Source organism: Ranitomeya variabilis, chromosome 2 (genome assembly GCF_051348905.1).
Source record: "Ranitomeya variabilis isolate aRanVar5 chromosome 2, aRanVar5.hap1, whole genome shotgun sequence".
Lineage (NCBI taxonomy): Eukaryota > Metazoa > Chordata > Amphibia > Anura > Dendrobatidae > Ranitomeya > Ranitomeya variabilis.
Genome location: NC_135233.1, coordinates 65,155,986 through 65,228,074, shown reverse-complemented (window position 1 = coordinate 65,228,074; position 72,089 = coordinate 65,155,986). Strand labels below are relative to the sequence as shown.

The window sequence follows — 72,089 nt, the reverse complement described above, 5'->3', positions numbered from 1 at the left end:
CCGTACACATTAGATAAAAGTCGGCACAATAGCCGATTTCAATCAGACCTGCCAACAACCTGATGTTTTTGGAGACTGATGAAATCGGGAGAGACAAGGATAGAGCAGTTGAAACTTCAATGCCCAATACTTTTGTTTTCCTTGATGGAAACACATGAACACTCAACTTTAGATGTATAATATAATTAGCACCATTGACTCTTATTGAGGCTTGAAGAGCACACAGTGGGGGGGAGCACATCAGGAGCAGAGAGGAAGGAATAGTGGCAGCTGGGGAGACAACAGCTCTAGAATACAGCATTTTGCAAATGCTTTTTCAATCAAATATGCCTCCAGTATGTAACAAATTGGTCAAAATCTTAACTTGTCTGCTCTCATAACTTGAATATTATCTAGAGCATGTTAATAGAATAGGAAGGAAAATAAAAGTTGTTTGTGGCTGACATTGTTCTGTATATAGCAACTTTAAGTACTTTTTGTCACGGTTTCATCATGTTTTGGCCTAGGTACACTGTGAGTGACAGCTCAGCTGCCCTATGGGATCTGGAGAGTGATGGACAGTCAGTGTTGTGGGTAACAGTCCAGTCATCCAATCTGATGCTGGGGTATGCTGGGCTGTCAGCATTTTGATTGACAGCCCTGCAGCTCAATCTGGTTCATCCTTCAGGCGTTTCCCCAGGTGCGTCCTGTCCTTAGTGATTTTGCTGGCTATTTAGCTGGCTAGCTGTGAGCAGTCCAGTGTCAGCTTAGTTTGGTGTGTGAACTTAGCATTGTCATCTGTTTCTCTGATTTTGTTGTCGGACCTAGGATTTGTCGTGACTATTCATGTGGATTATCCCTTTTGCTTTTGACGCTCTACGACTTCAAGAACCTGACCCCGGACTTGGCCTCTGTTCCTTTTTTTAACTCCCTTGTCTTGACGTACTGTCCTGGAATTTGACCCCAGACTGTTACCTGACCAATGCTTTGTCTTGCCCCTCTGTAATATGTGCCCTCCCGGTATCTGACCTTGGATATTCTGACTACCCTGTCTCACGACCTGTCTGTGAGTAGTGACTCAGCATCACACTTGTTTTTTCTGGAAAGTCTGGTGGTGCAGAAGTTTTCCCTATTATAACCTTGTGCAGTAACTGCTCAAATTTGATCATTTTCACTGCCAACCATGCACCAGATGTAGCTCCCCCTTCAGGCAGAAAAGAGGAACAGCCACCCGTATATTTCCTGAGCTGTGTAATAAAGTTCTGTTCTGTTTTATTGTGGATTCACTGTTTCATTCTGAATATTAAAACTTAGAAAAGGACACAGTTTTTCTAAATAATTAATATAATGACTTTTTAGGTCTAAGATGCCGCCGATTAATCATTATCAGTATTGTGCAATGTTCTTTCACTTATAACCAGTGGCCTGTTCTTATGTTCTGATGTGTATTATGTTGTTACTAGGGAGGTTCACTTTCTGTGATCATCATGTGTGATGAAAACATATGTAGTTACCATATAGGACAATGCATTGGGAAAGGGCGTAGACGGTGCATTTAGTATAAGTGAAAACTGTCAATCATGAAATGTAGATTAAAAATCAGGTAAGATACACCCAGGATCCAGAATATATATAGAATTTATCATCTCTGCAGTTTCATACGTCTTAGAACATTGTGCAACAAATAAATGTTACAAAATATAGCTCTCTTATTAATTTATGGTACCTTCAGCAAAGAGTGCAGTGATTGTTGGTGCTGGCTGAGTGATTCACATGTCATGAAGTATTGAATACTATTGGCGTGGGATTAGGCATGTCAACCCAAATGCCCATTGTGGATTCCAGACATGCATTCCAATGGAAAATCTCCATATAGACAGTCTTGACCAACAGCTTTTGCTCCCGATCTCTCTACACATATATGATTGATCATCCCAAACGTTAATGTAGAGATATGAACTGCAGCCCAAATCTCCCTAAAGAAAAAAAACTGTGGAAGCAAAGTATCAAAATGTCGACATTGAAATGCTGGAAAGGGGTCTTCCAGAGGCACTGTCCTCTTAATAGGGCTAGGACACTAAATAGTAACCAAACTTTTTTATCATTTCATTATTGATCAGTCTTTTCCAAATTCTGAATCTTTGTATGCTCCATTATCTTTTCTCAAACTCCATGCTGAAAGGGCTATGCAACCTGCATAGGTCATGTACTTAGAGAGAACTTGTCTCATCCAGAAGTTCTGTTTACCTGCAGATAATTTACAGGTCAAAAGTGTTTAAAGGGAACCTGTCAGAAACTACTACCCCAACCCCCACCCCCATCACCACTACTTTCACACAATTAATATGATTGTATAGTCCTGAAAAAGATAAGCCGATCGCTCCTCTTGTGACCACAAAGCTCCAGTAGCAGAAATCATATTTTGAATTTGAGTCTGAAAATGCATTTGGGAAGTGTTGATATCCTTCTTGCTTCTCAGCTTCAGGCCATGTTCACATGTTCAGTATTTGGTCAGTATTTTACATCAGTATTTGTAAGTCAAAACCAGGAGTGGGTGATAAATGCAGAAGTAGTGACGTGTTTCTATTATAATTTTCCTCCTGATTTTGGCTTACAAATACTGATGTAAAATACTGACCAAATACTGATGTGTGAGCGTGGAGTCAAGCTGTGTTCCCTACCTAGCAATCTTCCCTGGCTGATTGACAGGTCATTTGCTCTGGTTCATGGCTACTGAGGAGGGTGCTGCTAGGTAGGACATACTGTGTGAGGCTGAGAAGCTAGATGTGCATCTATGCCTCAGTGCCATTCCAGACACAACTGCAAAACATGATTTCTTGCTGCTGGAGCATCACTTTGGGGTCATAAAAGTACCAACTTTTACAGGGCTACACAGTCATATTAATGTTGTTTGCGGGAGGTTTAAGTTTCTGATATGTTACCTTTAACTTCTGTTTAGCCAACTTACCAGAGCAGTGGCTGAAGGGAGAATATAAAATTACTTTTTCCCTGTAGCCTCTTGCTTCCGGTCATCAGGACGGTGCAGGGAGTTGTTACAGTTACCACTCACTAAGCAGTCAGCTATAATCATTCTCTGGCAAATTGATTGACAGTCAGTTCTGCAGTTTATATGTGCAAGAGCTAGCTGTCAATCAAAGTTCTGGGAAGTGAGTATATTGCACTCACTAGTAAGCAGTGACTGTAATCGCTCTTTGCAGCTGGAAGCGAATGGCAGCAGGAGAATAAACCTTCATTTTCTCCCTCTAGCTGCTGCTCCTGTAAGCCGGCTACACAGGATATAAATGCTATTTATTTAGAGATTACACAATATCTGCAGGTATATGGCATTTCTGAAAATAAAGGCAGCCGAAACAGCCTTTTCAGCATGAAGATGGAGAGAAAAAAAGCCAGATCAGGCAGTTCAGTATAATACAAGTGTAATAAGTTTGCAAAGATTGATCAAAATAAAAATAAATGTTTAGTTACTGTTTAAATATAGGATGAACCTGAAAATCTGTCATAGAAAAGCTAGTTTAGATAACGGAGTGCTCTTCTGATAGAGGTGATTATTTGGAGCGGATTCACTGTATATCATTTCCTAAATGACAAAGGTTAGGGCCTTGATGACAACCCCTGTTGTGGCACATGGATGGTGGACTTGAACGGTAAGTTTGTAATATTACATTTTTCATGTCGTAGCCAAAAGTACTGTGATTGTAGCAATTAAGAATTGGACAGTGAAGTTTTGATGATGGCAAAAATAGGTATAACTGCTGAGCCTGAGCATCAAGTCTTAATGTCTATTGGCAACTTTGGATTCTACGAGGGAAACAACACTGTCCCATCACAAGCGGATTCAACTCGTATATTTTAATAGGCATTTGTGTTCTATGGATAAGACATCGCACGGCTGAGATTCACACCCTAGGATAAGTCTCGTAGTATACTGAGGATTGTAGGAAGGCTTTATGACACCATCTACAGGTCATAGATAACACTGCCGGAAATTATACCCTCTTACCAACGGCAACAAAAAACCTGTAAATTATGGCATATAGTGCACGTGAAGCAAGGCAGCAGGAGTTACTTGGTTGGACCTGATCAGTTGGACTCGAGGGAGAACATTTGTCTGTAGAGTCAAAAAAAGATGAGTAACACATTTTCTTTATTATACTAGCCTTATAGAAATGATCCTCACCGTCCCCATTGAGGCTCACAATCTAAATTCCCTATCAGTATGTGGGATGAAACTGGAGAACCCGGAGGAAACCCACACAAACATGGGGAGAACATACAAACTCCTTGCAGATGTTGTCCTTGGTGGGATTTGAACTCAAGACCCCAGCACTGCAAGGCAACAGTGCTAACCACTGAGCCACTATACAGTGCAAACCATTGATCCACAGTACAGTGATAACCACTGATCCACCATACAGTGCTAACCACTGAGCCACCGAGCTGCAGAACCAAATTACACATGGTTTAGTTAAGTTTGCGTGACCATATGTTGGGTCAATGTGCTGTCCATGTGCCAAACAGAATGCAAACAAATTGCAGCCTACGTGGTAGTGTACACTGATTTGGGTTCGTTTAGAGAAAAATCACAGCATTCACTAGTCTGTCCTGTTTTGCCAACCATTAGTTTCAGTCAGCTTTTGTACCAGTCTGATATGCAGAGGAGCACATAGAGCACACACAGCCATTTTTTTTGTAATCTAAGGTTAAGCTCCCACAATGAGTTTTTGGTAAGTTTTTTGAAGATGCGTACTTCAACTGCACCTGGATCGCCCCCAGGGGCCGTGGGGTACTCGGTACCGGGTCCGGTCGGCTCAAAGGGGGATGTCATGGTGGCTGACCCGCTCCGTGGCCCTGGGACGTCCATATAAAAGGGGAAAGATCTTTAAAGGGATAAACTTTATGTTCGTGACGCCACCTGTGGTATTCGGTCAGTGTGGACCGCTGGGGTGATGTTATGGCAGCTAGATGGTATACCTTCTCACAGGTGAAGTATATCCCCAGGGCTTCCCAGTATGTAGATGGTGAATGGTGAATGGCGCAGTGAAGAACAAGGACACAGGATTGCAGTCTCTTTACCTCTACTGAAGACTTCAGCATCCACAGTCCAGGGCACCAGACCACAGGGCAGGCAGAGTCCGGCCGGTTTAGAGGCAAGTCCAGAGTCCCCTTGTCCAGGTGGAAATCAGTAGCCTTCCCTTGCGCGGTAGTGGTGTAGTCCCTTACTGCGTAAGCTTCAAATAAGGTCCTCACAGATGTTATCTCTCTCTCTCTGTCCCCCGTATAGGATAGGACAAAATCCGTATGACTGGTGACTTGAGCCTGTTTATAGGGTCTCTTAGATAACCCTGCTCTGTGGGATGTCACCGTGCCTCCTGGGTGTAGGTGCGGACAGGTAACGTGCAATTAGCTGTCCTGCCGGTCTCTGAAGTAAGGCATAGAGGTCCTTACTACCTTGGTGTCCCGGCTACCGGTGTTCTGCGCCTCAGAAGTAGGCAGCCTGTTCGGGGCTGGTCCCCTTCTGGTATCCTCTCCTTTGCTTTGCCTTCCTTCATGCTCGCTGCAATACAATTCTGCTTTCAAAGGGTCTCTTTCTGGGAGCTGCAGTTCTGAGGGCATGCACAGCTCTGTGGACCCTCTGTCCTCCTCAGACTGATGTCTGGAACTAACTGAGCAGAACTCAGCCAGCAACTAACTAACTCTCCCTACAGACTACCAGTTATATATTTATATGGGGAGTGACCTAACAAATAGGAGCAGAAGCTTCCCCTGGTGGCCTGGAGTGTGAATGTGTTGCATGTTTGTGATACCTGGATGCAGTTATCCTTCCTTGCCTCCGAACGTAGCATCACTCTCCCCTAGAGGAAAGCAATAGCACTGTGACAACCAGGACCCTGGACACAACAAAAACGCAACGTCTTACAATTCTAGCAAAGTGGATGAGATTCATAGAAATTTCATGCAACGTGTGCTTTTTTTAATGCAGCATATACTAACCTGCTGTATCTGTACAAAATCCGCAACATGTTAATTTCTTTTGTGGGTACGTGGAGTTTTATGTGCGGATTTTCCCCATAAAATTGCATTAGATGCCAAAAATCCGCTGGTAAAAAAACATGTAATCCACTTATGACTATACCAATAAGGTTTTATCTGAGCCAAATATCAGGAAGTATCAAAAACAAAGCAACTTTATTTACAACATGACATAACAACAAGAGACAAAAACACAATATAATTGCATGCAAAAAGACTCACATAAACTAATAGGTGCAGAAAATCTGCAGCATCAAAAACTGACCAAAAATCATTGTGAGAACCTAGCCTAAAGAGCAGAGGCGGCTTGCCATGGCGTCCTCGAATGTACCTATGACAGTAAAAATATTTGGTCCCCTTTTCAGTTTGCAGACAGGCTACATTTTATCCAATTTTCTTTCAAACACTGCAGGAAGGAAAGAAAATGTTATCTTCTTAAAAAATAAAACGCAAAACATTAATGCACTTTGCCTGTATACATACCGTTTATTGAAAAACTTGCTTGGTTGGTGCACAATATCAATTTGCCATTAAATTAACCAATTTCCCACTGTCTCACAAAGAGACATTATCCAATATCCATGTAATTTCTTCACATCCCGCCAACAGACTGCTGTTGCTTAGAAACATTAATTTATGATTATTTGTTAACTATACACAGATCGCGCAGACCTCGTTTACTGCGAAGTATCCAGTCTATGCAATCCTCTGTAAGGGCTGTCCCACACGTCCAGATAATTCCGGTACCGGAAAAAATTGGTACCGGAGTTATCCGTGTCCGTGTGCCCGTGAGCTCACGTAGGCCATACGTGCATCACACGTATGCCGCCCGTGTGCCGAGTGGGTACCGGAGCCACTGACGTGTGAAACCGGCCTAACCGAGGTATCCTGGACTCCAAACCAGGCCATAAAAGTGATGTGCTCCATCGCCACGGCCAAACTAGGACATGTTTATGGTTCGGAAGAACGTCAGTCAGGAAGGAAGATGAGACAATTCTCCGCAGTTTCTAATCTTGAAAATGTCTTCATATATGAACCTTTTCCTCTTCGTCTCCCCCTCCATCTTTACAGCTGTTAGCCAGACATCTGGCGCACATTGATTTCAGCTCCACTTGTGCTCTCTTGTCCTTATTTGTTAGTTTTTATTTGTGAGTTGAATCATGTGTGAAAAATCACGCACATGCAAAATTATTTTTTTTAGAGATTACCCTTTGTTTAATTTGTAACTTAGACTCATGTCTGCATCATGGCAGATTTACTTGTTTTATAGCCAAGGTCTTGGTCTTCTGTGTGCCTCTTCCCTTTCTCACCAACCCCGCTATGCTCCTCTAGGAGCCTTATGTGTCAAGACCATGTATAAATCGTCAAATAAATAAGGCAGCACACTGGAGCGCCAAAACCTGCAAACATGAAACATGAAAATTGAATTGCATTACTGCACTAGAAATATGAAAATTTGAGAAAGTTTAGTGTAAAACTTGGCCAATTTTTGTGTACCTTGTAGCCACGATAAGGCATTTCTCGTATACAAGGGCCTAACAATACCTGTCCTCTCTGAGAATAAAGTTTCATCTGAATGGGAACCTAATGTGAGTCCTCTCTTTGACTAAAAATCTCTCTCTCTGTGAAGGGGTAGTGGTCCTGCTGCGATTAAAAATTTACAATTCAATTTTCATGTTTCATGTTTGCAAGTTTTGGCGCTACAGTGTACTGCCCTATTTATTTGACTGCATATGAGTTGGTGACTCTAGGTTCAGCACCTGTTCACACTTAGTCTGTGTTTGGATGAGACGGTCAGTTTTTTGAAGTTTGTATTCATTAGCCTTCTCACTGAGCACTCCTCCTTTTAGCCACAGGTGTTTTTAATCACAGCAGGACCATTACTCCTCCACAGAGAGAGATTTTTTAGTCAAATTGAGGACTTACAGTACATTAGGTTCCCATTCAGATGAAGACTTTATTCTCCGAGAGGACAGGCATTGTTAGGCCCTTGTATACGAGAAATGCCTTATCGTGGCTACAAGGTACACATAAACCGGCCAATTTATGCACTAAATGTTCTAAATTTTTCATATTTCTAGTGCAGTAATGCAATTCAATTTTCATGTTTCATGTTTGCAGGTTTTGGCGCTACAGTGTGCTGCCTTATTTATTTAACTGCGTATGAGTTGGTGACTCTAAGTTCAGCACCTATTCACACTTAGTCTATGTTTGGATGTGACGGTCAGTTTTTTTAAGCTTGTATAAATCGTGGCACACAACTGTGCACAAGCCTTGTGTGCGACACAGCATTATCTTAATTAACCAGACATCTATTTTCAGCAAGTCAGGAGCAATAGACTGTTATCTATTTGTTAACTTTTGAATTTAAGTGTTTCTTTCTTGATGGTCAAGATTCTGAAAAGTTTACTCTTCTTGTAGGTTAACTTGATAATTCTAAATGGATGAATGGCTAATGTTTGTGTCTGAGATCAGCTCCTATGACTTATTGTCTGCTATCTTTGCAAGACTGTGATACAGGGTCATTGAACAATGACGGTTTCTAAAATATGTTGATTACACATTGTCCAGGCCAGCTAGTTTGTTAACTTGCAAAATAGAAGAGGAGAAACTATGCAAATAGGTTAAATAATTGAACAATGCAAGTTGATCTTATCACCATTCTTCCCCTTTAACTGTGAATGCTGGCTTGAAGGACAACACCTATGTGAGCTATATAAGTGAAATATACAATCATACAGAGGTATTCAGCCAAGACATTCAGACATCCAAAAAACCAGATACTCTCTATAGGACAGCAGCCAAGACACCGGTCACCTGAACCCCATAGATACATTTGGGAAATTCAGGATTTGGACCCACCAGTCACCTGGCTCCATGGATGTTCGAATAAGCCAGGTTGTGACCCTCCAATCAACTGGCCTTGTGTTGTGAATTCTGCTCTTGGGCTCCCTCCGGTGGTTGTAAGTAGCACTTTTGTGAATTCTGCTCTTGGGCTCCCTCCTGTGGTTTTGAGTGGTATAGCTGCTTGACAGGGAAGCCGGGTGTGATATGTGTAGAGGGGGATAAGGAGCAATGTGAGGAGTTCTGGAGGGACATCCGCTACCCTAACTGGAAACATATCTCGTGTAAGCACACAGAGAGTGTCCGTGTCACTGATTCTATGGATGCGCTAAGACTTTTCCATTCGTTTGAAGAGCTGATCTTTAAGGCACATGGAGATTATGGACTGAGGAATGATTACCATATGGACCTAGGGATGTTCTTTGAATACCTAAGACAGCATCAGAGCGAGCATATCTTTCAGATTTTATTTGGCATAGAGAGGAAATCTTGATCACTTCAGATCCATTTTCTGATGTTAACAACAAAGAGTGCCCTTCAGCACTAAGAAGCCTGTTATGGATCTATTCAGCTAAGCTGGAAGCTCTGAGCAGCAGATTTTGCCCTCCACACCTTTAGTCACGTGTGGAGATTTTTGCATTTCTCTGTGGTGGACTTTTTCTAGTTTTTATTACTGACCGCACAGTGTTATTTCCTGTACTATCTATCTAGCTAGAAGTGGCCTCCTTTGCTAAATCTTGTTTCATACTACGTATGTCATTTCCTTCTCCTCTCACAGGCATTATTTGTGGGGGGCTGTCTTTCCTTTAGGGATTCTCTCTGAGGCAAGATAGCTTTCCTGTTTCTACCTTTAGGGGTAGCTAGTTCTCCGGCTGTGACGAGGTGTCCAGGGAGTGACAGGAACATCCCACGGCTACTGCTAGTGTTGTGTTAAGATCAGGAACTGCGGTCTGTATAGTTACCACCTGCTCAGAGCTAGTCGCATGTCGCTCCTAAATCAACAGTCCATAACAGTACAACTGGCCAAAAATGAGTTGAATGCATCTCAAAAGAAGGAAAAAAAAAATGGCTCAGAACTCTTTTTCTTTTCCTTGCTGAGTGGGGTCACCAGAGGAACGGGGTTTTAGAGCAAAAAACAATTTGCAGTTATTTTTAAAGTTCAAAAACTTAGATCTAGCCCCGTAAAACAAATCTGGAGTAGGAATTCTAGGCTCTAAGGCTGGAGTCTGAACAACATACTCTTGGATACTCTGTACTCTTGCAGCAAGCTGATCAACACGAGAAAGCAAACCCTGAACATCCATGTCCGCGTCCAAATCCTGAACCACCCAGAGATTAAGAGGAAGGAAAAAGACAAAACAGACTATATTATCCTTTGTCAAATTTCTCCTTCCTATATTTGTGTTTGTTTTGCCCTGTGCACATTATAGTGTTTTCCTGTGTGTCTGCGGCGTGGTGCGTTTTTTAGTTTTCCCTGTCTGTGCTTTCTGTGGAGGTTGGTGTGTGGTCTAATCACTGGGTGGTGGGTGGAGGTTTCAGCATAGGACTGAAACAGGAGTCAGGGTCAGGCCTGGCGGCCCAGACAAGCACACCATTAGTGTAAATTCTGGGAGAGGGACAGACAGGGTTTTCCCTAGTCTGAGGGATATCGCAGAGGCCCGGGTTATCAGCTGTAGTCTACCCAGTACCCCCGTGACAGCTTGTCAATATCTCTTCTTTTTGCGTGCCACAGTTGGGGGTAGTTGGCCCTGGAAGCTCTGAAGTCACAGCTGTTCTTATCCCAGGGAGTCAGTGGAAGGGTGAGACTCTGTAATTTTGCACCATATTGGGTATTTTGCTGGGACTGTTTCATGTGTTATTTGCCTGTTGTGGTTCAATAAAGTATTGCCATATTGTTTTACAGGGAAAGGAGAGCGGGCGTTTGGTGGGTTGATCCCTGGTCCATGCTGTTTTGGACTAGGGCACCTGCTGAACCCCCGTATCTCCATATCTTGAAAAGCCTAATGTGAAAGGGAGGCATAAAAGTATAAAACAAGGTGACAACTGCGACCACTGCTTTCATTTTAGTTGCATCGCTACCCCATAGTAAACCTTTGAATATCTTTAATAGATTTTACTAGATCAATGTGTAAGTTAATATAAATGAACATAATATAAATATAATATTATAAATATTGGGTAATATAAAGGATGGGATGGTGATGACCTCCAAAAAAGAAAATACCCTTTTAAAAGAAACTAAATAAACAGCCAAATAGAGGATTTAGCCCTCATCAAATCATACCTTTAATTTAATAATAGTTTCCTCTGTTGTGCAGTTATTTATCAAATATGCCAGTTAGGGTGCATAGTGCACCCTTGGTGCAGCTAAGTGCATGGTTCCACCCTACAATTTTTCATGCCTCACTAGCTCCAACCTATATTGATGAACAATGCTTGCTTACCCAGAGTGGATTCTGTCTGAAAAGAAATCCTTGAACATGTGCTCACTGTTTAAGTGTCGGATATGAATGATTACACATCCCTCTCTCATCTCTGCTGCAGCCGCTCACTGCTCTTCTGGGTACATTAAGCCGATCGGTTACACCAAGGGTGCACCAAGCTAAAGAGCTTTTTCTGCCCAATTGAGGAAACATTAAACTAAAAGTATGATTTTCCTAGAGACTAAGTCCCCTATAAGGATATATATTTGTATTTAGGTCACAAAGAATTGTATAGGCTAGAAACAACTGTAGCAAATCATCAGCTGTGAGTATTAGTTCTTCTGCGCAGTTGACCTTTCATTATACAGTGATTGATTTTGTTTAAATAAAGCATTAAAAAACTTTTAAAGTAGTAGACTGATTTTTACTAAAGTTTCTGTTTAGGCTGATTCTCAAAGAAATGACATCTATTTTTAGGATCATTTCCTGTTCCATATTTAAACCTCCCTTGTCTTGAGGAAAAAACATTACACCAAAAGCATAACATCAAAATGTAAATCAAGAAGGAAGATAGGATTATTTAGTCATTTTTAGCAACTTTATTAGCATGGATTCTAGTGCCGGCTAGCTGTAACATCTCTCAGAGGCCATAGACTGAAAAAGGCTATCTTGGACAAACTTGGAGCTAGCCATTGTGTCTTGGAAATTCCAGATTCCAGAGGCCTTCGGCCTTTAACCCCCGTACAGCTGTGAGGGGCGCCAGGGCCGTAGTCGTGGCTGACATGTATTGCTCAATCGCGCCCTGGTTCCCCGTCACATAAATACAATGTGCCTTTTTTGGCATACCTTCTGCTTCACCCTCTGTAGGATCTAGGTCCCATCGTGGCTGCTGAAGTTCTGCTGGTGGCGGTATTACACGCAAAGAAACAGAGTCCAATTCAAACTTTAAACGTAGAATTTACTTGTTTTCAATCGCAGCACGTCCACATCAGTTACAGCATCATCACAGAGATCAGCACTGTTCACATCCTTTACTTTCCCTGTGCTCTTTTCTATGTCCTTCAGTTTGTACCCAGTTCATCCCATCTCGTCCGATACTGCAGCGTCCTCCCTGTTCAGCTTCACTACGTTCAGGAGTTCCTGCCTGCCTGTTTCACACAAGACATGAGGGCATCTGCCCATGTAGAAAGCTGCCACATCTTGGAGTGACCTGCGTCCTTCCCTGCTGTAACCTTCTGCTGTAACCTTCTGACCAACTGGCCCTGACAGCTTGGCCCTTTTCTTAAATGTTGCGGAGCTGACCGCCCTGACTGGGCTCTATGGCCCCTACTCACTAGAAACAGGAAAACCCTCTATCTTATCCATGGTTAGCTCCTCCAATGTGATCTATGTACACCAGGGGTCCCCAACCTTTCTTACTTTGAGAGCCACATTCCGCTATGAAAGTTGGTTGAGAGCCACAATGCAGATAAAGTCATAGAAAAACCTAGAGAAGGCACAAATAATAACATGCAGATTTTCACTTTCACTCTATCCTTATGCATTTTACATTATTGTTATGCAAATTGCTTTGTCAAAGAGAACTTGAACTCTAGTGCCACCTATTGGAAGTAGCAATCTTAAAAGTCAATACCCTTTAACAGTCCAATAAGATGCTTCATATATTATTGGCCCCATATACTGCTCCATATGTAATTGGCCCCATGTACTGCTCCATATTGAATTGGCCCCATAAGATGCTCTATATAGAATTGGCCCCATAAGAGGCTCCATATAGAATTGGCCCCATAAGAAGCTCCATATAGAATTGGCCCCATAAGATGCTCCATATTAAATTGGCCCCATTAACAAGCTCCATATAGAATTGGCCCCATTAAGAATCTCCATATAGAATTGGCCCCATAAGATGCTCCATTTTAAATTGGCCCCATAAGATGCTCCATATAGAATTGGCCCCATTAAGAAGCTCAATATAGAATTGGCCCCATAAGATGCTCCCTATATTATTGGCCCCATAAGATGCTCCCTATAGAATTGGCCCCATAAGATGCTCCATAGAGAATTGGCCCCATTAAGAAGCTCGAGATAGAATTGGCCCCATAAGATGCTCCCTATATTATTGGCCCTATAAGATGCTCCATATAGAATTAGCCCCATATAATGCTCCATATATTGGCCCCTTCTGATGGTCCCCATATATTGCTCCAAATATTAAAAAAAAAATAAGATACTCACCTCTCAGTGCTTTTCGCCACTCTGCTCTGGACTCCTCAGCGTCTTCCTGCTCTCTGTGCAATGACTGCTCAGGCAGAGGGCGCTGGCACTGGTGACATCATCGCGCCCTCTGACCTGAACGTCACAGTCAGATAGAAGACGCTGCAGAGCTGGAACCGGGAAAGGTAAGTATCGCAAGTGCCGGGGCCCGGAGGGGGGGTCCACTTGTGGGGGCCGGCACCATAGCACGCCAGTGTCCCCGATGGCGAGTGGGCCCCCTGCCTGCTCAGGGCCCCGGCACTTGCCCAGGTGCTGACGCCGGCCTGGGCGGGTATTACAGGCAGCGGGGCAGCTCCCTGGGGACTTCTTTTCTGTGACCATCGGTGAGCCACATGTCAGGAGCAGGCGAGCCACATGTGGCTCGCGAGCTATGGGTTAGGGACCCCAGATGTATACTATTATACCCCATCTAGTGTCCAACTTGAGGTACTGTACTCTCCCTATCTACTCAATATATAAATATATCTACATAGTAGCCTTAGAAACATATATAAATAATTATATACAAAAGTACATTTAGCAGCATTAAGAAACATATAGTAAAATACATTCAACATTTACCAACGTTTGAGCGGAACGTGCTCAGGGTATAAAACAGTCTCTGTGACCCCCTTACACAGGGTTCTTGTCTTACAATGTAGTCCACTGGATTGCTTTCATGGGAGAGCTGTTGACGGTGGAGCGAACCAGAGGAGAGAGAAGTCAAACCACAAGACTAAAGAATGGTCAGGAGAATGGTTGTGGTCAGACAGCAGAAATTCAAACAAGCAAGCAGGAGCATACAGCAGGTCTGCCACCAGGAATTTCAGGGCCCCATACAGGCAACATTTTAGAGCCCTCTTAAGACTCCACTCCAGCTCCGCCTCCACCCCACGAACTTTCCACAGTCCCACAGCCCACTCTTGGGAAAACTCCAGTTCTGCACCACGACTTCCCCAATCACACATTATATTGTCAGTTATCGATATCCACTTCAAGGAGACATCATTTATATGGAAACTTAACCATACCTCCCAACCGTCCCGCATCCCGCGGGACTGACCTGATTTTGACAGTCAGCCCCTGGATCCCGGGCGGGACAATAGTTGTCCCGCACTACGTGCCTAGGGCGGGGACAATGCAGGGGGCGGCACCTGAGTAACTTAGGTTTGTGGCTGTTTTTTTTTTTTTTTTTATAAAAGCTGGGTCACCTCCCCACCGACCCCGCCCCCTGTGCGGCGCTGCGCTGCCACGCTGAGGGAGAGAGCCAGCAGCGATCAAGATGAAAGGTCAGCGACTCACTACCTCCTGTGTGTGCACGGAGCTCCGGCTTCTCCTGCTCTTATCTGGTATCCCGGCAGAGAAGGAGAGACGGGGGAGGAGCCGGGACAGTGCAGAGCTGTGAGCAGCTGGAGAAACTGAAGAGCTGCACATGGACATCAGCCGCCCCTGCACCACAGAGGAGATTGTGTGTGTGTATGTGTGTGTGTGTGTGTGTGTGATGTGTGTGATGCTGCATGTGTGTGTGTGTGAGATGCTGCATGTGTGTGTGTGTGTGTGATGCTGCATGTGTGTGTGTGTGTGATGCTGCATGTGTGTGTGTGTGATGCTGCATGTGTGTGTATGATGCTGCATGTGTGTGTGTGAGATGCTGCATGTGTGTGTGTGTCATGTGTGTATGAGGTATCTGGTGTGTATGTGATGGCTGCATGTGTGTGATGGCTGCGTGTGTGTGATGGCTGCATGTGTGATGGCTGCGTGTGTGTGATGGTTGCGTGTGTGTGATGGCTGCGTGTGTGTGTGATGGCTGCGTGTGTGTGTGATGGCTGCGTGTGTGTGTGATGGCTGCATGTGTGTGTGTGTGATGGCTAGGTGTGTGTGTGTGATGGCTGGGTGTGTGTGTGATGGCTGGGTGAGTGTGTGTGATGGCTGCGTGTGTGTGTGATGGCTGCATGTGTGTGTGTGATGGCTGGGTGTGTGTGTGTGATGGCTGCGTGTGTGTGTGTGATGGCTGCGTGTGTGTGTGTGTGATGGCTGCGTGTGTGTGTGTGATGGCTGCGTGTGTGTGTGTGATGGCTGCGTGTGTGATGCATTTGTGTCAAAGCTGCATGTGTTGTGAATTCCGCTCTTGGGCTCCCTCCGGTGGTTGTAAGTAGCACTTTTGTGAATTCTGCTCTTGGGCTCCCTCCTGTGGTTTTGAGTGGTATAGCTGCTTCTTGGATTTAGCATCAGCAGCTGCGTCCTCTGCTCGGCTATATTAGTCTGGCTTTATCCCTCAATCAATGCCAGTTGCCAATTGTTCCTGCTTGGAGGCACGGCTCTTGGATTTCCCTGACACTCTGACCCGTTCAGCAAAGATAAGTCCTTGCTTGTCCTTTTGCAGTCCACTTGTTGTGGACTTATTGTTCAGCACATTCTATGTTTTGCTCATTTGTCCAGCTTATCAGTATGATCTATTTAGCTAAGCTGGAAGCTCTGGGCTGCAGATTTTGCCCTCCACACCTTTAGTCAGGTGTGGAGATTTTTGCATATCTCTGCGGTGGACTTTTTCTAGTTTTTATTACTGACCGCACAGTGTTTCTTTCCTTACTGTCTATCTAGCTAGAATTGGCCTCCTTTGCTAAAATCTTGTTTCATACTACGTATGTCATTTCCTTCTCCTCTCACAGCCAATATTTGTGGGGGGCTGTCCTATCCTTTGGGGATTTTCTCTGAGGCAAGATAGCTTTCCGTTTTCTACCTTTAGGGGGTAGCTAGTTCTCCGGCTGTGACGAGATGTCCAGGGAGTGACAGGAACATTCCACGGCTACTGCTAATGTTGTGTTAAGATCAGGAACTGCGGTCTGTATAGTTACCACCTGCCCAGAGCTAGTCGCATGTCGCTCCTAAATTACCAGTCCATAACAGTGCAACTGGCCAAAAATGAGTTGAATGCATCTCAAAAGAAGGAAAAGAAAAAGAGTTCTGAGCCATTTTATTTTTCTTTAGTCTGTTTTGTCTTTTTCCTTCCTCTTAATCTCTGGGTGGATTTGGGCGCGGACATGGATGTTCAGGGTTTGTTTTCTCATGTGGATCAGCTTGCTGCAAGAGTTCAGAGTATCCAAGATTATGTTGTTCAGACTCCAGCCTTAGAGCCTAGAATTCCTACTCCAGATTTGTTTTACGGGGATAGATCTAAGTTTTTGAACTTTAAAAATAACTGCAAATTGTTTTTTGCTCTGAAACCCCGTTCCTCTGGTGACCCCACTCAGCAAGTTAAAATAGTTATTTCTCTGCTGCGTGGTGACCCTCAGGACTGGGCATTCTCCCTTGAGTCAGGGGATCCGGCATTGCTTAATGTAGATGCATTTTTTCAATCGCTTGGATTATTGTATGACGAACCTAACTCTGTAGAGCATGCTGAGAAAACACTTTTAGCCCTGTGTCAGGGTCAGGAAGCAGCAGAATTGTACTGCCAGAAATTTAGAAAATGGTCTGTGCTCACTAAATGGAATGAGGATGCTCTGGCAGCAATTTTCAGAAAGGGTCGTTCAGAAGCCCTTAAAGATGTTATGGTGGGGTTCCCCACGCCTGTTGGTTTGAGCAAATCTATGTCCCTAGCCATTCAGATTGATCGGCGCCTGCGCGAGCGCAAAGTGGTGCACCATATGGCAGGGTCCTCTGAACAGAGTCCTGAGCCTATGCGATGTGATAGGATTCTGACTAGAGCGGAACAGAGGGGATACAGACGTCAGAATGGGCTGTGTTTTTACTGTGGTGATTCTGCTCATGCTATTTCTGATTGCCCTAAGCGTATTAAGAGGGTCGCTAGATCTGTTACCGTTAGTACTGTACAGCCTAAGTTTCTCCTGTCTGTGACCCTGATTTGCTCATTGTCATCTTTCTCTGTCATGGCATTTGTGGATTCAGGCGCTGCCCTGAACTTGATGGACTTAGATTTCACCAGGCGCTGTGGTTTTTCTTTGCAGCCTTTGCAGAGCCCTATTCCTTTGAGGGGTATTGATGCTACACCGTTGGCCAAGAATAAACCTCAGTATTGGACTCAGCTGACTATGTGCATGGCTCCAGCACATCAGGAAGATTGTCGTTTTCTGGTGTTGCATAATTTACATGATGTTGTTGTACTGGGTTTTCCATGGTTACAAGTACACAATCCAGTGTTGGATTGGAAATCGATGTCTGTGACTAGTTGGGGTTGTCAAGGGGTACATAGTGATGTTCCTTTAATGTCAATTTCCTCTTCCCCCTCTTCTGATGTTCCTGAATTTTCGTCAGATTTCCAGGATGTATTCGATGAGCCCAAGTCCAGTTCCCTTTCTCCTCATAGGGACTGTGATTGTGCTATCGACTTGGTTCCTGGCTGTAAGTTCCCTAAGGGCCGACTCTTCAATCTGTCTGTGCCAGAGCATGCCGCTATGCGGAGCTATGTTAAAGAGTCTTTAGAGAAGGGGCATATTCGGCCGTCTTCGTCACCATTGGGAGCAGGATTCTTTTTTGTTGCCAAGAAGGATGGCTCCTTGAGACCTTGTATTGATTATCGCCTTCTTAATAAGAACTATGTCAAATTCCAATACCCTTTACCTTTGCTCTCTGATTTGTTTGCTCGGATTAAGGGGGCTAGTTGGTTTACCAAGATTGACCTTCGAGGGGCGTATAATCTTGTTCGTATTAAACAGGGTGACGAATGGAAAACTGCATTTAATACGCCTGAAGGCCACTTTGAATACCTGGTGATGCCTTTCGGGCTTTCCAATGCTCCTTCTGTATTTCAGTCCTTCATGCATTATATTTTTCGCAATTATCTTGATAAATTCTTGATTGTGTATTTGGATGATATTTTGATTTTTTCCAATGATTGGGAGTCTCACGTGAAGCAGGTCAGGATGGTATTCCAGATCCTTCGTGATAATGCTCTATTTGTGAAGGGGTCTAAGTGCCTATTTGGGGTCCTGTCATGTTCTCAATGGCAAGAGAACATAGCATCAGCATATATAGGAAATAGCTCTTGGAAGATGGAAACTGAGCTGACCATGAACTAAACCTAACGCACAACTAGCAGTGGCCGGGTAGCATGCCTACGTTGATTCTAGATGCCCAGCACCAGCCGGAGGACTAAATAATGCTAGCAGAGGAAAATATTAGTCCTAGCTCACCTCTAGAGAAATACCCCGAAAGGAGACAGAGGCCCCCCACATGTATTGGCGGTGAATTAAGATGAAATTACAAACGTAGTATGAAAATAGGTTTAGCAAATTTGAGGTCCACTTACTACATAGCAGAAGACAGAAAGGACACTTTCATGGTCAGCTGAAAACCCTATCAAAACACCATCCAGGAACTACTTTAAAACTCTGGCATTAACTCATAACACCAGAGTGGCAATTCCTGTTCACAAGAGCTTTCCAGACACAGTAACGAAACTTCAGCTGTGAACTGGAACAAAAATGCAAAAACAAACATGGACAAGAGTCCAACTTATCTAGTAGTTGTCTAGGAGCAGGAACAAGCACAGAGAGGCTTCTGATAACATTGTTGACCGGCAAGCAACTAACAGAGCAGCAAGGTTATATAGCGACTCCCACATCTTGATGGGAACAGGTGAACAGAGAAGATGACAACACCAGTTCAATTCCACCAGTAGCCACCGGGGGAGCCCAGAATCCAAATTCACAACAGTACCCCCCCCCTCAAGGAGGGGGCACCGAACCCTCACCAGAACCACCAGGGCGATCAGGATGGGCCCTATGAAAGGCACGAACCAGATCAGAGGCATGAACATCAGATGCATTCACCCAAGAATTATCCTCCTGGCCGTATCCCTTCCACTTGACCAGATACTGGAGTCTCCGTCTGGAAACACGAGAGTCTAAGATTTTCTCCACAACGTACTCCAACTCACCCTCAACCAACACCGGAGCAGGAGGCTCAACGGAAGGCACAACCGGTACCTCATACCTGCGCAATAATGACCGATGAAAAACGTTATGAATAGAAAAGGATGCAGGGAGGTCCAAACGGAAGGAAACAGGGTTAAGAATCTCCAATATCTTATACGGGCCGATGAACCGAGGCTTAAACTTAGGAGAAGAGACCCTCATAGGGACAAAACGAGAAGACAACCACACCAAATCCCCAACACAAAGCCGAGGACCAACACGACGGTGGCGGTTGGCAAAAAGCTGAGTCTTCTCCTGGGACAACCTCAAATTGTCCACCACCTGTCCCCAGATCTGATGCAATCTCTCCACCACAGCATCCACTCCAGGACAATCCGAAGTTTCCACCTGACCAGAGGAAAATCGAGGATGAAACCCCGAATTACAGAAAAACGGGGACACCAAAGTGGCAGAGCTGGCCCGATTATTGAGAGCGAACTCCGCCAATGGCAAAAAAGCAACCCAATCATCCTGGTCAGCAGACACAAAACACCTCAGATATGTCTCCAGGGTCTGATTAGTCCGCTCGGTCTGGCCATTCGTCTGAGGATGGAAAGCGGACGAAAAAGACAAATCTATGCCCATCCTAGCACAGAATGCCCGCCAAAATCTAGACACGAATTGGGTCCCTCTGTCAGAAATGATATTCTCAGGAATACCATGCAAACGAACAACATTTTGAAAAAACAGAGGAACCAACTCGGAAGAAGAAGGCAACTTGGGCAGAGGAACCAAATGGACCATCTTAGAGAAACGGTCACACACCACCCAGATGACAGACATCTTCTGAGAAACAGGCAGATCTGAAATAAAATCCATCGAGATGTGCGTCCAAGGCCTCCTAGGAATAGGCAAGGGCAACAATAATCCACTAGCCCGAGAGCAACAAGGCTTGGCCCGAGCACAAACGTCACAAGACTGCACAAAGCCTCGCACATCTCGTGACAGGGAAGGCCACCAGAAGGACCTTGCCACCAAATCCCTGGTTCCAAAAATGCCAGGATGACCTGCCAACGCAGAAGAATGAACCTCAGAGATGACTCTACTGGTCCAATCATCAGGAACAAACAGTTTATCAGGTGGGCAACGATCCGGTCTATCCGCCTGAAACTCCTGCAAGGCCCGCCGCAGGTCTGGAGAAACGGCTGACAATACCACTCCATCCTTAAGGATACCTGTGGGCTCAGAGTTACCAGGCGAGTCAGGCTCAAAACTCCTAGAAAGGGCATCCGCCTTAACATTCTTAGAACCCGGTAGGTATGACACCACAAAATTAAACCGAGAGAAAAATAATGACCAGCGCGCCTGTCTAGGATTCAGGCGCCTGGCGGTCTCAAGATAAATCAAGTTTTTGTGGTCAGTCAATACCACCACCTGATGTCTGGCCCCCTCAAGCCAATGGCGCCACTCCTCAAAAGCCCACTTCATGGCCAAAAGCTCCCGATTCCCAACATCATAATTCCGCTCAGCGGGCGAAAATTTACGGGAAAAGAAGGCACAAGGCCTCATCACGGAGCAGTCAGAACTTTTCTGCGACAACACTGCCCCAGCTCCGATCTCAGAAGCGTCGACCTCAACCTGAAAAGGTAGAGCAACATCAGGCTGACGCAACACAGGGGCAGAGGAAAAACGGCGCTTAAGCTCCCGAAAGGCCTCCACAGCGTCAGGGGACCAATCAGCAACATCAGCACCCTTCTTAGTCAAATCGGTCAATGGTTTAGCAATATCCGAAAAACCAGCAATAAATCGACGATAAAAGTTAGCAAAGCCCAAAAATTTCTGAAGACTCTTAAGAGAAGAGGGCTGCGTCCAATCACAAATAGCTTGAACCTTGACAGGATCCATTTCAATGGAAGAGGGAGAAAAAATATATCCCAAAAAGGAAATCCTCTGTACCCCAAAAACACACTTAGAACCCTTCACACACAAAGAATTAGACCGCAAAACCTGGAAAACCCTCCTGACTTGCTGGACATGAGAGTCCCAGTCATCCGAAAAAATCAGAATATCATCCAGATACACAATCATAAATTTATCCAAATAATCGCGAAAAATATCATGCATAAAGGACTGGAAAACTGACGGAGCATTTGAAAGACCAAAAGGCATCACTAAATACTCAAAGTGGCCCTCGGGCGTATTAAATGCGGTTTTCCACTCATCCCCCTGCCTGATACGCACCAAATTATACGCCCCACGAAGGTCAATCTTAGAGAACCACTTGGCCCCCTTTATGCGAGCAAACAAATCAGTCAGCAACGGCAATGGGTATTGATATTTTACAGTGATTTTATTCAAAAGCCGATAATCGATACATGGCCTCAAAGAGCCGTCTTTTTTTGACACAAAGAAAAAACCGGCTCCTAAGGGAGATGACGATGGACGAATATGTCCCTTTTCCAAGGACTCCTTTATATATTCTCGCATAGCAGCATGTTCAGGCACAGACAGATTAAATAAACGACCCTTTGGGTATTTACTACCCGGGATTAAATCTATGGCACAATCGCACTCTCGGTGCGGAGGTAATGAACCAAGCTTGGATTCTTCAAAGACGTCACGATAGTCAGACAGGAACTCAGGAATTTCAGAGGGAATAGATGATGAAATGGAAACCACAGGTACATCCCCATGAGCCCCCTTACATCCCCAGCTCAACACAGACATAGCTTTCCAGTCGAGGACTGGGTTGTGAGATTGCAGCCAAGGCAATCCTAGCACCAAATCATCATGTAGATTATGCAGCACCAGAAAGCGAATAATCTCCTGGTGATCCGGATTAATACGCATAGTTACTTGGGTCCAGTATTGTGGTTTATTATTAGCCAATGGGGTGGAGTCAATCCCCTTCAGAGGAATAAGAGTCTCCAAAGGCTCTAAATCATACCCACAGCGTTTAGCAAAGGACCAATCCATAAGACTTAAAGCGGCGCCAGAGTCGACATAGGCGTCCGTAGTAATAGATGACAAAGAGCAAATCAGGGTCACAGATAGAATAAACTTAGACGGTAAGGTGCAAATGGAAACAGATTTATCAAGCTTTTTAGTGCGCTTAGAGCATGCTGATATAACATGAGTAGAATCACCACAATAGAAACACAACCCATTTTTCCGTCTAAAATTCTGCCGCTCGCTTCGGGACAGAATTCTATCACACTGCATACTCTCTGGCGACTTCTCAGTGGACACCGCCAGATGGTGCACTGGTTTGCGCTCCCGCAAACGCCTATCGATCTGAATAGCCATTGTCATGGACTCATTCAGACCCGCAGGCACAGGGAACCCCACCATAACATCCCTAATGGCATCAGAGAGACCCTCTCTGAAAGTCGCCGCCAGGGCGCACTCATTCCACTGAGTAAGCACAGACCATTTGCGGAATCTTTGACAGTAAATTTCCGCTTCATCTTGCCCCTGAGATAGGGACATCAAAGTTTTTTCTGCCTGAAGCTCCAAATGAGGTTCGTCATAAAGCAACCCCAAGGCCAGAAAAAACGCATCCACATTGAGCAACGCAGGATCCCCTGGTGTCAATGAAAAAGCCCAGTCTTGAGGGTCGCCCCGGAGCAAGGAAATCACAATCCTGACCTGCTGTGCAGGGTCTCCGGCAGAGCGAAATTTCAGGGACAAAAATAATTTGCAATTATTTCGAAAATTCTGAAACCCAGATCTATTCCCCGAGAAAAATTCCGGCAAAGGAATTCTCGGCTCAGATACAGGTGCATGACAAACAAAGTCTTGCAAATTTTGTACCTTCGTGGCGAGATTATTCAAACCTGCAGTCACACTCTGAAGATCCATTACAAACAGGTGGACACAGAGCCATTCAAAGATTAGAAGGAGAAAAAAAAAAAAAAAAAAAAAAAAATTCTCAGCAGACTTCTTATTTCTCTCCTTTCTCAGCCAAGGATTTTAACCCTTTAGTGGGCCGGTCAAACTGTCATGTTCTCAATGGCAAGAGAACATAGCATCAGCATATATAGGAACTAGCTCTTGGAAGATGGAAACTGAGCTGACCATGAACTAAACCTAACGCACAACTAGCAGTGGCCGGGTAGCATGCCTACGTTGATTCTAGATGCCCAGCACCAGCCGGAGGACTAAATAATGCTAGCAGAGGAAAATATTAGTCCTAGCTCACCTCTAGAGAAATACCCCGAAAGGAGACAGAGGCCCCCCACATGTATTGGCGGTGAATTAAGATGAAATTACAAACGTAGTATGAAAATAGGTTTAGCAAATTTGAGGTCCACTTACTACATAGCAGAAGACAGAAAGGACACTTTCATGGTCAGCTGAAAACCCTATCAAAACACCATCCAGGAATTACTTTAAAACTCTGGCATTAACTCATAACACCAGAGTGGCAATTCCTGTTCACAAGAGCTTTCCAGACACAGTAACGAAACTTCAGCTGTGAACTGGAACAAAAATGCAAAAACAAACATGGACAAGAGTCCAACTTATCTAGTAGTTGTCTAGGAGCAGGAACAAGCACAGAGAGGCTTCTGATAACATTGTTGACCGGCAAGCAACTAACAGAGCAGCAAGGTTATATAGCGACTCCCACATCTTGATGGGAACAGGTGAACAGAGAAGATGACAACACCAGTTCAATTCCACCAGTAGCCACCGGGGGAGCCCAGAATCCAAATTCACAACAGGGTCCAGAAGGTCTCTTTTTTGGGGTTTATTTTTTCTCCTTCGTCTATAGAAATGGATCCTGTTAAGGTCCAAGCCATTCATGACTGGGTTCAACCCACATCTGTGAAGAGCCTTCAGAAATTTTTGGGCTTTGCTAATTTTTATCGCCGTTTCATTGCCAACTTCTCTAGTGTGGTTAAGCCCCTGACCGATTTGACGAAGAAGGGCGCTGATGTGGCAAATTGGTCCTCTGAGGCTCTGGAGGCCTTTCAGGAGCTTAAGAGCCGATTTACTTCTGCCCCGGTCTTGCGTCAGCCTGATGTGTCTCTTCCTTTTCAGGTTGAGGTTGACGCTTCTGAGATTGGGGCAGGGGCCGTTTTGTCACAGAGGAACTCTGATGGTTCCTTGATGAAACCATGTGCCTTCTTTTCCCGAACGTTTTCGCCTACGGAACGCAATTATGATGTCGGCAATCGGGAGTTGTTGGCGATGAAGTGGGCATTTGAGGAGTGGCGACATTGGCTTGAGGGAGCCAAGCATCGCGTTGTGGTCTTAACCGATCATAAGAATCTGATTTACCTCGAGTCGGCCAAGCGGCTGAACCCTAGACAGGCTCGATGGTCCCTGTTTTTCTCCCGTTTCAATTTTGTGGTCTCATATCTTCCGGGATCTAAGAATGTTAAGGCAGATGCCCTCTCTAGGAGTTTTTTGCCTGATTCTCCTGGAGTTCTTGAGCCGGTTGGCATTCTTAGGGAAGGGGTGATTCTTTCTGCTATCTCCCCTGATTTACAGCGGGTGCTTCAGGAATTTCAGGCTGATAAACCTGACCGCTGTCCTGTGGGGAAGCTGTTTGTTCCTGATAGATGGACAAGTAAGGTAATTTCTGAGGTCCATTGTTCGGTGTTGGCCGGTCATCCTGGGATTTTTGGTACCAGGGATTTGGTTGCTAGGTCCTTTTGGTGGCCTTCCTTGTCGCGGGATGTGCATTCTTTTGTGCAGTCCTGTGGGACCTGTGCCCGGGCTAAGCCTTGCTGTTCCCGCGCTAGTGGGTTGCTTTTGCCTTTGCCTGTCCCTGAGAGGCCCTGGACGCATATTTCCATGGATTTTATTTCGGATCTTCCTGTGTCTCAGAGGATGTCTGTTATCTGGGTGGTTTGTGACCGGTACTCTAAGATGGTCCATTTGGTACCTTTGCCTAAATTGCCTTCCTCCTCTGATTTGGTTCCATTGTTTTTTCAGCATGTGGTTCGTTTGCATGGCATTCCGGAGAATATTGTGTCTGACAGAGGTTCCCAGTTTGTTTCCAGGTTTTGGCGGTCCTTTTGTGCCAGGATGGGCATTAATTTGTCTTTTTCTTCGGCGTTCCATCCTCAGACAAATGGCCAAACTGAGCGAACTAATCAAACCTTGGAAACCTATTTGAGATGCTTTGTGTCTGCTGATCAGGATGATTGGGTGGCTTTCTTGCCGTTGGCCGAGTTTGCCCTTAATAATCGGGCCAGTTCGGCTACTTTGGTTTCACCTTTTTTTTGTAATTTTGGTTTCCATCCTCGTTTTTCTTCAGGGCAGGTTGAGCCTTCTGATTGTCCTGGTGTTGATTCCGTGATGGACAGGTTACAGCAGATTTGGACTCATGTGGTAGACAATTTGACATATGTCTAAGGAAAAGGCTCAGCGTTTTGCTAACCGCCGTCGGTGTGTTGGTCCTCGGCTTCGTGTGGGGGATTTAGTCTGGTTATCTTCTCGTCATGTTCCTATGAAGGTTTCTTCCCCTAAGTTCAAGCCTCGGTTTATTGGTCCTTATAAGATTTCTGAGATTATCAATCCAGTGTCTTTTCGTTTGGCCCTTCCAGCCTCTTTTGCCATCCATAATGTTTTCCATAGATCGTTGTGGTGGAGATATGTGGTACCTGTGGTTCCCTCTGTTGATCCTCCTGCCCCGGTGTTGGTTGAGGGGGAGTTGGAATTTGTGGTTGAAAAAATTTGGGATTCTCGATTTTCTAGGCGGTGGCTTCAGTATCTTGTCAAGTGGAAGGGTTATGGCCAGGAGGATAATTCTTGGGTGGTTGCCTCCGATGTCCATGCCGCCGATTTGGTTCGTGCTTTTCACTTGGCTCGTCCTGATCGGCCTGGGGGCTCTGGTGACGGTTCGGTGACCCCTCCTCAAGGGGCGGTACTGTTGTGAATTCCGCTCTTGGGCTCCCTCCGGTGGTTGTAAGTAGCACTTTTGTGAATTCTGCTCTTGGACTCCCTCCTGTGGTTTTGAGTGGTATAGCTGCTTCTTGGATTTAGCATCAGCAGCTGCGTCCACTGATCTTCTTTCTGCTCGGCTATATTAGTCTGGCTTTATCCCTCAATCAATGCCAGTTGCCAATTGTTCCTGCTTGGAGGCACGGCTCTTGGATTTCCCTGACACTCTGACCCGTTCAGCAAAGATAAGTCCTTGCTTGTCCTTTTGCAGTCCACTTGTTGTGGACTTATTGTTCAGCACATTCTATGTTTTGCTCATTTGTCCAGCTTATCAGTATGATCTATTTAGCTAAGCTGGAAGCTCTGGGCTGCAGATTTTGCCCTCCACACCTTTAGTCAGGTGTGGAGATTTTTGCATATCTCTGCGGTGGACTTTTTCTAGTTTTTATTACTGACCGCACAGTGTTTCTTTCCTTACTGTCTATCTAGCTAGAATTGGCCTCCTTTGCTAAAATCTTGTTTCATACTACGTATGTCATTTCCTTCTCCTCTCACAGCCAATATTTGTGGGGGGCTGTCCTATCCTTTGGGGATTTTCTCTGAGGCAAGATAGCTTTCCGTTTTCTACCTTTAGGGGGTAGCTAGTTCTCCGGCTGTGACGAGATGTCCAGGGAGTGACAGGAACATTCCATGGCTACTGCTAGTGCTGTGTTAAGATCAGGAACTGCGATCTATATAGTTACCACCTGGCCAGAGCTAGTCGCATGTCGCTCCTAAATTACCAGTCCATAACATGCATGTGTTTGTGAGCTGCGTTTGTGATGCTGCGTGTGTATGTTTGATACTGCGTGTGTGTGTGTGATGCTGCGTGTGTGTGTGATGCTGCATGTGTGTGAGCTGCGTGCGTGTGAGCCGTGTGTGTGAGCTGTGTGCGTGTGTGTGAGCGTGTGTGTGAGCTGCGTGCCTGTATGTCATTATACAGTATGGAGAACTGTGGCCATTATACAGTATGGAGCATCATGTGCAGTCATTATACAGTATGGAGCATCATGTGCAGCCAGTATACAGTATGGAGCATCATGTGCAGCCAGTATACAGTATGGAGCATCATGTGCGGTCATTATACAGTATGCAGCATCATGTGCAGTCATTATACAGTATGGAGCATCATGTGCGGTCATTATACAGTATAGAGCATCATGTGCAGTCATTATACAGTATGGAGCATCATGTGCGGTCATTAGACAGTATGGAGCATCATGTGTGGTCATTAGACAGTATGGAGAATCATGTGGGGCCATTATACAGTATGGAGCATCATGTGTGGTCATTAGACAGTATGGAGAATCATGTGTGATCATAATACAGTATGGAGAATCATGTGGGGCCATTATACAGTAGGGAGCATCATGTGCGGTCATTATACAGTATGGAGCATCATGTGCGGCCATTATACAGTATGCATGCGGTCATTATACAGTATGGAGCGTCATGTGTGTTCATTATACAGTATGGAGCGTCATGTGTGGCCATTATACAGTATGGGGCATCATGTGTGGTCATTATACAGTATGGAGCACTGTGTGGCCATATTTTTTTGTTTATAATTATTGTATATGAAATAGTGTGATCGGCAGTGCTAAATGGGTGTGGTTGGGACGTGGATATGGGTGTGACTAATTATGAATGGGTGTGGTCAGAGGCGTGGCCTAAAATTTGCCGCGACGCGCTTCGCGCGCCGCAAACTTTGTCCCTCTTTCCTGTCTTCAAAAGTTGGGAGGTATGACTTAACTCCCACCACAATCGTACCACATGGATTATACTGCTTCTTGGAAAATAATAGCGAGCTCAACCTCTATAGAGGATTATTTCTTCAAAAAAGACGTCTCAGCAGTATACTCTCAGAACGTGGAACGTCCGCACCTTGGAATTGTCGTTGGGTTGTAGGGTCACTCCACCATTGACAGCAGCAATTACAGACAGGGAAAGCACATGACTATCATGGGCTTGCGTTAATGTTTTGAACTACGGTAATGCACTACCACAAGCAGGCTAGGTGGTGGCTGGTGACACCTCCACAAAAGGTGGTGATTATGCACCTCCTTCCCCTCCTCCACCTTTTCTCAATGCACATCTCCCCATCCCTGAAACAACATGAATACATGAACTCCAATATTACTGTAGATGTTAAAAACACAAGTTAGTTAGCGTTATTTAATCAAAGAATGCAAAAAGGCATCCAACCACGTCCAATTATGGATGGTCCCTGTCACTAATGTCCTACCTCTCCATGTTCCAAACCAGGCCTCACCTGAATGAGAAACCAATCAAAGCTCATGATTAAAACCTTGTGTGGGAAATATGGGTGGATAAAGTCAGGGTACTCGAATAGTGGAGTTCATGTATTCGCTAATCGCAGTGTACTGACGCATTGTGTATGATATGTTTGTATTTTGGCTGCAAGCGTATTTCTGCATTTTTACATTCATTTAATACTAAAGATATGTGGGTACAATTTTTTGCCTTTTTCTTTTATTTATTAATTTATTTTTTTATTTTTTATTTTTACTTTACTGTACTAAAGGTAACACTGGATGACCACAATTGGGCAACTTAGTAAAAAGCCTTGATTATTGTTTTCTCTACCATCATTCTTATTTTTGGCGAAACTTAGGATTATTTGGGCATTGGCTGGTGTAAATTTTCCCTGCAGGCCACAAAGGGCTAAAAATATAATTAAAAAAAAATAGCTTCCATGTCTACCATTTCTTTGTAAAAATAAGGTGTTTTTTTTTTTGACTGGTTTGGAATTCCCCCAACAAGCCCCTGCATACTGGATAAGACTGGGCACAAAAAGGCTAATATGTATTTCTATTTTCTTTATTCCATAGCTTCCATAGTTGATTTTTTCTTTTCGTCATCCTCATTTTAAAAAAATAAGTATCTTATGGGCATTCCGTGGGGCCTATTTCTCCAGCAGGCTCCTGACCTGGACTGGTAGCATAAAAGACTGTTGTAGTGTGATTTTCCTTCTGTACCTCACTATGTTGGTTTCTTCATTAACTGTGGTCCAGTCACCAATGTAGCCACATAAATTAATATACAAAGTTGATAGTCTTGGAGCTTTGAATTTGTGATAAATAGATTTTTTTGGTAAAAATTCGACAAAGCCGACAAATTAGAATTTCAAAAGATCCACTCATCTCTAACAGTGAGTGATCTGTGTTGGAGGAATGTGTATGGCCGCATTATGGGGTCAGTAGGTTTATATGGGCACTGGATGTGTGCTTTGTGTGTGTGTGTGTATTTTTTATCAGCTTTATGTATTACGGTACCATTCTCTGTCCACAAGGAGGAGCTGGTGTACACACTGACATTTCCACGTGCTGCCATATACGAAGAAAGTGAGTCTGCCCGGCCCGTCACTGTAGGACAATTAGTGCATTTATTATATCAGTCACTTTTTCTTTACAAGACCGTATGAAAAAGTTTAATCTCTTCCGTTTGAGCCAATTTTCATTTTTGTCTTGTTGCCGTATAAAGGTATTTAGTTGGTTTTGAAAGACACCATTCGATTTACCATATGTGCTAAAAAAAAACGGAAAAAAAGTGGGGTGAAATGTTGAAAAAAAGGCAATTCCTCCATTGTTTTTTAGGTCTCATTTTTCACTGTGCAGTGAAAAGTAGCTCCGATTACTGCTAACGAGTGTCATGTAAGTGGCCTAGCCTGTGCTGCTTATTAGTTATAGGGGGGCCTCCATTTTAATAACCAGTAAAGGGACAGCAGTGAGCTGATATTAATAGCCTGGCAACCTCCAAGGGTATTACCCCCTTCCCTGGCTATACACATCTGCCCCAGCTGTCCGCTGTCCCTCTGCTAGTTAATAAAATTTCAGGGGATCCCACACCATTTTTTTTCAGAAATGTATTTATTTATTTAATTACATGTACAGTAAGCTACACAAGCACTGGACTAATTATATATGTCACTGATAGAATAGATATAAATATATGTGTATCTATCTATTCTATTCTGACTTGTCTCGCTGTGATATTACTATATGCGGCTGATGAAACGTCGGGTTTTGAGGAGATGGATGCAGAAAAATCGGACGGCACACTCGTGGTCCGAGTGCCGTCCATTTTTTTTCTCACACCCATTGACTTGTATTGACGAGTCTTGACCGATATACACAGTCAATCACAGCATGATGTAATTTTTTCCTCAGTCCGATTTCGGCTGAGGAAAAAATCACAGATGAGCTCTGATTTCATTGAATAACATTGGTGCAAGTGCAATGCGATTTTTTTCTCACATTGTACTCGCCGTTTTTATGCACAAGTTGGAGCGAGGCCTTGGATGCATTTACTGAAAGAGCCGGCACATGCCTTTTATGAAGCGGGTTTCAGCTCTTGGGCCAGGTTTCAATAGCCACACCTGATGGAAGACTTACCTTGATAATAGACTGCTCAAAAAAATAAAGGGAACACTAAAATCCCACATCCTAGATATCACTGAATGAAATATTCCAGTTGTAAATCTTTATGCATTATATAGTGGAATGTGTTGAGAACAATAAAACCTAAAAATGATCAACGTAAACCATAACTAATATCCCACGGAGGTCTGGAGTTGGAATGATGCTCAAAAGCAAAGTGAAAAATGAAGTTACGGGGGGGGCGTGGCTATGTAATACAGGAGAGAGGACGCACCTCGTGGGAGCTCCGGCCGTCCTGACGCTTATCCTGCCATTAAAACCCCTGACTTACCGATTGTACCGGCTGGTACTGTGCCCTCGGGACCCCAGGAGCCCGGTGATCTCCCTGGACGGCAGTTTTGGAGCCCTGGGAAGTCGGACACTGAAGCGGCCTGGACGGGTGGTAAAATCCCTGAGCTGCGGTGGCCATCTTTGAGCGCGCGCTCCGACGGACAGGTTACAGTGCCGGCGTTTGCCGAAGCCGGGTATCTTCCCCTGAGACGCGGCAGATGCCTACACTATAGCGGGGGAGCGCTGTGGAACACCGGAATACAGGTGCTGGGGTCTGGAGCGGTCGGCGGTGCCTGGGGAGGCAGCGGCCATCACTACAGCGCGCACTCCAGCAGCAAGGGGAGCGGCGCTTTACATTATAATTGCGGTGCAGCTCAGGACGTGAGCTAGTAACCTGAGATAGTAGAGGGGTAGTGCGGTGTGTGCCCTGGAAGATTGGGCCCTGCACCCCCTTATCAGACAAATTCTGCTCCTGCCGGCGCCATAACTCTGGAGGGATTAACCCCCTCCCTGCTGCTCTACCTGTGGGGGCTGTGAGGCTGCTCTAAGGCACAGTGCCTGGGTGAATCCTCAGTTGCTGCTTTTATAAACCCCTGACATTCTTCTTGCCTGTCCAGTAGCCTTTCTGGGATCTACTCCAGTATTTGACTCTGCCGGGACTGTTGTTGGGGAATAGACCAGTCATAACTACAAGTGTGGTCCTTTTGTGGAGTCCTACTGTTGATCACCATGCATCATTCCAAGGGAGCGGGGGCTGCTGACAAATTAAAGAAATATGCCAGAGAAGATGCCCCTGATAATGTACGCACTCTCAGAAACAATCCCACACAGAACCAACGTAAAAATCGTCTTTCTGATAGTAATGAGGAGGGAGAACAAGATGAACTGACTCTTAAACAAGAATCTGAGCAATTGATGCAGGCTATATCAATCACTAGATCTTCTCTTATGGGAAAAATAGAGGACGTACATACTGAAGTGGGTCGTTTGCGACATGATATGCAAGCTATGAGAGGGCGTATCTCGGAGGTTGAAACAAGAGTGTCTCATATAGAAGACACCATTACCCCTATGGAAGCTAAGTTGTCAAAGGCCGCCGGCTCTGTGAATGCCTGGAAACAAAAAGCAAATGACCTGGAAAACCGATTATTCGAATTATCGGCCAGCCGGAGCGCTCGGAGGGTCAGCAACCTGAGCAATTTCTGGAAGACTGGCTTAAGACCTCCCTGGGAGATGGATTCTCCTCAACATTCTCCGTGGAGAGGGCCCATAGGGTCCCAACGAGACCTATTCCCCCTGGAACTCCACCCCGGCCTTTTTTGGCGCGTCTCCTCAATTGTAGAGACAGGGATGCAATTCTTCGCTTGGTGCGGCAGAAGGGCCCTATTAAGTTCAACAACGCTACTATATCAATTTTCCCAGATTTCTCCATGGAGCTCCAAAAACAGCGGGTTCAATTTATAGAAGTTAAGAAGCAGCTCAGAGATAAAAACATTATTTATTCACATTGTCCATGAAGGCTCTTCCTTGTTCTTTACAGATTCGACGGAGGTAGCCGAATGGTTACGGTCATACAAGGTGTCTAATGTGCCAGACTCTTAATTTGTTATCCTTGTCTAATGGCAACACAAATGGAGCTCTCCGTATAGGTGCTGAGCTTATCAACAATACCGGACGCTGGTTTCAGTGAGGGTATCCCCTTTTCTATTTGACTGTAGGAGTGTAGGATTATACTCCTCCACTGTTTAAGCTCTGTCCTGTTTGGGTTTTTACACCAGTTTTGATTGTTTGATCAGTTTTGATTGTTTGATATGTTCGTTCGTCGCCATTGGTAATTCTGTGCTCTGCGTGATGTCCCTGATCCCTGCTCAAGTTATGGTGTATATCATTCCTTTTCCTAAGTGTGGATGTGGGGTCTGAGATTATATGCATGACTTGGAATATACAAGGTATTAAGACTCCCCGAAAGAAAACCAAGGTATTTTTGCAGATTAAACGTTATCATCCCCATGTTGTAGCTCTTGTTGAGACACATCTGACTAGAGACACAGCTAAATGTACGCAAAAGCTGTGGTGCAGTGGTCCCTTCACGCATTCCATACCAGCTATTCAAGAGGGGTCTCTCTGTTGATACATAAGGATGTTACATGGGAGGCTAGGGAAGCACGATGGGATCCCGAGGGTCGCTTTGTCTTTGTGCACGCCTTTATTAACACACGGGAATACGTGATATTATGTGTCTATAACCCCCCTCCCCCGGCTAATATATCGGTTCTCCGCATGGCAATGGGTTTCTCCCTAAATTATCCTGATGCTAGTGTTATTTGTATGGGAGATTTTAATCTAGTCATGGATAATTCCATGGATAGACTGAGACTAGACGACGTGATATCTGGGGGGCCTCCTCCTCAATCTCCCTCCCAATTGGCACTGTTTATGGGTGGTAGCGGATGGTTGGACCTGTGGAGAATACGTCACCCTGAGATTAGGGAATACACTTGCCACTCATCAACTAGGCGGTCTCTATCTCGTACAGACTACATATTTGGATCTAGTGGCCTGGCATTGTGGGTGGATAGTGTTGAGCATGTGGCCTGGCATTGCGGGTGGATAGTGTTGAGCATGGCAATAGGGGGATATCGGATCACAGTCCAGTAATTCTTAAACTTAAATACGGTCAATCAAACAATAATATACCCTGGAAATTGAATCCCTTCTGGTTGAAATTAATAAACTCTAGTGATAGAACGGTTGATCAGCTGAACTGCTTTATCTCAACCCATCCAGACCCTCCAAATCTTGGTTTGTTTTGGGATACTCTAAAAGCATACCTAAGGGGATGTCTGTCCTCCACAATTTCTTATATCAAAAGGATAATGGCAAGGGAGGATGATGAGGTGGAGCGGCGGCTGAGGGACTCGGAGGCCGCTTATGTAACTAATCAAATCCCAGAGGTTATATACTCAACATATAGACACTAAATCAAAATGCGAATTATTCTTTACCCGTCAATCCTATTTTGAATTGGGGAATCAGGCCAGTACACTTCTAGCATTTTTAGTGCGCCAACATAACACCTCTAATACAATACTACAGATCCGGGCACTTGATGGTTCATTAGTATTTTCTACTGAGGGAATTCTCCGGTGTTTTCATGATTACTATAAATCATTATACAAGTCTAGTAGTGGTCTTGGTATCACTGAATGTTTAGACTATTTATCGGACGTAGCGTTCCCCTCACTGAGTCCAGCCCAACAAGCCTTTATGGAAGCTGAGTTTACTTTGGAGGAAGTAGAACATGCTATAACAGATATGGCCACTGGGAAGGCCCCTGGAACCGACGGGTTTCCCGTTGAGTTATATAGAAAATATCGAGGTCACCTGGCACCACTTTTACTGAAGGTGCTCCTGAGTATATGGGAGGGAGAATCCATGCCTGAAACATTTTACGATGCAAATATTATTGTGCTTAAGAAGGAGGGGAAGGACCCCTTGGAATGTGGATCGTATCGCCCCATATCACTGGTGAACGTAGACTATACTCCACCTCCCTATGGGAGGTGGAGCCGCATATTCATCACTGTAATAAGCGGCACCACGTGACCGCTCATTCAGGAAGAAGCTGCGGCGCTGAGAGGAAATACACGAAAAACAGGCAGAGATGCTTGCCTGTCTGAATGGGCCTCAATACAAATGCACAAGCAGGGTGCAGCAGACCCAAACAAAATAGCAAATGCACAGGTGCAATACCTAATGAAACAGCCAGCCTTCAATCAGGGTTTGGCCGTGTGGTACACCAATGCACTGAGATACATACTCTGTATGTGGCATGTTCACACAAGGAATGCAAAGCATCTGGCTCCAGCCTATTAATGACTCCCATTGGTGTACCACACGGCCAAACCCTGATTGAAGGCTGGCTGTTTCATTAGGTATTGCACCTGTGCATTTGCTATTTTGTTTGGGTCCGCTGCACCCTGCTTGTGCATTTGTATTGAGGCCCATTCAGACAGGCAAGCATCTCTGCCTGTTTTTGGTGTATTTTCTTGAATTTTTCCTTTTTTGGTGTTTTTCGGCGCTGAGAGGAAGCAGCGAGGGAGCCTGGTGAGTATTTTATTTCCAGCGGGCGGGCGCACAGGTGGTGGGAGGGGGGTGGTGACAGGGATCTTTATTTTAAACACACGCACAAAAAAAAAAGATTTTTCATATCTTCTCTCCAGCGAACGCTGCTGGAGAAAAGAAATGAATGGCGGCTTCAGCACCACACTGGGGGGACAGCGCTTACTGTAGCGCTGTCTCCTGCACGGCACACGGACTGCACACGGACAGCATCTGTGTGCGGTACGTGTTTTACAGGTACCCATTGACTTTAATGGGTCCGTGTGATCCGTGCACTCCCACGAACACTGACATGTCTCCGTGTTTTGCACACGGACACACGGTCCGCAAAAAATCAATGACATGTGCAGAGACACATTGATTTTAATGTGTCTACAAGTGTCAGTGTCTCCGGGACGTGAGAAAACTGACACCTCACGTACCGGAGCCACTGACGTGTGAAACCGGCCTTACACAGGGGAACCCGTCAAGGATGTCCTCGGCTCTCTTTGCCCTTGCGATAGAGGCTTTGGCAATACGCATGAGGTCCTCTATGGATATTAAGGGAATAAATATTGCGGATCGTGTGGATACCATCGGTCTTTATGCCGATGACATGATAATATTTATGGATAAAATAGAAGAAACGTTACCACAAGTAATAGCGACCATAGATAAATTTAGTAAATTCTCCGGTCTTTATATAAATTGGGATAAATCTGCCTTGATGCCTCTGTCTCATGCTCCGATGCCCTGTCTCGAGACTCTCTCGTCACTGCCTATCGTCTCTAATTTCAAATATCTAGGTATCCATATGTCTCAATATAGTCGGCTGGACCTACAACTTAACATTTATCCGCTACTGGATTTGGTCAAATCTAAATTTATAACCTGGAGTAAACTCCCTCTCTCTGTTGAAGGCCGCATTCATCTAATTAAAATGATATTGCTTCCCAAACTTAATTACTGTTTCCAACATAGTGCTGTACCAATACCCAAGTCTTTCTTTGTGAATTTAAACTCCTTAATCACATCCTTTATATGGGGGAAGACCAGGCCCAAACTTAAGTTATCTGCTCTACAGAAACCGAAAAGGGGGGGTGGGGCGGCTTTGCCGGACTTTTATTTGTACTACCTTGCCGGGCAAGCTAAGGCGATAAACAAATGGATGCCCAATAACTCCCTACCTAATTCTGAGAGTCATTTACTTCATTCTGCCCGGATTGATTGTCCACTGGGGTTCTTGGAGATGGAGAAAGTTAGTGCTCCTCGTCTGCTGCCTTTACTTCGACTGGCGAGATTAATATGGAGGCAAATTAAAAGAGTTATTAAATTTGTAGATATAGTAGCTGAAATGCCATTGTGGAACAATAGTTGCTTCCTGGAGCTATTGAATCACCCATCTACTGATTTTTGGATCTCGTGTGGTGTTCTCTCGGTAGGCGACGTACATGACCAGGGGGTTTTTGTATCCTTCGAACAACTGCAGAATACTTATAATATCCCGAGATCTCAATTCTTCCGTTATTTGCAGCTAAGGTCAGCTTTCCAATCGCACATACGAAATGTGGGTACAGGTCGAGCGATCTTGTCTTTACCTTTGATAGGCATCCTCAACTCGCAGGGTCCTCAAGGACTCATTTCCTCTTTATATACCTATTTATTATCCGTGGGAGCTGGGTCTACCATAAATTCTATCAAAGGGAAGTGGGAGGGACTTCTTCCTGATGTATTGGGAGAGGAATGGGAAGATATTCTGGAATCTCCAACTGAAGTTTCTCCTTCAGTTAATAATAGGATGACCCAGTTATATATTATATATCAGACTTATCTGACCCCGACACGACTCTTTAAAATGGGTCGCCTCCACTCGTCAGATTGCTTGCGGTGTCATACACATGATACAGATTTTATTCATATGATTTGGAGGTGCCCGGTAGTTCTTCATTATTGGAAAGAGGTGACGACATTACTAACATCTTTATTGTCGACCCCTGTCCCACTCGAGCCATTGACCTGCTTATTCGGGGTGTGGGATGCGGAGGCCTGAGATCATTATACTGGGATCTTTCTTCGAGAAACGCTCTTTCTGGCACGGAAGGTGTTGGCGTTAAGGTGGATGGGGGGTTCTCCCCCGTCTCTCAGAGCTTGGATCGATTTGGTGAATTCGATTATCCCGTATGAAAGAACACTGTACCAAAATAGAGGATGTCCAGGTAAATTCGAGAAGATTTGGGGTAGATGGAATTCCTCTTATCATACTCTATAGTCTACACTGACTAGATACTTACACAGGAAGGTGGGCTTGTGGTTTTGGGTCCATCACTTACAGAGCAGGATTTAAGTATGATCTTCCTTTCGGCGACTTACTATTGGTGGTTAAAGTAGTTAATGTTATACAATAGGTATTTTATAAGGTACTAGTGATTTAAAATGCACAGTTTACTACCCCTGTAAAACTTTGGATATGAAGATACTTAGCAATTATTTGTATTCTATGGTATAATTGATAATAACAAATGCAAATGTGTGTAATGTTTGCTTTATTCTAGAATTAATAAACGAATTTAAAAAAAAAAATTAAGTTACAGGTTGATCCAACTTCAGCGGAAATGCCTCAAGACACGGAAATGATTCTCAGTAGTGTGTGTGGCCTCCACTTGCCTGTATGATCTCCCTACAACACCTGGGCATGCTCCTGATGAGGCAGCGGATGGCCTCCTGAGGGATCTCCTCCCAGACCTGGACTAAAGCATCTGCCAACTCCTGGACAGTCTGTGGTGCAATGTGATGCTGGTAGATGGAGCGAGACATGATGTCCCAGATGTGCTCAATCGGATTCAAGTCTGGGGAACGTGCGGGCCAGTGCATAGCTTCAAGGCCTTCGTCTTGCAGGAACTGTTGACACACTCCAGCCACATGAGGTCTGGCATTGTCCTGCGTTAGAAGGAACCCAGGGCCAACAGCACCAGCATATGGTCTCACAAGGGGTCTGAGGATCTCATCTTGGTACCTAATGGCAGTCAGGTTACCTGTGGCGAGCACATGGAGGGCTGTGCGGCCCTCCAAAGAAATGCCACCCCACACCATTACTGACCCACTGCCAAACCGGTCATGCTGAAGGATGTTGCAGGCAGCAGATCGCTCTCCACGGCGTCTCCAGACTCTGTCACGTCTGTCACATGTGCTCAGTGTGAACCTGCTCTTCATCTGTGAAGAGCACAGGGCGCCAGTGGTGAATTTGCCAATCCTGGTGTTCTGTGGCAAATGCCAAGCGTCCTGCATGGTGTTGGGCTGTGAGCACAACCCCCATCTGTGGACGTCGGTCACTCAGACCATCCTCATGGAATCGGTTTCTAACCATTTGTGCAGACACATGCACATTTGTGGCCTGTTGGAGGTCATTTTGCAGGGCTCTGGCAGTGCTCCTCCTGTTCCTCCTTGCACAAAGGCGGAGGTAGCGGTCCTGCTGCTGGGTTGTTGCCCTCCTACAGCCCCCTCCACGTCTCCTGGTGTACTAGCCTGTATCCTGGTAGAGCCTTCATCCTCTGGACACTACGCTGACAGACACAGCAAACCTTCTTGCCACAGCTCGCATTGATGTGCCATCCTGGATGAGCTGCACTACCTGAGCCACTTGTGTGGGTTGTAGAGTCCGTCTTATGCTACCACAAGTGTGAAAGCACAACCAACATTCAAAAGTGACCAAAACATCAGCCAGAAAGCATTGGTACTGAGATGTGGTCTGTGGTCCCCACCTGCAGAACCACTCCTTTATTGAGGGTGTCTTGATAATTGCCAATAATTTCCATCTGTTGTCTATTCCATTTGCACAACAGCATGTGAAATTGATTGTCAAACAGTGTTGCTTCCTAAGTGGACAGTTTGATTTCACAGAAGTTTGATTTACTTGGAGTTATATTCTGTTGTTTAAGTGTTCCCTTTATTTTTTTGAGCAGTGTATATTACAAGGGATCTGTGGCTATTAGGCAGGTAGGTTCTAATATAGGGATACTGTGCTGTTCTCTTTTCTGGAGGTACCAAGGCCTGTACAAAGGGTACATGGAGTCTAGCGGCATAGCGAAGTTGGGTGCTGGGTGTCGGAGGGATGAGACTACAACAAGCCTTTCTGGAGTGACATGATTCTTCAAAAATGGAGAAAAGTGAGCAAATTTCACTTTGATACTTTTTTAAAGATTCGCTTTACTTCATTTATCTATAAATTTTAAAGAGACTCTGTTAGTAGAATAAACTCTCCTAACTCGACTCTATGTGCACACAGGTCTTAGGAAAGTGAATAAAGGGATACCTAGATATGTTCATTCTGATGTTTTATTCCAGAGAAACTCATGTTTTTTATATTTAAGTGAGTTGTTCCAGAGTATGGGAGAATACTGATCTGCATGACAATCTTCCTCCAGAGCGTACTATAAATGAAAACGGAAGTTACCAGTGTGAGACCTGTAACTAACACAGAACAGTAGAACTGAACCTTGTCTTTTTGCAAACACATTTTTTGCAGCTCTCTGAGCTTTGCTGAAGCCTAATAATATTGCAACCTGTCTGACTGAGAGATGGAAGCTGAAGCTAAGCGGAAGCTGCAGATATGTCAGGTATAATCACACACAGCTCTGCAAGGAGATCAGGAGGGAAAAGACCGGCCATCACACATCACACTGGTAAATCCTCCTTTTAATTCTCTGGAGGCAGATTCTCAGGGAGATCAACACTGATGAACAACACGGAAACAATGTTTTAAACTTTTGACTGTCAGGCTCCATATCTCACCATCCACTACAGCTTCCAACGTGAGACAACCATTATTTTATAGACAATCATCTCGGATATCTCATACATATTTAGCATATGATTAGTTCTGCAGATTCTTGTCATGTCACTGCATTGTTACTGTTTTGCTCCTAAAGATCTACATTTAAATTTGTATTATTTTTAGTATTTTGTAAATCCACCTTTGGCTTTCAACACTGCCTGAATCCTTCTGGGCATTCTCTCGATCAGATTCAAACATATGTTGACCGAAATCTGATCTCAGGTCTCTTCTACACGTTCCCAAAGTTGGTGCATACTGGTCGACTCAGGTATGTATACATCTTTTTTTTCAACTCTACCCACAAGTGTTCGATTGGGTTGAGGTCTAGGGACTGTGGGGGCCAATGCAGCACTTCTTCTTCATTGTTATTGAATAATTTCTTTGCCAATCTGGATGTATACTTTGGGCTGTTGTCTTTTTAGAACATTATGTCATCCATTTTATACCCATAGTACATAGTGTACGAAGAAACTCGCCTTGTAGGATACTCACATATAGCTCAGCATTGAGACCACTATCTATCCTGATAAAGTATTCAATGTATTTGGCAGTGAAACAACCCCATATAATCAGGCTTCTTCCGCCAAACTTAACAGTTTCTGAAATTCTCGATCTGTTAGCCCCTTTTTCCCTTGTATCTGTTATGATAGTGTAGCAACTCACTTGAGAAAATAGGTAACACACTAAAAACTGTAACTGACCCTGCTGGTTCGCCTACAGACTACACAGTCCCTAGTGGTTCCTATGTGAGCTAAGGTAGCCATAACCACAGACTAGGCAAGAGCAATTTGGACCTATGCTACCTGAAAGGCCGTCAAGTGCTCCACATTCCTCCTAAAGAACCGAGGGGCAGAGCAGAGTGCAAATTACCTAGAGAAGGAACAGTGTGCTGAAATAGAAAGATATTTCAGAGAGTAAAACAAACCACAAAATAAATACTGTTAGAGAATATGCCGCCTACCTCATTAATGGAAACAGTATATAGGTACAAGGTAAAGAACATAAACAGCAGAGATATGAACCCTAGCTGGTCTTTCACTGACTGGCTTAAACTATAGCAGTATGGTTGGATATCCAAATGAGACTATCACCAGGAGGATATACCACCAGGGGGAAGTATGTAAAGCCTCACCCAAAAAGTAACAGAGCAGACAAATGAATAAATGAAAACACGTGTTATCCTAAAAAGACTGAAGCAAGGATAACAGAAACTAAACACCCAAAGAAAATTGACTTTCCTCTCATCGCTAGAGATGGGCGGACACCTGGATGTTCGGGTCTGGCGGGTTTGGCCGAACAGTACCCAACCCCATTAACGTGAACCTGAACATCCAGTGTTAGTGTTTGCCACGCTGTCATGTGCATGAAATCATCCCCACCGGTCAGAGAGCAGCGATTTCCACGCTGTCAAAAGACAGTGTGAGCGCTCAGCTGTGATCGGAGGTATAAAGTTTGCCTGTGGTCACTGGTGTTAGCTGATGGGACTATTGCTCCCATCATCCGACGCCTGCTGCCACTAATAACAGTGAGAGCAGGAGCAGATGATGGGAGTATTCTTCAGCCGATTCCTGTGCTGTAAATAAATAATTAAAAAAAGAAACAACGTGGGTTCCTCTGTATTTCTGATAACCAGTCAGGCAAAACTCACAGCTGGGGGCTGCAACCCTCAGCTGTCAGCTTCAGCAAAGCTGGCTATCAAGAATAGAGGGGTCCTCACAACGTATTTTTTAAATTATTTAATTAAATCATTTTAAAAAACGGCGTGGGGTTACCCCCATTTTTGATAACCAGCTTTGCTAAAGCAGACAGCTGGGGCTGGTATTCTCAGGCTGGTAAGGGGCCATGGATATTGCCCCCCAGCCTAAAAATAGCAGCCTGCAGCTGCCCAGAAACGGCACATCTATTAGATGCACCAATTCTGGCACTTTGCCCAGCTCTTCCCACTTGCCCTGTAGCGGCGGCAAGTAGGGTTAATATTTGTGGGGTTGATGTCACCTTTTATTGTCACCATCTCTGCCCCCTGAAGAAGCCGATGCGAAACGCACATTGGGGTGCGTGTGGTACTGCAGACATGAACACTGGTAAGAGCCATCAATGGTAGCATTCATCTCACCGTTACTGGGGATACTACCCTGATCACTATTTACTTGAATATATGAACTTTGAATTACATTCCCAGTGTGGTGCTATGAATCTGCCGTTACACCTATATTTCTCCAATCAGTTGCACTGTCACTGTATTTAATTACCTATTTGAATAATGAGGCTCTTTTTTGGCCTCTGTGTTTGTGGTGCCACACTACGCTGTGGTGCACCTGTGATCTGTAATTAATAGCTCTGTCATTGATACAACTCTGCCACGTGTGTATTGTTTTGTATACTATGGAATATTGATTAAAAGTATTTAATTATTATGTTTCTGTCTTTGTTTTTTCTTTTCAGTGGCCAGTGTGAACGTGCGCTTACACGCTGCAAGCACATCAGTTTATATCCCAGTTCATTCCTTTGGGTTTTTATCATGTTGAAATAGTAGGAACTTCCAGAATTTCCTTGGCGTTGATCGCTTTAGTATATGAGCCACAAAAGATCTCAGTCTTTGTATAACATAGTAAGTTCTTACAGGTCACGTGGAATCTAGCAGCAATAAATGTGTTCGGTAACCTGAACCTTTTTGTGTGCTGTTTTGCTGTATATAATAGAAGAGGGTGGTGTAATAATATAGAACAGATCCCTCCATCAATTCCCAAGCATCGTATAACTTACAGCTCTCACGCTAAACTGGGGCAGTGGTGCATGTTAGGGCAATATTCCCAAAAGAGTAAATTAGCCCCTATCCATAGATTAGGGGCTACATTACTAATCACTAGACTGCCGGACTTGGCCTTCTGTGGAGGTGGCATAGACAATGAATAGAGCAAAGGTCTAGCGTGTGCACCCCCACTTTATTCGAGATGGGGCTCTGCAGAGCTCAGCTTACGTGTGCCAGAAACCTGAGGATCAATGGGGATGCCAGAAGTAGATTCTGTTTTGGAAATAACCCTTTGAATACCCTATTAAATTGATAATAATAATAATAAATTTGTTTGAACAGTCAAAATTTTAGAATATTTGGAATGAGAAAAACAGCATGTCATTAATCATTTTTAGCTTATGTACAACATTTTGTACGACCTAGAAAATTGTGCTAAAAGGGTCATCACTTTGGACAATCTGCTTTTTTTATTAAAAAAAACTCTGAAAACGAGCAGATCACAGGCCGCCCCCTACTAGGACCTGCGAAGATCACCTACAGCCAACCTGGCAGTAAGCATTCATCTTTCCTATAGTGCCTCAACAGGTGAAATAAAGTATTACATGTGCTCTGAAATAAGATGTCTGTATAGTACACAGAAATATCGGGCTTTCTAGAGCTAATAGATCTCTATATCTGCTCTCTCGTTCTGGCTCATTTATTAAATCCCCAAACCTGATCTATTATAATATATTATGAGAAACAGCTTTTCTAAAACAGACAAGACTCAAGGCCGATATCTTCTGGGATTGTAGTGGTTCTCTTACTTGGTCGTGGTCAGCTTGTATGTCTCAGCAGCTTCCAGGGAAGACATCACATTTCATTTTTGCTAGAAGACATAATTGTTCAGTGATTTCTCCTGGGATTTCAGCATCTGCATTGAGTTTACTTGTTGTTCCCAAATTCATGTTAGTTTTCAACAATGCTCAAAACCAATCACTTAGGTTAGGCAGTTATTAGGGCATCCGCTGTACAATGCTATAATATTCCTTATTATGATTATTTATTATGCCTATCATATTTCACAGCCCTTAACAGAAATTATCATCACTGTCCCCATTGGGGCTCACAATCTAGATTCCCTATCAGTATGTCTTTGGAATGTGGGAGGAAACCAGAGAACCCGGAGGAAACCCATGTGAACACAGGGAGAACATACTTACAAAATGAAGAACTGTAATTAATGATATAAAGCCTTGGACAGCACAAAAAAAGTAATAATAATAATTTTTATTATAATAGAGCATAAAGAGGGAGAAAAAACAAATTATGTGATTATCAAATCATTTCCTTAAATGGAATCTATCAGCACCGTAAATCTACCAACAGCTCTGGATAAGAGTCCAGGAAGTATTGATTGTAGCTACACACTCATCAGTCGGAGTCTTCATCCGTTTTCAGTCTCGCTTCGGTCGTAACGGCTTTTGTAACCTGCCGGATCATTCTGTGTTAGTTTTGTTAGAAAAGATTCAGTACACTAGCGGACACAGACAGAACACGGCCCCTGTGCCAGAACAATACATGGGCCCTTCGCAGTTCAATAGATCATCAGCATTGTACATATAGGATACAACATCTGTTACAAGATTGCAACTCATCACATGCTTAGATTAAAAGTATCCGCTGAAATGGTTTCCCTGAAAAAAAGAGGTTCTGTATATTAGGGCAGTGTATTTTTAAAGGCTTTGCCTTGGATTCATGGGACCCAATAAGTGTACGTGCCAGGAACTACTGCGGGTTTGACGCCGCATATTTAAGCAGCGCCAGCTTCACAGCATCCAGATGTTACAGCATAGTGGATGGCATTTCTTGAAATCCCATGTCCTCGATGCGTCCATAGACGGATCACTCGCAGAGACTGACATGCGGCGCGTCTTTCCAGACTGCAGCATGTCGATTTCTCTTGTGGAGATGCAACAGAAATTACATGAATAGAATATATTGAACGCGGTAAATCTGTGAACACCGGCGGATTTACCAACGTTCAATAGAAGGCAGCGAAATACTCTGCGTCCAAAGCGCCGCTACTTCGGAATCGTGGGAACGTAGCCTAATACAATATCATGGAGAGGGAAACAATTTGTGTGCCCCTCCCTGATGCCTCTACAGCATTGCATCCATGTAGATCTAATAGATCTAATACAGACATGACATACCCCTGCAGACTGCACGCTACCTCGGTTGTATAACACGTCCCATGGAGAGTTGCATAAGCCTCTCCATTCATCACTTTCCACCCAATCACTGGCCAGGACTGTGACTCACTCGCCGACCTCCCTCGGTTCTGGCCCCTGTACCCTTTCCTGCTATTGTGTGAGTTTTATGTTACTAAATAACGTGACTTTTCCCATTTTCTGCACATTGTGGATAAGAGGAGCAGACCGGTGAGTATGGGGCTGGTAATGTGTGTGTGCAGGCTAAATGTGCAAGCAGCCGAGTATCTACTAATGTAGATATACAGGGCAGATATCCCGCGCTGCAGAAGTTCATGATTTCTTCCACAATATCTCTGAATTATGGCAGCAGTAAGTAGAAAATAATCAGTTGCAGATGGGATGGGGGGATATGTATGTTCACTAGTAAACTGTTGTAACATACTTCTTCCGCATAGTCCATCACTATTACTGTTCTCTGCACATCATTTATCGAGGTTTGCTATTAAACTACTGCTGATGGGTAAATATTTATTATTCTTTGCTCATACAGCACTTTACAGACATCGTCATCACTGTCCCCATTGGGGCTCACAATCTAAATTCCCTATCAGTATGTCTTTGGAGTGTGGGAGGAAACCAGAGAACCTGGAAAAAAAACATACAAACACGGGGAGAACATACAAACTCCTTGCAGATGTTGTCCTTGGTGGGATTTAAACCCAGGATTCTGGTGCTGCAAGGCAACAATGCTAACCACTGAGCCACCGTATAGTGTTAATCACTGAGCCACCATGCCGAATATTTACTGATAGGTGCCATTTGTTTGTCCATGTGAACGGGCCTTAAGTCTATGGTTACTGGCAGAGCATGATGGTGACATGTTGTATTTTAATTTAATTGTTCCAGAAACATAGTAGAGGTGTCAAGTGGCCATAGAAATAACCTGCCCATACAGTTGACCCATAGGTATGCTGAGGATGGCGTCTGGGGGAGATAGCCTTCAGCTGATAGCAGGTATGGACTGGGGCTGAAATCATACAGGCCCATGTTGTCCCCGTCCCCATGAACCAGATGGAATATATTACTATTATTACCCTGGATGGAGATTTACTACAAGACCAATATTTCTAATCATTCCCGTAGCCTGCTGGGGTAAGTGATGGAGTCGGCGACTTTGTGCTCCTTCACAACTCTTAACAGTATGAGTGTCTTGAGAACACTGATTTTGTTAACAACGTAGCAGACAGGCGGCTCTTGACCAGACAGGCCCTTCTGGCATTTGCCAGAATTGCCAGATGGCCAGTCCGGCCCTGGCTCATAGTTATCTCTTGTCTAGCAGAAAACTGATTGTGATCAGCAAACATCCCATCTCTAATGATTTCTTTAGGTTTAAAAATGTACGAGCACAGCGTATTCAAGATAATCCTGATCTTCCTCACTGTCGCTGTGTACATCGTTACTGTGGCGTTTAATGCCGGAGCTGGCTCTGGATTAATGAAAGGTAAAGAAATATGATAATAGTTACACTGTAGCAATAATACATAAGCTTACAATCCTTGTCTATTACACCAGATCTGCCTTTTCAACACCATAGACGAACAAAACATTTTCCACTTTCCTCTACTGATAGCGAGTCATTCTTTGCCATCTATTTTGGTAAAATGGCAATATATTCTGCAAAAAAGATAAAAGAGAAAGTGCCAGAAATGTCATGAAAATGCACTATTGAACATACGCTATGGTTACCATATTTATTAAATACCACATAGAACCTTAGAATTGCAAATTCACTCTTTCCCCAAGAGGAAGAAAGCTGGCTCTCCATTGCTAAGAATTATAGGTGTCCATCCTATAAGTTAGTGCAAACACTTTAGATGGGGTGTCCCAGTTTGGACAGTTCTCATCTATCCCACCACTGGAACCCTCAGATATCCTGATAATTGGGTTTAGATGTTCCCCACTTGACTTTCTGGTTGAGTTGGGTCTAGACTTCCAGATTGTGTGTTCCCGGACTGAACAGCAGAATCCCACAACCCTTTGAATAAAAGCTCTGCTACATCCTTCACTAAGCAGTTACTGATAAGAAACATCATTGGTGGTCCGGTAACTGCTTAGTAAAGGATGTAGCAGAATAATGTATAATTCAAAGTGTGAGATCTCGCAATAACACTCACAATTTCTCCCTTTCGATACAAGAGTGGCCGCAGGCGGTTTGGGATCCCGTTCTGCTTTACAAGATCCAACAATCTGGAAATCTGTATCTTACATTTGCTAGAAAGTCCAGTTCTTTACCCTGACATTAGAGATCCTTTTCATTTTTTTTTGTAATTAGGGTTATTGAGTAAATTCGTCAATCTTTGTCTGCCTATTCTTAACTGTTCCGGACCGCTCATAGATTTTAAACATCCGGGCCGTCCCGCTCCTACTCTGCAGTGACGTTCGAAAATATCACTGCATAGGAGCGTAGCCACAAGTGATCATTCAGTAGTGAAAGCAGAGATCTGGCTGTCAGACAGTCTGCGTAGCCATAGAGAAGGCACAGACATCTATTGCCTTCTCCAGCGCTAAAGAAGTGCTGTGTACACAGTATTATGAAGCACCAGCGCTTCCTCCTCCATACACAGCGGTTTTAGTGATTGCTAAAGGGAAAGAGCAGGAGCTCCAGAGTCATAGGAGATCCAGACAGCTCTGCTGTGCAGCCAGGGGGCTGGATTTCCCCTGTAACTAGGGTTATTGTAATGTACAAGATGCTTTTTATTAGCATGGGCCATTAACTGTCAATACATAGAATAATTACTCATATTAGGTATAATTAAAACATACAGAAATTACCCTGATGAGAATGATATTTGTACCCACAGATATATTCTTACAGAGAGTAGGAAATATCTCGGATAAATTCAGAACTGATTTCACACCCTCGGGATGGACATTTATGATCTGGAATGTGATCTATGCTTGGCAGTTCCTCTGGCTCGGTTATATCCTTTCTGGGCTTTGCAGAAGGTAGGAATAAATACCGTAAGTCAGTATGAAGGTCACTGCACAGTGCTTTCTATCATGTTATCCCCTTGAAGGCTGTCCTAAAATACTCTAAAATCTCCCATATGCATTAGATGACTGTCGGCCAAACGATGCTTTGGTCTATTGTTCAGCCGGCAGCCATCTCGGCCGTTTCTCCCATACTGTACACCGCAGTGCTCGCTTGGTCGACAACTGCTGTGTTCTCTTTGAGAAAGTTGACGACTGACATGTCTGCCGGCAGCTTATCTCGGGAGAACAAAGTAATCAGCAGTCTGAAATACCAAATCGGCACCACCCCAACAATCAATTGAACGACACCCCCATATACATTAGAGTGTCTGCCAAAGCCGTCGATATCAGCCTGTGCGGATGACATTTGTTTAATGTGTATGGCGCTCTTACATTCAGGTGTAAGTGATTTTTCCTGTATGCAAAAAACAGTCTGCATTTCATCCGCTTTTTGGTCAATGAGTCAGTTTTTATCGATAGTTTCATCACTGATTTTCTGATATGAAAATGTAAAATAAGCAAATCTCAAAACTTCTCCTACAAATTGCAATGTTAAAAACTGACAGGAGATGCCATCCTTGTGCTGTTAATGATATTTCACGGATCCATAGACTTGTATGGGTAATTTTGATCAAAAACAGACATGTGAACAGCTTTATCTATTATATTGGGGAAGTGTTCTATCCATGAAAAACACAAAACCCGCTCCTGAAGAATGGACTCCTGAATGAGGCCTAATGAAAACTAAATGCACATCAAAGTCTGCCAATTTTGGTGAGACCAGACACCTGTGTTATGTGTATAGGGGCCTCCCGATTCTTCCCCAACAGAACATACTGGGCTGGTTAAACTGTTAATAGCAGCCAAAGCTCTTGTTTTGCCAATACACCGGCAAAGCTGAAGCGGGTCTCTCAGCTTAATATTCTCCCTTATGAAAAGGCTGCATACTACAGCTACATACTGCAAACAGACAAAACACAAAAGAATGTTGTGACATTGGGATATTATGAGCAGTAAGGAATAAGCCGGACACAGAAGAAAAGAGCGTCAGCTGCTGAGACCTATTGCTGCTATGATTACTTGCATACATAGAAACTGTCAGTCACTATCCAGAGGGGCGATGGAGGTAGAGGACTATATTTTCAGTGTATTTATTCAACATACCTGGTAGCTGTAGCATGCTGCCCCTACATTAGGTACCATTTAACCACTATTCAATATACGCTGTACATGTACAGACTATATCAGGTGTGCATGTATGGAGCAGGCACAGGAGCTGAACCTGCACTATACACAGTAAATACTGGCTGGTTTTTTTTAGCTTTGAGAGATTTCTACTCTTGAGACTGGCATGGGAAGCGGTATCAGAAAAGGTGCAGGCTGGTTTATTAAAATTCCATAAACAGCTCAGGATAACCAAACAAAACAACCTGTCCAGGCACAAAGCCAAAACATAAAGTAAATAGTCCATACAGAACAAAAAGTTTCCTCCTTGGGTTAGTATCCAGCTCTTTAGTCCTTAGCAAAGACAAACAGCACTGGAGGTCTGCACACCTCCACAAAGACAATGAGTGAAACAACTGGTCTCCTTTTTATCTGCCATACCACGCCCCGGGGTAAGATATGTGAGCAACCCGTCCCACCTATCTCTCTGACTGATTGTAAAAGTGAAGTAGTTAGAACAAGCTTCCAGGTTCAAGTCCACTAGCGGGACATGAAATAAGTAAAAGAGTGTAACAATCTGAATAATCACACCTCTTTTCCCAATACAAAAAATAAATACATGTAAAGAATCAAAAAATAGACATGTTTGGTATCGCCACATCAGCAAACCCCAACCTATCAATATATAAATTACTGTATTTATTCCATAAACTGTAGAGAAATAACAAACACCAGATTTGCCGTTTTTCGGTTGCTGCACCTCTCTCAACAATATACAGTAAAAAGCAATCAAAACATCATATTTGCTTCAATATTGGAATCAATGAAAACTCTAGCTTTCCCACCAAAACTAAGCCCTCACACACAGGCTCGGACTGGCCCATAGGGGAATCCCCCGGTGGGCCCCTGTGCAGATCTGGGCCCCCAACCCAATTGTATGGACAGTACTTGGCATAATTCACTTGATTAACTCTGTACAGAAAAAAGCAGCATCTTAGCATTCATTAACCAAACTACCCGGTTAATTATTCTATAGAGATATAGGTAAATTTGGAATTGAGGGTAGTGTAATATTTGTATGCAGGTGAAAAGTGGGCCCCCCCAAAGTCCAAGTTACTGGTGGGCCCTTGGCACCCCATTCCGACACTGCTCACACACCATAATCTACATTAAAAAAAATAGTTTTTTAGAAAATGGAGAAACAAATTATTTTTTTTTCACAAATTAAAAAAAAAAAAAAAAAAAACTATTACATTTTTTTTTAAACTATACAAGTTTAGTATCAACACAAATGTACTATCCCAGAGAATCATGTTGGCAAATCATTCTAAACACAAAATGATCACTGGAAAAATCTAAACCTCAAGCCACAATTGCAGATTTGCATTTTTTTTTTCACGGTTTCACTGCCCTTTGTTTTATTTTTCCTGCAATTTTCAGTGCACTATGTGTTAAAATGAATGGTGTCATTCTCAACTTCAACTTGTCCAACAAACAACAAGAACAGACACAGTTATGTAGATGTAAAAGTAAAAATGTTATGTATCTTAGATAAAAGGGAGGAAAAAAAATTGGCTGCAGTTAAAGAGGAACTGTCACCAGATTTCACAATACATATTGCATATATTAGTTAATAGATCCATTAGTACTTATGGAGCGCCCCCATGGGACCGTGGGGTACTCGGTACCGGATCCTGCGGTTCACAGAGGGATGTCACGGTGGCTGACCCGGTCCGTGGCCCTGGGACGTCCATGTAAAAGGGAAAGGTCTTTAAAGGGATAAAATTTGTGTTTGTGACGCCACCTGTGGTATTCAGTCAGAGTGACCGACGCTGCTTTAAGGGGTCCGCTGGGGTGATGTTATGGCAGCTAGATGGTATACCTTCCCACAGGTGAAGTGTATCCCCAGGGCTTCCCAGTGTGTAGATGGTGGATGGTGAGAGGCACAGTGAAGAACGAGGACACAAGGTTGCAGTCTCTGTACCTTTTACTGAAGGTTTCAGCATCCACAGTCCAGAGCACCAGATCACAGGGCAGGCAGAATCCGGCCGGTTTGGAGGCAAATCCAGAGTCCCCTTGTCCAGGTAGAAATCAGTAGCCTTCCTCTAGCGCCTGGGTGTTGTAGTACCTTACTGCTGAGCCTCTCATAAGGTCCTCACAGATGTTGTAGATGTTATGTCTCTCTCTCTGTCCCCCAGATGGATAGGACAAACCTGTATGACCGGTGGTTTGAGGCGTTTTACAGGGACTCTATCATGCCCCAGCCTCTAAGCGGTGCCACCTTGCCTCCTGGGTGTGGGGGCGGGCAGGTAACGTGAAATTAGCTGTCCTGCCGGTCTCTGGAGCAAGGCATAAAGGATCGTTGCTTCCTCGGTGTTCCAGCTACCGGGATCCTGCGCCTCAGAAGGAGGCAACCTGTGTAGGGCAGAACTCCTCCTGGTATCCACTCCTTTGCTACGAGTTCTTCACCCTCTCTACAATACAGTTCTCCTTCAGTGTCTCTTTCTAGAAGCTGCTGCACTTAGGGCAGGCACAGCTCCATGTCCTTCTGTCTCGACCTCTGACAGGCTCCCATCCCTGTCAGGGACCAACTACCTGAGCGAAGCTCAGCCAGCAACTAACTAACTTCCTCCCCAGGCAACCAGTTTTACCTAAGTGTGAAGAGTGCCCTAATAAATAGGAGCAGAGCTCCCCCTGGCGGCCTGGAGTGTGAAATGTGTTGCATGTTTGTGATACCTGGATTCAGTTGTCCCTCTTTGCTTCCAAACATAACACCACTCCCCCCTAGAGGAGAATGATATTACTGCATCGTCCAGGACCTGGGGCGCTGCACTTACGGTACTTGATTTAAAAAAAATCCATGTCAAAATGGCTGTATAATTCTTTTATTACAATGCACATTTTATGAGATTTGCATGCAAGAGAGCTCAGGTGTCACGCTGGGTGAGGAAGGAGTAAGTGCACAACAAAGGCAAGAGGGAAGGGGGAGCCCAAACACTAGGGAAGTGGGCAGTGGAGACCCCTAGGCAGATCTAAAATCCCCCTGTCTGTCCTAAACGTCGCTGTATAGGTCCTGCATGTAATCCCTGCCTGACCCTAGTGATAGGCCCTGGTTAGGGAGAGGACGGGTTATGCACCAGTCAGTTCCCAACTACAACTAAAGACAAAGAGGGTAGGCGAACGAGGGGATACACTTAGCTTGAAAAGACTACCAAGATATCATGCCAGCAATCCTCCAAGAGTCTTCTGAGATGGAACAAACCGTCAGTACGATCTTCCAACTAGACAAAGACAAGTAAAAGCTAACACCAGCAACATGCTTCAGACACGGAATGAATCTAAACCTTCAGCAAAGGAGTCTAATTAGCCGAAGATGGTGGAGATAACCGTTGGGTCCTAAAGGGAGAGGGATATCGCTCCACTTCACAGATACAAAAATCAAGAAGGTGCTTGTGGAGCGCCCCCACACCGCCGCAGGGCCAAGGGGTACCCGGAGCCGGGCCTCTGGGTCTCAGTCCTGGGGTTGTCACGGTGGCTAGACCCGGTCCGTGGCCCTGTCTGTCAGTGGGGGACGTCCGGTGCAATAAGTGGTGGTGTAGCGGTGCAGTTGTGGGGTGCAGGTCGCGGTAAATAACGAGGACACCAGGTTGCAGTCTCTTTACCTCTTTACTGAAGATCTCTGGGTCCTCAGTCCGGAATACGGTTCACCAGGCTGCGCAAGTCCGGCCGGTCCAATGGCACCTCCAGAGTTCTCTTCACAGGTGGAAATCTGCGTCTTCCCCCTAGCGCTAGGTGTTGTGGTCCTTCCCTGCTGTGCTTACGGAAAGTACCCCACAACTGTTGTGTCTGTTTCTTAAGTTCCCTCACAACTCGATTAGATGATGTTCTGCTAATCCTCCGTCCCTCCCTGATGTTCTGGTTGGGACGGCACCCGTTTGACGGGTAGGCTCGGAGCTCTTCCGGGACCCTAGAGTCGCCCCTCTCCACAAGTTGCCCCCCAAGACTGCATAGGTGATTTGAGTTAGACAGCCCGCCTTAGACTGACTGTCCTGCCGCTGTTTAGAGTATTGCTTGAAGCTGGATATTATGATACTCTCTCGGCGTTCCGGCCACCGGTTATGCGCCTCAGTAGGATGTTGCTTTGGTCTTACAGCACGACTCCTACTGGTATTCTCCTATTGCTATGATCTCGTTTCTCACTCAGCACAATCTATCTCGCTTCTGATCCTTTCTTGGGCACCGCCGCTATCCTGAGCAGGCGCGGTCCCGTTACGTTCGTTCAAGTTGCCAAGCCTCTGTCAGGATCCCACCCCTGACAGAGACCCTACTGTATCTTCCCCCACAACACCCTCTGCCACAAGGTGTTGCCTGGTTCCAACCCAGTCAGCTTCTGATCTAACTTCCTGCCTGACCCCCAGTTTACCCACTATGGTGGGGAGTGGCCTAGTGAATAGAACCCTTAGCTCCCCCCGGAGGCCCGGCTGTGAAATGTATTGGTGTCTGTGATACCTGATCAGATGAACTCCTTCAGTGCCATCAGACGTACCATAGCTCCCCATAGTGGCGGAGCCACAGTACTGCAACGACCAGGACTCTGGGGCGCTGCACTTGAGCTAATCACAATGACCTTCTATAGCCGGATCCGGGATAGCTGTCAGTCACCCCTGACACACCCGTGACATCAGGAGCTCAAGTGTATTCAGTGTCCGCCCCCAGTCTGATTGACAGCTGCAGCTTGTACTGAGCTGTATGATATCTCTGCAGCAGCAGAGAGGAGGAGCACTGAGGAATTGGCAATCAGGCTAGGTGGGCCTGACTAACAGCTAAACTTAAAAGATAAAGTTTTACACAGAATATAAATAAACAGGTTTTTATATAACTTGATCCTTTTGTTCTATAAATCACTTGTTTTGTTTTTTTCCTGTTCCTTCCATAGGAGTGAGCTTGGTTGGATGTATTTGAAACCAGATGTTTTTCCAGTCTCTTTTTACCTTGTATGGATTCTGAATAATGTTCTCAATGTAGGATGGCTTTTCCTCTGGGACCGGGAGTAAGTATGGTTTCTACATTGTAGAAGAACTTGCTGTAGTATCCATGTATCACTTCCACTATTCTAGGAAATGTATCAGTCATCTGTTAATTACCTTTCACATGAAGGTGCACAGTCTTCACACTTATTTAATTTATCTAGTTTATTTCATTTTCTACATATGTTTACTGTAGTGTTTTTTTTGTTCCTAGACTCTTGATTCCTGCCTTGGTATTTTTGGGTGTCATTGCTTTAACAAACCACATAGTGCTCTTTATTTCACATCGAGCACTACATCTTCATGGTGAATGGTTTCACAGACAAAGACAAGTGGAATTGTGGCTTATTCGAATCTTTGTAAGTTGTGCAAGAAACTTATATTATGTCATTCAAAACTATACCGCCATATTTTCACCATACATGCAGGTGCTATGCTCAATTTATAGCATGTGCAACAAAATACGTACAACCTGGAGTAAGGAGTATTAGACTCCTAAGATAGGTGTTAGCTCATCGCTAAGGCTGGTTTCACACTAGTGTACGGGAGTGCTGCGGATGGCAGCGTACTTCCTCCCTGAAACCACGCCTACGCTCCGCCTACGCCTCCTCGCGCTCTGCTGTGCCCTGTGTACCTATCTTTAACATTGGGCTCGCAGGGACGTACGCTGTATGCGGATGCTTCCGCATGTGCCTTTTGGTGTTGCGCCGAATGCAACATGTTGCATTTTGTTGCGGTCGGCATACAGCACGTACTTACAGTTGTTGTCATCATCAGTGCAACATACAAGAAGATCAAGAAGTTGGTAACTTATAGGGAATCTGTCACCTAATTTTTCATATATAAGATGCGACCACCGCCATTAGGGGCTTATCTACAGCATTCTGTAATGCTGAAGATAAGCCCCCAATGTAACCTGAAAGATAAGAAAAGCAAAGTTATATTATACTCACCCAGGGGCGATGCCGGTACGGTGCGGTCCGGGTCCGGCCCCTCCCATCTTCATGCGATGACGTCCTCTTCCTTGCTTCCTGTCGCGGCTCCTGCTCAGGTGTAATTTATCTGCCCTGTTGAGGGCAGCGTAAAATACTGCAGTGCGCAGGCACTGGGTTTCTCGGACTTTTCCCGGCGCTTGTGCACTGCAGTACTTTGCTCTACCCTCAACAGGGCAGATAAACTACGCCTGCGCAGGAGCCGCGACAGGAAGCAAAGAAGAGGACATCACTGCATGAAGATCGGAGGCGCCGGACCAGGACCGCGACACCCATCGGACCGGACTGCACCGGGACCGCCCCTGGGTGAGTATAATCCAAGTTGTTTTTCTTATCTTTCAGGTTACATCGGGGGCTTATGTACAGCACTACAGAATGCTGTAGATAAGCCCCTGATGGCGGTGGACGCATCTTATATACGAAAAAGTAGGTGATAGATTCTCTTTAAAGTGAACCTATTGTTATACTCACCCAGGGGCGGTCCAGTCTGATGGGTGTCACAGGTCCTGGTCCGGCGCCTCCCATATTGTTATGATCGCCACCCTCCTGCTTGCGTCATGGCTCCCCGGCATCGCGTACTTATCTGCCCTCAGAGCAAAATACTGCAGTGCGCAGGCGCTGGGCCTCTCTGACCTTTCCTGGCGCCTGCACACTGCAGTACTTTACCCTCAACAGGGCAGATAAGTACGCCTGCGCAGGAGCGCGATGCCGGGGAGCCATGACTCAAGCAGGAGGGTGGCGATCATAAGAAGATGGGAGATGCCGGACCCGGACCTGCGACATCCATCTGACCGGACCGCCCTGCAGGTGAGTATAATGTAACTTGTTTTTCTTATCTTTCAGGTCGGATTGGGGGCTTATCTACAGCATTACAGAATACTGTAGCTAAGCCCTGAAAGGTGGTGGCCGTAACTTATATAGGCCAAAAATGGTGACAGGTTCACTTTAAGGTATAGGACCTGATTATTCAAGTTTGGCGATTTTCCTGCCGGTCTTGATGAGGGGTCGTGACAGAGTCAGATGCTCCTGGTTCATGAAGATGTACAACTTCGAGTTGCGTCAAAATTTTGCGACAATGAATTGGGACCATAGTGTCAATATAAATATTCTGTATAACAAACATTACCAATAGTCCTTAAATTGGGCAGGAGCCTTTTCCCCGGTCAACTCTCATATGCTCTGATCTGCTAGGTCTATTATAGCCAACGCTCTTATATTGGACCTCTAGAAGTCTTGGCCCCGGTGAGGTGAAAAGAAACTATACAGAATCAACTAAAATTGTGAGGGCTGAGGGAGGAAGTAAACACCAGACATTAGTGAAATTAAACAGCGGTAAAAGGAGACCTTTAGGCTACGTTCACATTGGCGCTTTTGCAGCGTTTTTTTAACGCTTTTTTTATGCAAATTTTCAGCTGCGTTTTACAGTAGCAGCAAAGTCTATGAGATTTCAGAAATTTCATGCAAGCCCATTTTGTGCTTTACATGTTTTTTTGCACAATGGAGCCTGTCACTTCTTTCAGTGTTTTTCACCCATTAAAATGAATGGGTGGTGAAAAAATGCGCCAAAAACTCAGGTATCATGTTTTGCTGTGTTTTTTGGGGCAAAACCTGATTCTATGGAATAGGACTTTTTTCAACACTAAACTTTATCAGCACGTACAAGAAACAAATCAGCATGCCAAAACTGCAGCAAAAAACGCACAAAAAAAGTATCAAAAATGCAAAATGCCTTACAAGTCAAATGGTCGATGAAATAAATGGACAGAACATGGATTTGATCCAATTTGTATCCTATTGCTGTCTATTGTTTCCTGCCTAATGGGTAAAACGGACACAAAGACCTATACAATCAAATCAATGTTGTGTGATCATTCTGTCATGTCGGACGCTGTTCAGACCAGGTCGTCCGACAGACAGCGGTAGTTCCGCTTTTGACTACTATTTGCTCATTGGCGTTGGCTAGATTTTGTCTAGCTGTTCCGGGGTTAATTTTCCTGATCCTCGGATTGGAGGCTGGGCCATGCCCATTGCCTTTAAATAGTTCTCCTGATCATTGGGTGTCGCCGATTATAGCTTCTGTCTTGTTCGTTGTTATCTCGGTCTGGAGTGGAGAGCTGGTTGCTGGAGAGTCGTTGCTGGTGGTGTATTTTCCTTTGTCTTATTTACTCCTTCCTATATTTGTATTTATTTTGCCCTGCACATTTATAGTAAATTCCTGAGTGACTGCGGCGTAGTGTATATTTTCCTTTATCCTTGTCTGTGCTAACTGTGGGTATTGGTGTATTGCATTCACTGGGTGGAGGGCAGAGGTTTTCAGCTTAGGGTTGAAAGCGGAGGTTTTCAGCTTAGGGTTGAAACAGGATGCAGGGTGAGGTTCGAGGCCTGGACATGCAAACCATCAGTGTAAACTTCAGGTAGAGGGTCAGTCAGTATTTCCCTAGTCAGAGGGAAATTGCAGGGGCCCGGGTTATTAGCTCTCGCTCACCTAGTCTCCCCGTGACATTATAATTAGCCCAACAACAAAAAAAAGGGTTTTTTTTTCTTGTGTTTTGTCATGGATCCCATGACTTCCATAACCCGCCAGTTGGAGGCGCTGTCCCTACAGGTCACTGAGTTGAGGGGGGCAGTACAGCAACAGGGATTAGCAGTATCTAATGTGCAAGCTAGAGCGACAGGAAGAGTTGCTGAGCCTAAATTTCCTTTGCCTGAAAAATTTGCTGGGGAACGCAGTAAATTTGTTTCTTTTCGTGAAGCTTGCAAACTATATTTCCGTATGCGCCCGATCTCCTCGGGTGATGAGGCTCAGCGTGTGGGCCTGGTGTTGTCATTGTTAAGCGGGGATCCCCAAGCATGGGCGTTTTCTTTGCCATCTGATTCTGCTGGATTTGACTCCTTTGAACCTGACAGAATGGCTCTGGCAGAATCTAAGATACGCTCTATTCGCCAGGGGAAGCGAGTTGCAGAGGATTACTGTTCTGAATTTCGCCGCTGGGCGATCGATACACAATGGAATGATCCAGCATTGCGGAGTCAGTTTATTCATGGGGTTTCTGGGAGGGTTAAAAAAGCCCTTCTGATGTACGAGACTCCTGCTTCTCTAGATTCCGCTATGAGTCTGGTTGTCCGCATTGATCGCCGTTTGCATCAGGGGGAGCATGAGACACCGCCTATGGGAGAAGGTTTAGGTTCACGTGAGGTTGCTGCAGGTGAGCCCATGGAGCCTATGCAAATCGCAGGGGTGTCACATGTAAAGCGTCGAGCCCCTGAGCTCAGGAAGCAGGGAGCCTGTGGTAAAATTGGTCATTTTATTAACATCTGTCCTCTGCTGACTAAGAAAAACACAACGGCGGAAAACTTCTAAGCTCAGAGGGTGTGGAGGAGACCTATCTGAGCTTATGTATATCCTCTGTGGTGGTTTCTCAATGCATGCTCCCTGCTAAGGTTTTTATCGCTGGCAGTGAGCTGCCAATTACTGTTTTTGTGGATAGTGGTTCAGCCACAAATCTCATTGATGAGGAGTTTTGCGCACACAGCAGATTTTAGGATTGAAAAACTGCCTCATCCTATCCGTGTGGTCACCATCAATGCAGCTCCTCTCTCTCAGGGCGAGATTACTGAATTTGTGGCTGAGGTGAAACTCCACATTGGGGTTCTACATTCCGAGCGGGTTACATGTAAGGTGCTCAGGAATCTTCCTGCTCAGGTGGTTTTGGGTTTTCCTTGGTTGTCTATGCACAACCCGGTAATTGACTGGAAAACTCAGGACATAATTCAGTGGAGCGAGTTCTGCCAGGAGAATTGCCTGGCCACATGTGTGGCTGTGGTGACTTCAAGCATTCCAGAGTCACTTCTGGATTTTGTGGACGTGTTCTCTGAGAAGGGTTGTTCAGAGTTGCCGCCACATCGTCCCTATGACTGTTCTATCAGGTTTAAACCAGGGGCCAAATTGCCTAAAGCAAGGATGTTTAACATCTCCGGTCCGGAGAGACAAGCGTTAAAAGATTATATTGCTGAAAGCTTGAGCAAAGGGCACATCAGGCCGTCATCCTCGCCGGTGGCAGCAGGGTTCTTCTTCCTGAAGAAGAAAGATGGCGGATTACGCCTGTGTTTGGATTTCAGGGAGTTGAACCAGATTACGGTTCGTGATCCATACCCTATGCCACTAATACCAGATTTGTTCAACCAGGTGGCAGGTGCTAAGTGGTTTACCAAGCTTGACCTCAGGGGGGCGTAAACCTCATAAGAGTCCGTCATGGTGATGAGTGGAAGATGGCTTTTAATACCCCTGAGGGTCATTTTGAAAATTTGGTGATGCCATTTAGGTTGACTAACGCATCTGCAGTGTTCCAACATTTCATCAATGATGTGTTCTCGCATGTTTTGGGGAAATTCGTTATCGTGTACCTAGATGACATTCTCATATATTCTTGCGACCGTGATGCTCATTTAGATCATGTCAGGCAGGTGTTACAGCTTCTCAGAGAGAATAAGCTGTATGCTAAACTTGAGAAATGTGTATTTTTTGTTCAAGAGTTGCCATTCTTGGGTTATATTGTGTCTGCTTCTGGTTTTAAAATGGACGCCGCTAAGGTGCAAGCGGTGCTGCATTGGGAACGTCCTGATAACCTGAAAGCACTTCAGCGGTTCCTTGGGTTTTCTAACTACTATAGGAAATTTATCAAGGATTTTTCCATCATTGCTAAACCGCTAACTGACATGAATAAAAAGGGTACCAATTTCTCAGTTTGGCCTGAGGCTGCTGTGCGCACATTTGAGTTTCTTAAGAACAGTTTTGTTTCAGCCCCCATTCTTGTGCAGCCAGACGTATCAAAACCGTTTGTTGTGGAAGTCGATGCGTCTGAGGTTGGTGTGGGGGCGGTACTATCTCAAGGCTCATCTTTGAGTGGTTTGCGTCCGTGCGCCTATTTCTCCAAGAAACTGTCGTCCGCCGAACGTAACTACGATATCGGCAACAGGGAGTTGTTGGCTATTAAGTTGGCCTTTGAGGAATGGCGACACTTCTTGGAGGGGTCGGTACATCAGGTTACGGTTATTACCGATCATAAGAATCTGCTGTATTTGGAGTCAGCCAAGCGTCTGTCCCCAAGGCAGGCTCGCTGGGCATTGTTTTTCACGCGGTTCAGTTTTGCTGTCACGTACAGACCGGGGTCTAAAAACACTAAGGCGGATGCTCTGTCCAGGTGTTTTCTGGGGGGAGAACCTCGGGAGGATCCAGTACCCATCCTCCAAAAGGGTGTTGTGGTTTCGGCTCTCACTACCGAGATTGAGGCTGAGATTGCCGAGGCTCAGGAGGAGGTACCATCTGAGCTTCCCATCAACAAATCTTTTGTACCGCTTCATCTCCGCTTAAAGGTTTTGGCGGAGCATCATGATGCTGTCCTGGCTGGCCACCCAGGGGTTAGAGGTACTTTGGAGTTGGTGTCACGTCGGTTTTGGTGGCCCAAGATCCGACAGGACGTGGTCTCATACGTGTCAGCTTGTACCATGTGCGCTAGGGCTAAGACGCCCCGCTCCCATCCTGTTGGCACACTACTTCCTCTTGAGGTACCTAGTAAGCCATGGACGGAAATCTCCATGGATTTCATCACTGATTTGCCCTCATCAGCTGGGAACACGGTCATCTTGGTGATTGTTGATTGGTTTTCAAAAATGTCGCACTTTGTGTCTTTGCCTTCGTTGCCTAACGCTAAGTCTCTGGCTCAGGTATTTGTGCAGGAGGTGGTCAGACTTCATGAGGTTCTGTCTGACATCGTGTCTGATAGGGGGTCTCAGTTTGTGGCAAAATTTTGAAAAGCATTTTGCTCACGGCTGGGGATCAAGTTGTCCCATTCTTCGGCGTTTCATCCTCAGTCAAATGGTCAGACTGAGCGTATGAACCAAAATTTGGACCAGTACCTACGCTGCTTTGTCTCTGCTTTGTCTCTGATAACCAGGAGGAGTGGTCTACCTTTCTTCCTTTGGCTGAGTTTGCCATCAATAATCACCGCCAGGAGTCATCTGGGGAGTCTCCGTTTTTTTGTGTTTACGGGCTACATCCTCAATTTTGTACTTTGAGTCAGAGGGGCTCTTCCGGTGTTCCGGAGGAGGACCAGTTAGGAGCACAGTTGTCGTCAGTCTGGAGGAGAGTTAAACAGCACCTGTTGAGTGTGGGTGCTAGGTACAAACATGTGGCTGACAGTAGGCGTGTGCCAGGTCCGGACCTGAGTGTGGATGACTGGGTGTGGTTATCCACAAAAAACATAAGACTTAAAATACCATCCCTTAAATTGGGTCCACGGTTTATTGGTCCATTTAGGGTCACCGCCGTCATTAACCCAGTAGCGTACCGACTGGAGCTCCCTACGGTGTATAAGATACACAACGTGTTCCACAGGTCTCTTCTGAAGAAGGTGGTGGGTTCTGTGGATGCGGCGCCTATGCCACCTCCAGTCTTGGTGGATGGTAACCTGGAATTTGAAGTCTCCAAGGTGGTTGACTCTCGTGTAGTGCGCTGCACTTTACAGTACTTGGTACACTGGCATGGTTATGGGCCTGAGGAGAGGTCCTGGGTACCAGCCTCGGACATTCATGCGGATCGGCTGGTCAGGTTTTTTCATCGTCGCCATCTGGACAAGCCGGGTCCTATAAGCCGTGAGGGCCCTGGGGTCCCTCCTAGAAGGCAGGGTACTGTCATGTTGGACGCTGTTCAGACCAGGTCGTCCGACAGACAGCGGTAGTTCCGCTTTTGACCACTATTTGCTCATTGGCGTCGGCTAGATTTTGTCTAGCTGTTCCGGGGTTAATTTTCCTGATCCTCGGATTGGAGGCTGGGCCATGCCCATTTCCTTTAAATGGTTCTCCTGATCTTTGGGCGTCGCCGATTATAGCTTCTGTCTTATCCTTAGTTATCTCGGTCTGGAGCAGAGAGCTGGTTGTTGGAGAGTCGTTGCTGGTGGTGTATTTTCCTTTGTCTTATTTACTCCTTCCTATATTTGTATTTATTTTGCCCTGCACATTTATAGTGAATTCCTGAGTGACTGCGGCGTGGTGTATATGTTCCTTTATCCTTGTCTGTGCTAACTGTGGGTATTGGTGTATTGCATTCACTGGGTGGAGGGCGGAGGTTTTCAGCTTAGGGTTGAAACAGGAGGCAGGGTGAGGTTCGAGGCCTGGACATGCACACTATCAGTGTAAACTTCAGGTAGCGGGTCAGTCAGTATTTCCCTAGCCTGATGGAAATTGCAGGGGCCCGGGTTATTAGTTCTCGCTCACCTAGTCTCCCCGTGACACATTCTTTCCCAGGACATCTTTAATACAACCCCATACACAGTCATCCAGTCCAAATGAAATCAGCTTATCACTAGTGATGAGCGAGTATACTCGTTGCTCAGGTTTTCCTGAGCACGCTCGGGTGGTCTCCGAGTATTTGTAACTGCTCGGAGATTTAGTTTTCATCACCACAGCTGAATGATTTACAGCTACTAGACAGCCTGAGTACATGTGGGGGTTGCCTGGTTGCTAGGGAATCCCCACACGTGTTCAAGCTGTCTAGTAGCTGTAAATCATGCAGCTGAGGCGTTGAAAACGTAATCTCCGAGCAGTCACAAATACTCGGAGACCACCCGAGCGAGCTCGGGAAAACCCGAGCAACAAGTACACTCGCTCATCACTACTTATCACTGCTGGCATCTTACCGCTGTCTCCAAGAGAAAAGCCCCCAATATAAATTAGACTAACGTCGGCCGAACCTACCAATATCAACGGGTTCAGCAGACAGTCCAATGCATGGGAGAGCCCCAGACAATTTATTGTCAGGGAGAATAATAATTTGGTATGTGTGATTGTATTGTCTAATGGGGATAAGCGATGGCTCTCTCATAGGGAACACAGGAGTGCTCGGCCGAACGAGAGCCGTGTATGGGAGAGCTGCTGGCAGAACGATCGACCTAACCACTTTTTAACATGTGGCGGCCTTAAGAAAACTTACTGCATTTAAAAAAAAAAATAATCTAAAAATCCGCTATTCCTCTAGCAATCCACCATTGTGTCTTTACAGGCTCAGAATGGAATAGCTGTCTATGCAACTTGGACCACAATTGCATGTCTCCTAAACTTTGCAGCGGCTTTGACTTACAATGGCGGCGTTCCTAATAGCACTTCCACTACAGTATGTCTGTCCATCTTGGCGTTTGAAGTGGTTTTGTGGTACGTTATTAAAATTCATAATAGAGATAATGGCAATTGTAATAAGTAAATTATATTTACTTAAAGCAGTTATACAGGATTACAAAAACATGGCAGCACCACAACCGTCCATGGGTTTTTCAGCATAGCTTCATGAAAGAAAATTCTGCTGAACTGTAATACCACGTACAACCTGTGGACAGACATGGCACTGTTTCTGGAAGGAAGCAGCCATGTTTTTCTAATCCTGCCAAGCTCCTTTAATATTTTCCATGTTTTATAAAACACATACTATATACCAGGTCATGCGGAGATTTGCATGTATACAGCGACCATATGTTGATGCTATTTTTTCTTTTAGGTTCTGTTTGGAAAACTTTGTACTTGACAAGTATGTCCGCTACACACTGACCGTGTACCCTGTGGTTATTGTGGCCTTATCTGGAGCGTTGGACAAACATTTCATTGAAGCTGCCCCTACTGAAAATAATATTTATATAGGTAAAATGTTGCATTCTACTTTGCATTAAGTTTGCGATTTTAAAGGAAATCCTGCAAGGTAGACATTGTGGCCCCGATTCATCATTGTTGTTTCTCCAATTGTCTGGAGTAATTTTCTATTTTATTGGCTTTTTTATCTGGACATAACCTCTATAAGGTTTGCACCATTTTTTAAGTTTTTTTTTGCTTTTAAAGGAAATCTGTCACCCCCTTAGACATACCTAAGCTATTAATATGGACATACAGGTACTAGAATATTTAAAATAATCATACCTGTATGCCTCAGATCTGCAGTCTCGTTCTTCAGATATCCCCTTTTAATCTTTTATGTTAATCCGGTCTTCCAGGCTCCGGGGCGTATGGTGCCTAGAAGACAACTTGGCTTCCAGTCTTCATTTGCGTGCCTGTCGTCTCTCATCAGCATCACACGTCCCTGTGACGTGCAGTTGTCACGTCCCTGTGCCCTGTAATTGCCATATTCCTCCTTTCTATGGGCAGTGACTTAATGTTTCTTCTGCTGTACTCAAGCAACTTGTAATCACTCTGTAGTCATATCAGGCTGTCAATACATCTCACACAGGACTAACTTGCCTGTTCTGGACTACTCCTGTGTGAGATGTCATATAATGTAGACCCTGTGCTGCTCTCAGTGCAGAGTGACTACAAGTTGAGCACAGCAGACATAAGTGTGATTACTTGCACATCTCTGGACAGGCAGTGTGGGGGAGGGAAAGTACAGCAGAGGTGATTGTGCTAAAAAAGAAAGCTGATTGAAGGGTTTTTAATGTGACACAGCTAAACTCTGCTTTCCTTTGAGTGTTGCTGCCTACTTACGATGGGTCAGAATCACACAGGGAAAAGAAGTACATGCCTCCAGAGAAACCTCTCTGATGACTCACCATTGGACTTGAGTTATTTAGATTTCTGTGGGATATCTCTGTGATAGACTGGTGAAATTGAAAATAAAAAGTGTAATTCTGCTCTGCAGCCACTATTATATCATGCATCCAGTTCAACAAGAAACATTTAGTGAAAGGTCCTCTTTAAAAGATTATGCAACTTTTTGCACTAAAAAGTCGCAAAACCGGTTAAGGACATATTTTTTTTATTTTGTGCCAAATTCATGAAACTGAATCGTGTGAGTAGTTTTGATGAATTTGGTGCACAAAACACAATCGATTATTCAAATTCTATATGTATTGTTTTTAAGACAAAGGGGACAATATACAATATTAACCCCTTAACGACCACAGATATGCCTTTTAATGGTGGAAGTTAAGGGTACTTATTCCTTAGTGCCGCTTTCTAACGGCGCTGAGAAAAAAGGTTATAGCGCCCCCCAGTGCCAGAAATTCTCAGGGGTAGTCAAGACCCCAGAGAACATGACTCGGGTAGGTTTTTACCTACCCCAGTGTTGCGATCACCATTGGTTCCAGCCAATTTTGCATTCAAAAAGTCAAACGGTGCTCCCACCCTTCTGAGCCCTGTCATGCACCCAAGCAGTGGATTTCCCCCACTTACGGGGTATCGGCGTGCTCAGGGGAAATTGCACAACAAATTGTTTGGTCCATTTTCTTCTGATACTCTTGTAAAAATAAAAAATTTAGTTCCAAAATAAACTTTTGGTGAAAAAAGTAACATGTTAATTTTTTACTTCCTTCCACGCTCCTTTAGTTCTCGTGAAGCACCTGAAGGGTTAATAAACTTCTTGAATGTGGTTTTGCGCACCTTGAGGGGTGCAGTTTTTAGAATGGTGTCACTTTTGGGTATTTTCTGTTATATTGACCCCCCAAACTCACTTCAAATATGAGGTGGTCCCTAAAAAAAATGGTTTTGTAAATTTTGTTGGAAAAATTAGAAATCACTGGTCAACTTTTAACCCTTATAACTTCCTAACCAAAAAAATGTTGTTTCCAAAATTGCGCTGATGTAAAGTTGACATGTGGGAAATTGTATTTATTAACTATTTTCTGTGACACCACTCTCTGACTTAAGGGTGCAAAAATTAAATGTTTGAAAATTGCATCATTTTAAATTTTTTGCCTAATTTCCGTTTTTTTTCATAAATAATCGCAAGTAATATCGAAGAAATGTTACCACTAACATGAAGTACAATATGTCACGGAAAAACATTCTGAGAATAAGTGGGATCCGTTGAAGCGTTCCAGAGCTATAACTTCATAAAGTGACAGTGGTCAGAATTGGAAAAATTGGCTCGATCATTAAGTACCAAATTGGTTTTGTCCCTTAGGGGTTGAAGGAGTTGTCCCACTACTTTCTTCTAAATGTTTGGCACTGATAAAATAAAAATCAGCGTTGTCTGTCCAAAAGTTGTGTCTTGCATTTTAGTTATATCCAGGGGCTTTGCAATTAGAGGTTACAATGTTTACGGAAAGAAAGAAAACCCTTAAAACGCATCCTAGAGAACTCATTCATCAGCTTTTCTTCCTCTTTCCCGAGCGAACCTTAGCGGCATATGGAATCTAAAGGACCAACTTTAGTGCCCCAGGATGTTTATTCTTACATGTCATGGAGATCACATTGGTGGACCACGACTGATCAGAAGTAGAGATTTTAATAAATCTGGAGTAAGCAAAAAATAAAAAATAAATAAAAAGATGCCGGGCTAAACTAAGTGATAAAAATGCTGGAAGATTTGGATAAATGATTCCCACTGGGCACAATTCTGAAACACCGAACCCTTTTATATTTGTATTAAACAACATTATTCACTAGAACGTCACATTTCTATATGTACATAACCCAGAATATTGGCAGAAATGTATTTGATGAATCTGATCATTTAAAGAATACTGTATTTACTATATGTGATTTTCCTTACAAGTCATCGAGCAAGGAGAATATTGGAAACTGTATAGGTTCAAGGTTTCCTGGGCCTCTCGCTGTCTAGAATTGAGTCTCCTGACTGTTTTAACTTCTTATTATACTCATCAGCGTTTTCTTTTTTCACAGCGGTGTTGCTGGCAGTGGCCTGTGCTGTTTTTCTTCTACGTCTTGTTTTAGTCCTATGGAGACACTTCAAGCAGCCGCTTTATACAAGAGTATCGAACAAGTCATCGTTTCCTTTGGCATAAGAAGTTAAGGCGAAAAAAAAATCATAAAAAATGGTGCCAAAAATGATATAACTGTAACAAAATGTATACATTGTTCAGTATTGCTCTCTTGCACTACTGTAATGTAAAGGGAATCAATATGTAACATATAACTAGAGTTGAGCAAATATGTTCGGAATCGGTCGCCAAATCTGAATTTGCCATATTGGTACCCTATTTGTGGCGAATTTATGTTTGAGGATCGGTTCCAAACATATTTGATCATTTCTACTCCCATTGACTCTAATGACGTTCGGCAAATATTGCAAAATCAGTATTCGGCACTGACCACAATTGGAACCGAATTTTGAAAAATTCGCTTAGCTCTACATGTAACCAAAAAAAGTAAAGCTTTTGGCCAGGCGTTTTTAAAAATGGACTAAGACCAGATAATCTGTTGAAATTACAAAGTAACAATTGCTACCTTACTATAACCCCTGCAGGAGCAATACGACATGATTGTGTGCTACCCATCGCTTATGTGACCAGTGCTACCAATCACTGACCCCATCGTTCATGTGTCATACATGCAAATGCTGCCAGTGATTGGCGGCAGCTGTCACATCAAAAAAATGTATGTGATGAAAAATTGCTTAGGACCGGTGGGAATAACTAGCGCATTAAGACTGGAATGGTGGGGATGTCAGTTATGTTTACCGTAAAATATTTAACACATTCCTAGCTTTTCATAAAATTCTGGATGACACTTAAAAGGGTTTTACCAAGTGTGTAAGTTATTTCCTATCGATAGTAAGTGGAACATATTACCGATTGCTTGGGGTTTGACCATTGGGCTCCCCCAGAGATCCCGATATCAGGTCTGCAGAAGCCCATCAGAATTGAGCAGATACCAAGCATGATTGCCTCTGCTCTTTTCCTTCTAAATTAGATTGTCAAAGATAGCAAAGATATGGATAAAAGGTCATATTAAGGGACAACTTAAAATCATAGAAAAATGCCTTTAATCATCTACTTTGAGTTATAACTCTGAAGTCCCTATAAGGTTTCCGTCTGGCACCACCGAACCTTCTATGTTGGTTTCAGCAGGAATATGTGTGTTCTTCCTTTATAGCACCTAATTGTGATCCTACAGAAAGAATACAGAGGTTTAACCCTATAAACTTTTACCTTCTGGCTGTTTGGGTTTTTCTTTTTCAAATCTTACGGCGTTTTCCAAGACACCCTTGGATCCGCTAGGTAAATGTGATTGTATAGATGTGTTTACTGCACTTTTGTCTAACAGTACACTTCAAGGGAATTTACTGTGGGCCAAAAGAAGAAAAATCCCTTAAACGGGGTTGTCTGGCCTTGAGGTATAAGTCTACAGTCAATTTATGTGACTGCAGACTTATGAATCCTCAGGCCGCCGGGGTCACACTAGGGTACAGCATCGGATGCGATATTCTGATGACCCTCGGCTCCTGTTCTGCTACGAGCTACGAGTGTCAGTGCTCTGTGCTCCGATCCTCTCGCATGAGAGAATCGCAGCACAGATGCGGAGGAGACGGAAAAAGTAATTTCTCCATGTCCTCTGCTGCCGGCATCCGCGGGAATCGCACTGAACTCGTGTGATATCCAAGTGTAGTGCAATGTTTCACCGCACACATAGACTTGTACGGGTGCGTGCAATCCAATTCTCACAGCCATTCGCACCTTGCTGCGATTGTTTTTGCATGTCGAATTGGCATGAGAAAACAATCCCAGAAGTGCACTGCCCTATAGAATAACACTGGACCGAGTGCAATCCGATTTTTTTATCAGATTGCACTTGTCCGATTTTTGAGGATTCTCTGGTTTCGGCGCTGGGCAGCCACATGACTCCAAGTATGTAATTTCCATGCTTTAGGCCACATTCCGACTAAACTTGTCCTGCCTCACTCAATGCATTGAGTGTAACTGTGTACGTCTAGTCGGCATGTGACTGCATGTCTGCAAATCACACACTTGCAGTTACGTGTTTGTCGCTCCCGGCACCGTCACCGGAGAATCCTTACAGAGCGCAGTGCATGCACTGTGAGGATTCACAAGACTGCATAATTGGATTTCTGTCGCCTCATCATCCTTCCGCTGGTAGCGCAGGTTAACCCATTTGATTCCAGTTTCTTCACTTTGTAAATTTAGGGCACTCTGATCTGTCCGTCACAAATCACTTAGATTTGTCTAGCACTTGTGGCATACACAGAAAACCGGGGGGGCCCATTGCAAAGATAAAACTGTCCCCCCATTATACTGCCTTTTGTCCAATTTCTTCTTCACCCTTTGAGCCCAAATGCTTCCTCTTTGTTAGCTTGCAATGCGTTTCTAGAGAGGGAGTTCTGCATAATCTCTAGCCTCTTACAACCATGAAACAAAGCGGAGCTGGGCCCCTAACTCAAAGGACCCTAATATATGTTCTTCTTTAGTATAAACGTGTTGTGCACTTTTAGGGACAACAGTAACACCTCAATGTTCCCTATAAAGGCTAACGACACAGAACTTGTCCTGGATGCATCCAATGAAGATCTATGGTCACCAGAGAGGGAACATCTAAAAGTGTAAATCTCTTAAAATATTTTGTGACCAAACTATGTGACGAAGGAATGAAAAAATGAAACACTTGAATTTATTTTAGTAGTAATCTTGCATTTTGGATGAATTTCGTAGTGTAGTCTGATTACAATTACTTCCTTTTTGTACTGTTAAAAATTACATATTTACCAAATTTTTTCTATGATTTTTAATATGTCATTTCTATTTTCACAAATATAAACATTATTGTAGTAAACTTGTTAATACAATAAAAAAAAATATTTTCAATAATATATATTGTGTCTTTTAGCTTATTGGATTTGTGTCCAATGCCCCCTATTGTTATGGATGTTGTATATGGAGTCACTAGATGGTGAACATTGTTGTCAGTTGTAGTGAAATCATTCATGTTTATATATTCACTAAAATAATTTTGTTCTGAAAATCTCTCCACCTTCAAAAAATAAAAGAAGGAAAAACCTACATAAGGCTTTAAAGAACGGGCAGAGTCTCATAATTTCCATTGATATGGCAGACTCCACATGGAGGGCAAGTAGACAGTGATATAACCCACATAGGGCCGGGATGAGGGGTAGGCAGGGTAGGCACTTGCCTAGAGTGCTACCTCCTGCCTACCCTAGGTGCGCGCAGGCACAGAGGTGAGCAATGTCAGTCACTGACACAGCTCACTCCTCTCTCTGTCCTGTACACCGGGCGTCACTCCCTCCCTGCGCTCAATGGCATTTGCATCTATCAGACGTGAATACAATTGCTGTGTGTGCCGCCTGGGACAGGAGCAGAGGAACTGTCATCTCCCCTGCTCCACTGGGATTTCCAGCAAGACACAGGACACTTTCGGACTGCGCCTTATTGGAGAAGGCGCACGAAGGGGACATTGGATGGTGCGGTGCCGTGACGTCATCGCCATCCAGCGTTCACTGCTGCACAGAGGAGATGGTAAACCGGGAGCCTGGATTAGGTGAGTATGAGCTTTTTGAATTCTTATATTACTGTGCAGGGGGCATAAAATTAGGGGAGGGCCTGTGCATATGGGGGGGAAAGAGTGGAGGGGCTGTGCTGATGGGAGGCAATAAAACGAGGTGAGGGCTGTGCTGATGGGGGTGACAGCAGCCAAATAGAAAAAAAAAAACTATATAAATCTGCTGTCCCTGTAATCGCACCAACTGGAAGAGTAAAGTCATCTAATTACTTTTAACCACATGAGGAACAATGTAAAAAATAAATAAAATTAATTATCCACCTGCTGTTGATTTGTTCATTTTGCCTCCCAAAGATAGCAGTAAGGCTCGGCGCACATTTGTCCTTCGTTTCCATGCAAATATCTGAAATACGTGTTTCAGACAGAAACCTCGACAGAAGATTCCCTATAATGACGCAGACAGAGGCACTGTGGACTGTACTGTGATCCGGTGATGTCCGACTACTTAGGCGTGCACAAAAGCGCTGTCTGCCACAGTTTTGTGCACTTCTAAAAAGAAGGATAATGCTGAGCAGAAGCCAGATGGAGACCAGAGTAACTCAGCTGCCTCATTATAGTGAAGGGATTTCTCAGGGGTTTCATCTTAATCACCTCATTCAGAGATTTAGATGGAAACCCCATTTTGAGTGCTCAGCGTAGAGCACATGATAAATGTGATCCGAAATGTTATGGTAAATGTTCCCAATAAGAGCTTCAACTCAATCCACAAAAAAAGCAAGGACCCCCTCAGATCCATCATTTATCAATGGAAATATAGGGGCTTCCACATTACTGGTTGTACAAAGGTTCTGGAAAAGCAAAATGGCTCTTCACTCACCCCCCCCCCCCCCCCCAGAAATCCAGCAAATTCTGCTCTCCGAAATATTAATGTCCTCCTCCCTTCGGAGCCCCACAGTGTACCTAAACTGCAGTTAGCATTTCTGTTGCAATTTTCACTCAACAACATCCATTGTGGCTTGTTTCTGGAAAAGACTCATGGAGTCAAATCATCACTGCACCTGTAGATAAATTCCCAAAGGGGTGGGCTTTCCAGAATGGGGTCACTCAAGGGGGGATTCTGCTCTTCTGGCACTTAGGGATTCTGTATATGGAGTCTGTAAACGATTCTATGACATTTTGTTCACCCAGAGTCAAGTGTGACATATTTTGGTGCCAAATTTCATCATGTGAAAATGTAAAATCTTGTGCTAAAACTAAGTTTTTGTGGTAAAAATGTAATTATTTTTTCTTCACTGCCTAATGGTATAAAATTCTGTGACACACCTGTGGTGTCAATATGGTCACTGCACCCTTAGATTAATTTAGAGGCATAGTATATAAAATGGGGTCACTTATGAAAGGGAGGGGGGGTGCTCCGCTGTTCTGGCACCTCAGGGGCTCTGCCTTATGTGACATGGCACCCGCAAATCAAAACAACAAAATCTTTTCTATAATACGGCGCTCCTTGCCTTCTGAGCTTTCTACTGTGCCTGAAAAATATTTCCCAATTACATGTAGGTTATTGGCGCAATCAGGAGAAATTGCACAACAAACTGAGACGTCCATTATTTTCCTATTAGCCCTTATAAAAATTAACAACTTGGGGCTAAAACAACGTTT

The 72,089-nt window shown here is 44.4% G+C and overlaps 1 protein-coding gene across 1 annotated transcript; it reads left to right on the top strand.

The window, feature by feature from the left end:
• Positions 1-45,054: 45,054 nt before the first annotated feature.
• On the top strand, positions 45,055-69,777 carry LOC143804418 (uncharacterized). Its single transcript, XM_077282515.1, has 8 exons — positions 45,055-45,125; positions 46,356-46,469; positions 47,830-47,974; positions 54,102-54,215; positions 54,407-54,551; positions 63,241-63,389; positions 63,730-63,869; positions 66,843-69,777. The coding sequence occupies exons 2-8, from the start codon at positions 46,364-46,366 to the stop codon at positions 66,962-66,964; spliced, it is 921 nt and encodes a 306-aa protein (XP_077138630.1). The 5' UTR covers positions 45,055-45,125; positions 46,356-46,363; the 3' UTR covers positions 66,965-69,777.
• The last annotated feature ends 2,312 nt before the right edge of the window (positions 69,778-72,089 follow it).

What these genes read in the sequence shown, in the direction of transcription:
- LOC143804418 (XM_077282515.1), top strand. Translation starts at nt 46,364, where the DNA reads ATGTACGAGCACAGCGTATTCAAGATAATCCTGATCTTCCTCACTGTC. An exon ending in TGTGGCTTATTCGAATCTTT is followed by an intron (nt 54,552 to 63,240) that starts GTAAGTTGTGCA and finishes GTGTCTTTACAG; the next exon opens with GCTCAGAATGGAATAGCTGT. An exon ending in GCGTTTGAAGTGGTTTTGTG is followed by an intron (nt 63,390 to 63,729) that starts GTACGTTATTAA and finishes TTTTTCTTTTAG; the next exon opens with GTTCTGTTTGGAAAACTTTG.